The sequence below is a fragment of the Bactrocera oleae genome, chromosome 6 (genome assembly GCF_042242935.1).
Source record: "Bactrocera oleae isolate idBacOlea1 chromosome 6, idBacOlea1, whole genome shotgun sequence".
Taxonomy (NCBI): Eukaryota; Metazoa; Arthropoda; class Insecta; order Diptera; family Tephritidae; genus Bactrocera; species Bactrocera oleae.
In genome coordinates, this window is record NC_091540.1 from 6,627,451 (window position 1) to 6,699,539 (window position 72,089).

Genomic DNA, 72,089 nt, shown 5'->3' on the forward strand with positions numbered 1-72,089 from the left:
ATTCTGAAGTGTGAGTTAAAGACGTTGCTGTCGTTCAGTAGTGTTTTTGTTTTCTATAACTATAACATGTGGTTAGTAACAACAATAGTTCTACTAATTAATATATTCTGATTAGAAACCGAACTAAAATATTTAAAAATAAATTTTGTGCGCTACTGAAATCTGTATTATCTAGCGGAGTCATTTACTGTTGAAGAGTTTTCGACAATAGTGGGTTATTTTGGAAGTATAACGATCAAAAAGTGAAATTTTAAGTGTTTGAAAGCTAAAAAGTTATTGGGAATAGCACATTTGTTGAGAGCAAAAGGGGTAAAATGGGGAGATTAAACTCGAACTGTCATTCGATACAATGCTTTGACTGCCGACGAAAAAAGTTTTTCCTAAATAATCTCAGATGAATATAAGTACCAATTGTACTGGTAGCCTATAAGTGTATTAATTCTCCACAAATACTTAAAATTCAGGGTAACACTGAGCATATTTTCGACTGACTTTGCTTTATATGGGATAATTCCTTTGATTTTTTTTATTGTTGGATATTTTAGTTATTGCAATCAGTGATCGTTTTATTGATGTCAAGAAGTGCACAGGCCGTGTTGTTAAGAAATTTTGCAGTTTTAAGCTATACATGTACGAGTGTATACTGTAGAACTATTATGAAGTATGAGAGAGTCAAAATTATGTTAAAACGTTTTATTTTACAGTAGATTCGGAGGGCCTTTTTTCCTTTGTATATTCTTTTCGATGTATCTAGACCTTAAAAATCGTATGTAATGCATAGGAGTAAACCATAATCTGTTTTCGGTTCATATAGAAAGGTTACTGTCAATTTAGCTCTTCATCTAATTCGCCATAATTTCCAAAAGAAAATGTAGTAACTAGTACTAATGCCACTGTAGTGGTCACCACTCAATGTACTTGCATTTTCCGTTCTAAAACCACATTTGAGACCACCGCCATTTACAACAACAACAACGAATGGCGTTGAAATGATCAGTGAGTTGAAGTCGTCGCGTCATTTCAAGTGTTGCTCGAGTGGAGTTTGGCTACTTGAAATTATTGTTTTTTCTCTGGTCAAATTGTAGTTTATTTTATTTATAAATTATTATCTTTTTTTTATTAATTTTTTGTTTTTGTTTTTTTTTATTTATTTATTAATTTTTTTGTTTTTTTTTTTGTTATATTTATTTCAATACACCTGCTGCAGTAGCTGTTTCTTGTGCCTCATATTGCTGCCGTTTACCTTGTGTGGGTAAATAAGAAGTAATCATATATAATTTTCTCTTTTCTCCTTGTTCTTCTATTTATTTTATGCTTGTCTTTACAAATTTTCAGCAAACTAATGAAATCGACCGCTTCCTGCATTATCCACCGTAAACATCCTTCTACCGCCACTTAACTAATTTTTCTTATAAATTTTGAATTTCTTACACACCCCGCACATACACCAGAATACGAAACTTGGTTTTTAACCTAAAATGTTGAAAAACAAAAAATTTTTTATGAATCTTTTATTTGTTTTGAACTTTTCATGTTCACTGCGTTGAGTGGTTGCTCCGATTTTGTACACACGTTTTGTTGTTGTATGTTTATATAGAAATTGTTGTTGTTTTTTTTATAAATAAAATGTTGTTGTGCGCTTATTTGCTTGCTTACTTGAGTGCTTGGGTTTTTCTTTGAAGCACAAATAATGTTGAAAGCAATACATATGTATGTGTGTAGGCCTTGAAACAAAGGGCAAAACAAAATATATGAAAAAAATTATAAATAAATAAATAGCAGTAGTGGTTGTTGTTGTAATATGCGCTCGAAAATCATACGCTACATGCTACAAATACAGCGTAGCAGCAACAAAGAGCATGTTGTGGCAGTTATGCATTATTTTCTTGTTTTTGTTGTTATTGTTTAAGCTAGTGCGCGCTATCTAACTGTATAGGCTGCGAGCGCCTTTAGTAACTCACAGATACACACATTTAACTACTAGCGCTCGCAATCGATCTACGCATCTGTGCGCTTCATTCATAACTCCGCTTGTGTGTGTATGTGTGTTCGTGTGCTTGCAGCTTTATTTACTTTCGTTTGCATACAAATGTGCCCGTTAATGTGTTTGCTGTGTACTCATGTGTAGCCACAAGTACTTCACCTCCACACACACACACACACATGTAAAAATGATGCTCCTCATGTTTGACTCGACCATTTGATTTCGCCTTAGTGCTCTTGCATGCAACACACAGCTAGCTAGTACTATAGGTTGTGTTAGCTAGTGTGCGTTCAAGTGTCAAGTGGGCTTGTTCAGTTGGCATTTTTTGACATGCCGTTGACGTTTGCCGTCGCTTCTGCTGAAAAACCTTCGTAGCCTGTCGCTAGCGGCTCTGACGTTGACGCTGCGCCTGCTCAAGTGATTGCCCACTATTTATCGAACAATTGGTCCAACGCGTCTTCGCAAGTCGCATATACATATACTTGTATATGTATATAGCTTTATAGTTTGTTTGCGCCTACTATTTATTGAGTATCGAATAATTTGTTGTTCATTTTGCTGGCAATGCAAATGTTGGCGACTTGGCGGAGGCGAAGGCGTCTCCGCGCTGTGTACTCTGTTGAGGCCGCAAAATTATATTCGTGTTCTCATATTTGCATTTATGCAGATGTCTTTTTTTTTCTTATCTACCTTTATATGTACTCGTACACACTTTATGAATTTTTTAGTATATTTTTTGCTGTAGTCTACTTACTTGTCTCGTTGCGGCTCAGGTTCGACGTGTAATCTTCATTGAAATTTGAGCCCTAAATATGCGCATATATCTGTGAGATACTTTTAGTTTCACAACATACATTATTTATACGCTTACATACATATTTACATTTGTAGGTGTTTTTATGCTACGTTGGCTTACTTTTGCATGTGAAATTTGCAGCCTAAATTTGCTCCAAATTTTATCCATGAATTTTCTCAAAGTAAATTAATTTTTTTTTTTTTATTATTCTGCTAAAAAATTTTTTGTAGTCGTTATAAATTTAGAAATTAATTTAGCATATTATTCCCACATTAATATTTTTTATACGTATGCTGATCAAATATAGGCTTAGGAGTCTCAGGGTGGCATCTGTCGTTCTTGACAAGTATTTCTTAAGATCTACCTTAAGATCAATCTATCTATTAGCTATAAAGAATCACCAGTCTTCTTTGTCTGCCTTCTAAGTTGCATAAACCTATCGATCGCACGCAGTGAAAGCGAAAGTATTAACCAAATAAGCAGCTAATCATTTTAACTTATGAACCATTAAAACGCCACTTATAAAGAAAACTTCAATGATTAATAGCAAACAGCTAACACCTTGTGCCTCTACCTTTACATATTCACACATTAACCCACTTTGAACAGGTTCTGCGCGTGAACACCTATGTAGGGCAAGTAGAACAATGATGACCTTTGCCAAAAAAAAAAAAAAAATTAAAAATAAATAAAAACAAAAAACCGGGAAAAGTGTAAAATTTAATAAAGCGCATAGTTACAAAAACAGCAACAACTTTTTATGAGCGTATTCGATTTCGAAAAAATGTACTCATGTACATATGTTTATTTTTCATTTAGTATGCCAGTTTTAGTAAAGTACAATATAAATATATATAAGTACATATGTGTGTGTTTTAGCACATCTGAAAAAAGGCCGCATGATCTCTGTAGTATTCACATGTATACATTCATACATATATAGACATAGTCGTTGCTGTAATAAAACGACGACTCCGACGCGCACAATAAACACATTCATATGCTTAGTAGCATTTTATGACTTTTTTATTGCGGCGCAAAATATATAAACTCACACACAGCTATAAATACATAAATAAAAGTGTTCAGAAAATTATGAAATACGAGTATCGCATGCGTTAAATAACAAACAAAAGGTAACAAATTACTAATTTACGGTATAGCCGTAGCTGATCTGATATTAATGGGATTTTATTTTTGTCTGCCATAAAAATGTAAAAAGAAAATGCTTTTAACCATGCAAATTTGTATTTGTTTGTTTGTGTGTGTTAGTGACCGGCTGATCGCAAAGTTAGTAGTACAGCATGCATTTGTGATTGTTCTTGTTGTTGGCTTAGTCACTCACAAGCTTTTTTAGTTTGCTATAATTGTTTACAATTTCAACTTTTTTCTAGCCACTTTTGTATTTTTTTGTTGCTGCATTATGCATTCATTTTTAGTAAAAACAAATTTATTGAAATATTTGCTTAATTAACAGTATTTAAAGTAATCAAATTGTAAATTATATTTTGGTTGCTAATTTACATTCACTAATTTGCATAAGCGTTAAGTTATTCATATATTTTTATTTTAATAATTTTTTTGAGACATATGCTTGTGTATGTCTAAAAAATATGCTTGTAGCATAAAAAAATTAATAATAACCAAAGCAGCAAGAGGGCTTGAAATTAATATTATGAAAGCTTTTATTAGGCTAATGAATATTTGTAATGCATTTAATCTTAGAATTTTGCAGTATACAGTGTGAAATTTTATTAAATGACTTTGCAGCAGATGATTTTTTTATAAAGTATTATTTAAAGAAATTTACATTAGCAAAGCTGTATTTTTTTCTAAAATGGTAAATATAATTTTTGCAAATTAATTTTTTCATGTAATTTTACATTACATGATGTACTTAGTACTTCGAAATAATTTTGCGTCATCTGATATTTTTTTAATATGCTTATCTCTTTGGCATCAGCAAGGCGTTGGCATCTGAAATCGCATATAACATATTAAATTATATACATACAGATATGTATACTTTAATATACATTTTTTTCATATAACCTTTCATCACATGCTTTTCCCAAATCGATTTCTCTTGCTATTATAATATAGTTTTTTTTATGAGAAAATATTATAATGAATTTCCTGGCAGTAGTCCACATAGTAATACAACATAAAATTAAAAAAAAAATTTTTTTGGTAAATTATACTGTTTTTGAAGTCATCACATGATCTCTTTTTATCAAATTCTCCCAAGCAATACTTCATCATACTTGATAGTAATCAGGTAGTGGCGTAATTTTAGAATACATATTTTGATTGATCAAATCCACCTGTTGGCTTTTTTTGACATGTGATAAAATAATATCTTATATCACGTGATATTCGTAATGTACAATTGAAACTTACTAATAATATTGTTTGAAGCTTAAGAAATGTTTCTGTTTTAAATTAACCGTATTATGAAACAGACGAAACATTTTCACATGATGTTACATCATAAGAATAAAGTCGCGTGACTTTTCCTCTCTCTTTTCTTTTTTTTTTTTTGGTCCATTATCCCATCATTGTAGTAAAATAATATGTATAAATTTGTTTATATCACGTAATTCGATTTTTCATCACATCACACTAAACATTTATTGAAGAACAGTAATAAACTATTTATTTTTGTTTGTTGAAAAATAACATATACAGTTATTATAAAAACTTAATACAAATCAGAAACGTGCTATTTTTATCACATTACTCTCTGCACATCATATATGTAAGATTAGGTTTTTTCTAGATTTTATCTTAATATAGAATATTTTTCTTTTTCTTTTACATGACTTCACATCACGTGATATTTTAAAAGCATTAAAATATTTTATGTTTTGTTAAAAGAACCCAACCTACAGTGCATAATTGGAAAACGTGGTACAAATTCACATCACGTGATATTTTTATGATATCACATCTTTAAATCATATTATTGAGTGCATAATTTTAAAAAATTTTACCGACATACATATGTGTGAATATCAAAATATTGCATATTTTTTCGCTTTTTGCATCACTTTTGATCACATATTGTAACTTAATTACACGTGATATTGAAATGATATCACATAATATCATTAAGAGTATAATTTTCCAAGATTTTATCGACATACATGTATCTAGAAAACGTTTCGATCATTTCTTACTTATTTTCGCATTACGTACAAAATTTTTTTTCACATGACTTTTACTCACGTGATTATAAAATAAACTATAAAACTTCAGTTATAATTTTTTTCTTAATACGATCACTATATATTAAATATATTTGCTTTCAAAATTCATGTTACGCATATTTTAGCCAATATTTTTATGTACGCTCACTAAGCCAACATATATATGCATGTACTTGTACATATGGCACATGCCTCATTTTCTATCAATGCAACATTACGTTATTGCGTCATTTTATTGCACCATGATTAACGAGTGTTTTAATTTAGTTTCAAACTCCTCGTAAAAATATTTACATGCTTCTACGAAACCTACATCACATGCGTTCAACGCCTCGATTGCTGCGCTTTCAGCTACAATAAGCTTATGCAAATGTTCGGCATCACACATTTACTGGCACTTTCAGCTCTTGATTGAGATATTTTTATGAGTTTTTAATACAAAATAGCAACCCACCGCCGTGCCAGTTGTTTGTGTTGCTGTTGCCGTTGTTGCATCTTCACGCCAATTGTTGAACAAGCAGCGCTTACTGCCGATATGCTAAATAAGATAGCCGCTTAAATCGGTGATTTAAGGTCGTAAAAAAGTGTAGCTCATTACATTATAAGCAAGCTGGTCAATCTATAAGAGTAGTAAGCCAGGCAATAACACGAAGTTGTTGCTGGAAGTGATTTGCACTGTGGTGCGCGCAGCAATATAATGGCTTTGTAAAGAGAACAAGGCGCGTTATAATAAAAATGAGTTTGCTAAAAAGTATTAACTAAAGTCTCGGAATTGAAAGCGAAAAATGTGAAATCAAACTTTGAGAGCAAAAAAAGATTTTCGATAGTAAAGCAACGAAGAGGCAAAAGCCTGAACGCATAAATAACGAAATTTATTTCTCCCACGATCGCAGCAAGCTTTCTGGCCGAAGCAGGCGGCGTGTGGAGAAGCGCGCTATTCACACAAAAACTGAGTGACTTTGGTATTCACTAGGGTGGTGATTATTAACAATATTTTAAAAACGATTTTTGGTACATCCAAGGATTAGTCATATAAATTTAAGTTCTAGCTTCGAACGTTTAGGCAAGATCGCTTAGGTTTTGAATATATATTAAATGTATATACCTATATGAGTTTGGGGTGATTATGAGGCGTTTTGAACTCTATATATATATATATAGAACCAAAGAAGTCTAATATTGAAACCTCGTAAGGCGGGCTCTGTGTTCAGGAATAAACTTAGATATATTGTTTTTCATGTACACAAAATTTACTAGAGTGTTAGCTGTCAAACAAGCTGTCAAAGTAAAAAAATAACCTTCCAAAAATTGGTATCCTATATACCTATTAAAACCTTAAACTGAGTCCTCTCGAATTATGCACTTTTTTTGACCCAATCGTATCAAGAAGTAAGTCTGTCTAGTAGTTATTTAGGCCATATCATTTCGTTTGTGAAAGTATATCCAATCTATGGTCTAATCCATTAACTACGAGTTTACAATTCTAAATCAACATATGTTGGCGTTAGAAGACTGGCAACGTTGCAAAAAATTGGTCAAAATTTAACCGAAGAGTTCTATATAATAAACGATTTCTTTCTCTCTCTGATATCCTCAAATTAGGTAGCATCCACGTAGAAATTTTTTACTCACCGCTCTAACGCACCACCCTAATGCTTATTGTTATAAATCGCACAAGTGGGTACTCAATACCAATAGCCGTTGTATTCGCGCCCGCCGGCGCACCACCGGCATTTTCAGTTTGTTATTCTTCCCGAGCTTTTGTATGCGCTTTTATACTTACCTCTACACACTTATGTGGAATGTGCCGAACTACATCCGATGCTTTTAATTTAAACGCCGATTTTTTACAACTTTTACGACTCCGCACCACACACTTTTATTGCAGCTTTATGCGGTTTAGTAGTGTTTCTCTCCCACTTTTCGTTGCAGTCACACGCCCTCCTGTCCGATCTTTAGTTCGTTTTCACATTTTATATTGTTGTTGCTTTTTGCTTTTCTTAATTTTTACTTCATCATTGCGGCGCTGCTGTGCTTTTGTTGGCCACTTGATTGCCTATTTTGTGTTTACGCCAACGAGAGTGGATAAAATTTGGTAATAATGTTATAGGAAATCTCATTTTGTTATACCAAATTTGCTCGTAAAATTTTTTTAATTTTTTTCACTTCTATTTTCATTTATAAGTGTCTATTAACATATGAAAAAGATAATGATAATCATAAAATAAGTTAAAAATTCAATTCTCATTTGGCATTTCATTTCATTTTGGCCAAAACTATAAATTCAAATGAAGAAAGTTTGTGAAAAATGTTTGGTCGTAATTGAATTTCTAAAGGAAAGTGAGTAAATTGCTGAAAATTTTTATTATGCAAATAATAAGTGAATAAGACAAAGAATTAAGCAATAGCACATGCCGACTAAGCAAGTTATGACCTTAAAGCTCTATGGCTTAAAAAGCACTATGCATGCCGATTGTTTTCTTTAAAAATCCATTGCAGAAGTTGAGCAGATCTATTTCTTCTGTGTTGTTACTGATCTTGACGGCATTTAGGAAAAATTCCTACTTAGTGTAGCTCTGCTTACTTCATTGCAAACTTTCATCTCTTTATGCTACCTCTTCTTTCCTACCTACTCTTTCTTATGCTACACACTGATATTAACTCATTTCAAAGTATGGCTTTCGGGTTGGAATTGCGTATATTATTCTGATATTCTACAGTCAAGTGTATGAGACGCAGTAACGTCTGATTTTAAGCTGGCGACCTATACCGTAATTATTGAAAATAAACATTTTTTTCAAATCTAAAGTGTTTGAGACCTATCCGAGATTAAGCTTGATGTAAAAATCTAGTTTGGAACTTTGAAGTGTGCAGGGAGCGGCTGTCATCAGTCTGTGTAGTGCATTATGAACGGTGGTGTGATAAACCGGAAAGTGTGTATGGTCGCGAAAGCCGGTGTCAGATTTGTCAGACTCAGAGCAGCTGAGTACTAAGATTCTGGAATCCTCGCACACTTTGATTTCATTCAAAATTGGTTTACTCGTTCGTCGCGCCTAGTTCTGGGTGTGGTTTATCTGTTCGCAATTTTCCGGGTGAGGTATGTGAGGGAAGGTCTCATTGGCTATGAGTTTTTTACAGATGATTAAGTATCTAAGCATATTTGTGATAAGTTCAAGGCGTATTTAGCAATCTAAGTGTGATCTCCCACTAACTTGGGGCATCAGCGTACCTAACCTCACTCGTAACTATTTTAATTCTGGTCTCAAAAAGCACGCTAATTCGCAATAAAGTGAATAAAAATTAAAACTGCTTTCACGGTTAATTATAAAATTTTAATTTTTTTTATTAATTTTCAGTATTTTTTTTTTATATATTTTATATAATTTTTTCGACACGCATTGTTGTACCAATATTGGCTTAGATCACCGCTAGCGTTTGAGCAGCAAAGGCCAAGCGCCTCATTAAAGAATGGCAACTTGCTAAAACAGTAGCCGCAGACTCCGTAGTGTGCTTTGCTTACTAACTATAGTCTTTTAAAATGCTTATGAACATATATTTATGTACTCGTATGTGTGTGTGTGTGTTTTACATTTTTCGTTTATACACTTGTTTTGCAGTTTTTGCTTGTATCCACTTCTCTGCTCATCGGGTGGGTATTAACTGTGATTAATCTTTTTCTAATTCGTTAGTATATAAATATATATATATATATGTATATTATGTATATTATATATGTATATATATGTATGTGTATTTGAGCTTTGTTGCTGCCGTTTTGGCCAATGAACTGCTGTGACCCAAGTGGCTGCGGAAAGGCTGCAGGCAAAACACTGTGCATATGAAAACATACTAACACGTATATGTATGTATGTTCATACATATGTATATTAATGTTTGTATGCCAACAAAAATGCTCATTACTAAGACCAACTAAAATATCGTAAAACGAAATTCTTTCATAATTTTTACAAGAAATTCAGAACAGCACACATGTTTTTGCCACCAACTCTTGTCTTGCCGCCATTCAAATTTTTAGACACACACACACATGTATGTATTTATGCATGTATGTCAATATTTTTCAACTACAGTTAGGGAAATGCGCACATCCGCTTTTGTGGCTGCCAATCTCAAATAAATATTCGAAATTTGCCTATATGTATACAAACATATGTCTGCCACTACTCACAACACGCCAACCACTCACGACACACACATACATTCACAAAATATGCATATTTATTTGTTTATTCTGCTCATCGATTGACTACCGGCGTTTGATTGACTTCCAGGCTGACTATTTTTGACTTTTTTTGCGCTTTGCAGCTGCCACAAAGCACCTGTATCCACACACATAACAACAAATTATTATAAATACATATAATGTAGGTTTGTGATAATATTTAAATTCTTGTAAACAAACAAATAATCAGTACTTTTTGGAATGATGGGTTTTTTCGGTAGCCGTTTGGTAATTTAAGAACCTTCTTCTACGCTCACCACTCACCGCTCACCACTCAGTACTTTTTCACTTCATTTCTTTTTTTTTTTTTTCGACTTCAGTTGCGACCGCACCTACGTTTATTTGTATAATAAATAACAAATTAAAAGTCAATAAATCGTTCGACATGCATTGGTAAATATTTGTAGTAATTGCATTTTATGACTACCAGACTTGAGCGCATGCGCCGCTTGCGCTGTTAACGCTTCGGGCGCGAATACTGCTAAGTTAGAACTGTTCTGCTTTGCGGTTATAGTACGTTTCAGCTCTAATTACAATGTTAATTATTATCACTATTTTATTGCCTAATGGCTTAGCTCAGAATCTTCTTTGTTGTAAGCTAGATATATTTAAGATGACAGAAGGTCTAAAAGGGCTTCGAGGTTTTAAAAAAATTAATACTTAAAATTTTAATGAAGCGACAGGCAAACTCATTACTAAAATTGGTTTCACGCGAAATCTCGTGAAGATATTTCGTCAACTAAAATAGCTTTCCATACAAGCACTTTATTCGGTACGTTCAGTTTATATGGCAACTATATGCTATACTTGACCGGTCTTAACAATTACAAAGGAAATTGTAGGTTTGTCTACGGCAATAATCCACGCCAAATTTCGTAAAGATATCTCCTCAACTAAAAAAGTTTTCCATACAAGTACTTAATTTCGATCGTTCAGATTATATGGGAGTTGTAAGCTATAATGGTGTGATAGGAGCGGTTTTAACAAATGAACAGCTTTTTGGTGAGGCAAGTATATGTGCAAAGTTTCAGATTGATATCTCAAAAATCTACACTGCGCTTAACGCTAATCTTTTATAAACAGAAATATTTTGTAGGGTCTTCGGCGTTGCCTTCTGAGTGTTACAAACTTCATGGCAAACTCAATATTTCCTATTTAGGGTATAATAAAATAAAATCAAATTTTACTGAACTGAACAAGCCAAAGCAAAACGGTACACGAAGCACAAGTAAACAAAAAAGAAATAAACAAATAAATTTTGATTTCAGCTGACTTAATGAGCTGGGCTCTGAACTGAGCCGAACTGAGCCAAGCTGAGCTGAGTTGAGCTTTCTTCAATTCATTTATTTGTTTTTTAAATTAGCGTCTTTTATCTCACTTTATGGCCACTTTAATGACTAATTTAAATGTTAATTATTAGTTTGCAGAGCTTCATAACGAAAGCATATGCTTTTATCGAAATCGTTGATGATAAGCGCAATCGAGCTGAACGGACCCAGCATTCTCAGCAAACATAAAGCTTCAGACAAATACATATATACAAGTATATACGTTTGTTTATTTGTTGTTGTGCGCTTATAAAAATATTGCTGTGAGATTTATCTCGCGCTGTAAAAAATTTAAATAATACCATAATTAAATTATGTGGAATTCAACTTGAGATTAGAGTAGTCTCTTATTTAGCTGGAGTGTGCGCTGCCGCTCGCCGCTTGACTGTGACATCAAGTAACACTTGACTAAGCATTTCACATAGCTATAAACAAACAGATTGGAGCATGTGTGTGTGAAGATTGTGTTTTGATGTGTCTTACATTTTGGGTGGCCGGCACAAACCATTTGCCAAACAAATTCATGAAGCCGTTGCCAGTCAGCGCTGATTAAGGCAATCAAGTGTCCAATTTAGACAATGAAAAGCGAAAGTGTGTGCCAGAGGGTAATAGATGTTGCATGTAATTGCGGTAGGATTACCAAAGTAAAAATAGTTGGAACATAGCTGTCATTAAAGAGGTGCAATATAAAATAATTATATAACACATACACTTGAGATCTGCATAGTGTTAGCCATGTATTAGTTAAGAGTAATTTTATGAAAGCTTTAAGTTCAAAAGCTAATTAAAATGGTTTCAATAATAAATAAATAGCTATTAAAATTGAAACTCAATAATTGCAAGCTTTATAAATATTGCGTTTACAATAAAAAAGACATTACAAACACAGCAGCCTTACCCTCTGTGGTTGTAATAAATTTAAAAACACCTATAGAAAAGGCTACAAAGCATGACTATATTTCATAATTATTTTCCATTAAAAAAATATAATGCTTTAAATGAAAGCTCTCTAAAAGCTTGTCAAATTATTGTGGGAGTAACAATTATAACGAAAATTATTAATGAATCTTTAACTAAAGTAAAAATATTGTATTTATTTTTACTCGCTATACAAAATACAAGCCTTAAAAGGTTCTGAGAGCTTTTGTAGCAACTCCAGAATAAATCCCTACAAAAGTAGTGAAAGCTTTAAGGCAAATAAATCTTAAACAAAGCCGATGTAAACCGAAAATATTACTCTTGATTTACTTTCGTTAAAGCTTGCAGAAAAGCTGTTTTTAGCCTACTTCCACTATTTTACATGTTATGTAAAAATGAACGTAAAAGCCTCACATATGTATGTAAGTATTTTATAACTTAAAATTTATATAAAATTTATGGAAGCTTTCGTGCTTTTAATGAGGTTACCTTGACAGAATTCTTTGTGTGTGTATATATATACTTTAATCAAAGCTTCAAATTTCTCTTCTTGTACATATATTTTAATGACTTTTTTAAATTTCATAAAAAAGCTTTCACCCATAGAAATTTGACAATTTTACTGCTAAACAAACATGAACAATTCGATTATGGGGATAGCTATTCAATAAAAGAACTGGAGTTATATAAATGAAAGCTTTTGACACTCAAAAGGCAAAAATATTTAGATAAATGCTATTGCTCTAACACATATTTTAGTTTAAAAATGTTTGGAAATTACTTTTGAAAGTTTTCTTAGTGCAAATAAAAATTAAATTACAGCTTAAGTTGTAAATATATTTTATATATGCACATAAACATGTACATAGGTAAGAAAATGTTGGAAATTTTTGTGAAGCTTTCAAAAGCTTTGGATTTTGCTAAAAGTTTTAACACAAAGACGTTGAATTGCTGCTCTATGTATATTTCTGCAAAATATAGAAATTTTTTGGCAGATTTTTTAAAATTTAAATCATCTTTCGTTCAAAGCTTTTTTCAAATAAGTGAAAGCTTTCATGATTTGTATTTTGTGCGACTTTTTTACTTTTATCGTTGCTTTATTGTTTAAAATCGTAATAAAAATGTATTTGAGCTTTGAAAAATAGTGTCAAATAGTTTTTCTATGTATATTTCTGAGGAGTACATATCAAATTTTTGAGCAGAATTTTGCAACTTGAAAGCATTTTTTTTTAGAATATTTTTATAGAATAGGTGAAAGCTTTTATGATACATATTTTGTTGAAGTTTTTTTCTTGTTTATCTTTGTTTTGTTGCTCGAAATCGTATTAGAAGTTGTTTGAGCTGTTAATTCATATTTTTTGACTATATGTATATAGATATTTTTGAAGCTTCAGCTACGACCTTTCTCAAATTAAGTAACATTTACTTAAAAATAAAAGCTTTCTACATAACAGAAATTCGAACTATCAAATTTGATCCTAGGCATATGCAGAGCTTCAGATTTGGAACTTGGCATCCCTACTCAGCTGTCAAAGAAGCGCATAATGAGATAATGAGAATGCTGTCACTTCCAACTTGATATATATGTTTACATACATACATACTCATCGAGCTTTAGCATTAAAAATGCAATGCTCTCACGTCAACACAATGTCAAGTTGACAATTTAAATTGTGTCAAACAGCATACGATTAGAAGCGACTGCGCATTGGCTGCGGCGAGTGAGATTACTGATTAGGCGAAACACGCATATTCACTTTACCCACAACAACAGCAACATACCTACACACACACAAATTAAGAGTGTATATTTGAGATTTGAAAAGCAGCAAGGGAATGGGCGAGCGGATGTGCTTGTCAAAAGCAAACATATACATGAGCATGCCGCTAAGTAGCTGTTGGCAAGCTAAACTTAGAAGGGTCCACACATACAAACACGCTCACTAAAAAAGCTATTAGATGTGCACTCATGACATAAGTGACAGTGATTAGCTATAAATCACTGGCAAATGAAGTGTTTCAATAGGAGTTTTATGTTTTCCTAATTATACTTGTTGTTGTCATTTAACTTTTGACATTCTGTTATTAAAAAAAAATTGGCCTTAAATTTATTGACATATCATTTAGTCTTTATTTTATTTGACACCGTTAGCTTACAGCCATTTATAATCTTACTACTAGCCATTGTGGCACTTGTTATGAAGCTGCGACAATTTTAGGGCTTGTGACCTTCAACCCACGTCACTGCAAATGGGGCATTGATATCTGTCAACTAGATCATAATTAACGCCTCGGTATTGTCAAAAAATGAGCAGCAAACCTATGTAAGCGCATAACAACACCGCACACCGCAAAATATTTTGTTAAAACCGCATAAAGCAATGCCACAAAACTAACCACGGTCAATGTGACCTTGTGGCAGTATTAACTTTGAAGTCATACACACACACACAGAAAAAGATAAAGAGTCTCAAAACAACTAACAAAGGATGATTGCGCCGCAGGCTCAATAGAAATGTCAATGTTGCAAGGTAATAAATGTCATAGCTATCGCTGAGCCTAACTGCCACGCTGTCACTTAAGTTAATGCGCATTTAACTGAATATTTCTCACTCTAGGTGTGTGTGTGCAACACACTGCTAACATTAACAAGCCCAGCGCATAAAACAGCATTAAACCGTTGCATTAGAGCCTTACGACTTTACCTGGATCTTCGCAGCACCCTTATCAGTTCACGTGAAAGTAGCTGCACAGCAGCGACAGCGCCCGTAAAAAGCCAGCAGCGCAGACGCACTATACAATGTTGGGCAGGAAGGTCAATTTGCGTCTTGTTGTGGCAGGTTAACTAGTTTAGTTTGACTTTAGCATTACGTGCGCGCTCCTCAGTAGGATCGCCAGCAATTATCGGTTGACTTGACGTTGCCAGCCCTGACGAATTGTGTGGCGAATTTTTGGTTGGCAGCGAAAGAAATTCGCGGAAAATTGTTATGCGTTTTGTACGAGAAAATTTTTGCTCGTCCAAATTGTGTAAACCAGAAATTAAACAGATTTTATGGTTAGAATTTTAGAAATGCCTACTGGCATTCGAGTGAAATTGCAAATTTGGAAGGTTTTAGGTTTGAAAATTTTGAAATATATGGTAGTAGAAGCGGTTGAAGATTACCACTGTAGCTGATTGTGTTGAAAGCGTGACTGATATGGGTTCTAAATTTGTCACAAATGGCAACCAGATTTATAGAAAGAAAATTTTCGAACTATTCTCGCATAGCGGCGCGAAGTAGCGAACTGGCAACGAAATTTTTCTGTTCAAGAATACTTGAAGCTATTTTATGATAACTGAAAACGATAGACCGTATTAAGGCTTTATCATTAAAAAACACTTATCGAAAAGTGGGCAGAGTAACAAGAAAGGTGTGGTATTCAAATATGCTATATATATAACTATGTATCACCGCAAGTTCGTCTCGGAATACCGAAAATTCATAGGGTTTCTTCAGAGTAAAAGATAACAGCGATGTAAATTTAGAACTGAACGCCACAACTAAAAGACAATGTGGCACTAAATTTTTATTAAATTTTTTGTAAGTCTATAATTTTAATTCAGAGTGAAGACTTCAAGTATTCATCAAAATCAACTCGTTTTACAAGTTAAAGCAAACATTTCGAGATCGAAACCGCTTAATTTTTCGTCATATCTACATGGGAAATATTATACTTCGATAAGAATTTGGACAATATTAGCGAAAATTCTCGTTTTAGGGCTCAGCTTTCTTCAGTACAACCGCAGAACCTCAGTTCTTCAAAGCAAAGCTGACGAAGCGCGTGTAGACTTCATGCGGCTTCGAAAAGATGACGCTGTAGCAAACACGTCGGATCTTATAGATGGATATGTAATCAATATTTTACATAGCTACACAGCCATTATGGATGATTTTTGTAGAAATAAGCAGGTTGGGAGACCAAGAGCATTCAATGTGTTTGCTTCAGACGTCTACTTAGTTATTTTTTTCGCGGACAAAAGTTTCGTGACGCAACAAATTCAACCTAACCAAAGAAAAATTGTAACCTAACCTCAAATATAGCTTGATCAATACTTAAGCGTGAGTAAGTATACGCTTTTTTGAAGAACTCTCAATATCCCTAAAGCAATTTTTATTCAAATCGAAACTTGTGGCAACCTTTCAAGAGACTTGAGGGCGCTTGACTTGAAATATATTACATACTTCGGCTGATATGAAAATGAGCACTTAAATTAAATGCTCATCCAGTTACATAAAAACAAAAACATGTGCAGACACGTACAAGCCAACTTAGTGTGTTGCCAGCAAAGCAACGAACAGGTGAAGTCAACCGTTTTTATTTTTATTATTATTATTTTTTTTTTTTTTTTGAAAACTGCTTGGGGCAAGTGCATAATATTTGATAACCAACAGCTCGTTGGAAGTGAAAAAAAACCAAAAACCCGCAAGCGAGTCCAACTAACCGATATATGCGACAAGAGTGTGTATTGTGTGTGGCTGTGTGCAAGTGCAAACCATTTAAGCGACTTATCGCATGCTGATGCCTTGTTTTAGATAAACTGAAAATTTCGAGGAAAATATGTTTTACACTAAAAAGATGCAACAACAAACCCAATGATAGTGCGTTTGTGTGTGTGTGTCTTTTAGGGATCTTACACTTACATACTTGCATGTGTATATGGATGTATACTTATAGGGCCGGTCATGCATGTCTTTGCAAAAGTATGCACTTTCAAATATAATATTGGCGGATGACCGTAACAAATGCATTCCGTTATGGTAACTGGGAAATGGGTGAAAAGTCAGAGCAGCAGCAGGAGAAAGGCTGGCTGAAACGATTGAAAGATGCGGCAAATTGTTTGAGTTTTAATTTTTTGGCGAAAAGTCAATATGCATTTAAATATATTTTTCTATTTAACTTTAAGTGGCACATGCACAACAGTTTATGGTGAAGATATTTGAGGAGCGTCTGCGACAAAGACCGTATAATTTTTCTGCGAAATCTTGTTTCGTTCAATGATGAATTTTAATATTTTATTTATTTTTTTTTTATCTGCTACTTTTATTTTTGTTACTACCTTTTAATACTCGTTAGTCTTTTGCTTACCACTAACTAACAAACTATTAAAGTTAAGTTATAAAAAAAAGACAGCAAGTTCAACGACTTAGGCTTTGTTGATTCTAGGTATTTAGTGTTTTTACTATAATTTCAATAATTGACAGTTAGCTTATATGTATATGGTATATATATACCTATATCCAAAATCAGAAAGATTAAATCAAATTACTATTTGGACTTCATAAGCTAAATTTACAGTAGCACTTAGCTTACATGAGGGAAAACAAATACACAAAATTAGCAACAAATTAAATAATTATAGTAATAATAGAGTAAGCATAACTGCAGGAAATATTGACCGATTCCTAATTTTTTGTTTTCTAGTAGCACCTTGACTGCAAAATACCATATACAAGTATGTATGTTTTTATAAAAAAGTAATGGAAATTTCTTAATAAGTGGTAAAAATTTTAAAATAATAAATTAAAAAATTTAATTAAAATTTTTTTTTTAATATTCTTATAATCAATGAGTGCATAACTTATATATGAGTTTAAAAAAGATTAGTTTAGAATTTTTACAGTTTTTTGTATGCTAAATACATTTGGTACTCATTCATTTGTCAACGCTTAGATGGTTTTGCTTTTGATAGCCAGCTGTTTTTATTGGTTTGAAGAAAAGCTGTTTCTTAAGAAAACTGATATTATTTCAGTTAATAAAAATACCAAATCTGTAAAATATTAAGCCAATACTTTGTTTTTGTGTATCATATAAATTTTATATATTTTAGTGGCCTTCTCTGATCAAAATAGTCAACAAATAATTCTAACTTGGAAAGAGATATGATGTTGTTTCAATACAAATATTTATGAGTTGAAATCTTTCTGAATTATTTTTTATGATTTTAATTTTATGTTACTTGTAATTAAAAAAATTGAAATATTAGCTGATAAATACAAAAAATGTTTATTTGTATTATTTTTGCTACAACAATTTAAAATATTTTAAGAAACGAACTCAGATCCCTTTTTTGCATGAATTTTTTTTTTTAGTAATGTTCGAAGTTTTAGTTATTTATTCTAGCATTATCTAGAACTCGGCTTGCCTAATTAGGAGTTTCGCAGTTCGCACTAGATGAAGTATCAAAATTAGATATCAAGTTAGATATCGCTCCTAAAGTTCACAAAATGCGTTGACGTCCTGTATGACGAATACTTCACCTCAAATTAAACTGAAGCTCTATATGGCATTACTAAGGACCAGTAGCTCTATGTATGGCGTATATAAAACCTAACCTACCTATTTAATTTCCTCATAGTTTAATATTTTCCTCCAAAAACCTTTACAATGAATTATAAACCAAAAAAAATAAATATGTTTATTATATTCCTGTTAAAAAAATGTTTTGTTGCTACTAAAACGTTTGTTTACTTAAACGAAATAAAAATATTAGTTTAAATTTCTGAAAAATTTATTTTCTAAAAATTTATTTAAACAATGTTTTTTTATTTAACTAATAAATTTTTAACTAAATTTTAAAAATGTTTCGTTCCTTTTAAAAAATAATTTTTTTTAAATCAGTATTTAATTTTTTTTAAAGCAGAATTTTTTTAAGTTTAAAATTTATTTATATTAATTGTTTGTTAAAAAAATCTATTGTTTCATCTAAAAATATTTTCCTTTTTTAATTTTCTTCTAAAAAAGTTTATTTGCTTAAACAAAAAAAATTTATTTATTATTACTGATACATTTTTTTTTTAATTTAAAAAACATTTCGTTTATTCTAAAAACTATATTTTTTCCAAATTTAACTGTCTAATATTACTTTTTTAAACCAGTATAAAGTTTTTATTAATTAACTGAAAAAAGTGGTTTTGTTTCTTTTAAAAATGTTTTTCTTTTTTGAATTTAACACTTTTTTTGAGTTACATAATTTTTCTGAACAATATTGTCTTTCAGAGAGTTTTTTAATTTTATTTTAAGCTGAAAAAAAAACTTTTCTTAATAATACCTTCTTAAAAAAGTTAAAATAAAAGAGTTTTCATATTCTTTTGATATTTCGTTTTTTATTTTCAATACTATAAAATGGCTTATATTTATTATATTTACAAAAATACAATATTTTTTATTTATATTTTTAAATTATTACAGCCTAGTTTTTAGTTTACAAAGTTAAGCGCTCTTAACTGTCATTTGCTTTATTGTTATTACCAATTTATTTGTCTATACAAAAATTGCCGCTTACTAAAGTAATCAGTCAGTCAACATTCGTTTCGGAGGATGCTCGCTTGTTGTCGGAAATACAACGTATACACACATAAACTTTGTTTTACTTTAAATGCCTAAGGCTGAGTGCGCATGCAAGCCACAGGCGCTGCGCACTAAGCAATAGACAAACATAGCTTTATTGTCTTATATAATATTATTTTATTGCATCTAACTGTGCACAGCTTACATTTCTACCTCACAGTCTGTTGGTTGTTGTATTTATTGTTGTGGTTTATTATTTATTATATAATATGGCCTGCAGCGTTGGCTTTTCCCTTACAAAACACAACACATACATACATACTTATATGCATATAAAGATTTATATGCTACATATGAATGCTGTTATGCGTGTATGTATGTATTTTGCTTTAGAGGAAAAGCTTTCGCCGCTTAAGTACGCCTAAGAATTTGTGTTGTGGAAGCTGAAGTAGCAGGAAAAAGGTGTTAGCAGTGGTAGAAAATATTTGCGTTTTGCTTTTGTTCTCGCTATTTGCTTACAATTTTATTACAACTGAGACTAAATAATATTTACAATTTAACAGTACATAGTGTTGGCGCAAATGCAACGCCGTGCTTTTCAGGCGGACGGTTTTACATGTTCAATGCTCGATTACTTCGAATATTTACAGTAGTGTTAATGACTTTTGGTTACAAAATTTTTGTTTTATTTTTTTCAAATTATTTTTACCATTATTTTGTATAGTTTTGCTTATATTTTTTACATTAAAATATTTTCTACATTTTTTCGTTTTAAAATTAAATTAAATTGTAGGACGTAGTATGCTGGTTTGCTTAAAAGCTAAGCGGTTTCACACCATTTTTTTTCTTAGAACTAATAGTAGTTGCTGCTTCTTCTTTTGTTTGTCGTATTTTACAATTTAAATATGCCTATATAATATTTTTATTTCTTTACATACATATCACAAGGTTTTTGTTGCTACAAACTAAACTTATAATATAAGATATTCAAATTAATTTATCAACTAAAACTATTTTTTAAATTATTTATAACAATAAATGCAATTATTTTGCTGTTGATGAGGTGAGTGCAATGTGTGAACGGGTGATAATGCTGTTTTACATAAAAAATATGGAATGCATTGTGTTTATTCGTATTTTTTTTTGTGGTGAAATGATTAAAATTATTACAAAAATAAAAAAAAGTACTTCAGAATTTTAAATGTGACTTTCACGCAACATTAGAAAGCTTTCATACATTTCTTTTTATGAAATTTTTCTAAAAGATAGCTAGCTGGTGGCTGATTTACGATTTATTGGTAGTTAGAGCTTTCACGACAAGCTTAAACGCTTTTGACAGCTTTTCTAAGTATTCTGGCGCTTTCACTTGAATTTAAGAAGGTTTTCATTCAGTTTTGAAGAGCATTTAAACAGTTTTAGCGTAACTTTTGTGGTGAAATTACATAAATTATTACAAAAAGAATAAAAAAAAATATTTCAGACTTTTAAATCTGACTTTTATGTAAAACTGTAGAGCTTTTATTAAATTTTTAAAACGAAATTTATGCTAACAGTTAGTGTGCGCTTTTTCTAAGAGCATATATGTATGTAAGTTTTTTGGCAGCTTTTTTTTTCTGGAGCTTTCAATCAAATTTAGAAAGTGTTTATTTTTAATAATTCTAGTATACTGTAGCGTTTACGCAAATTTGGTAAAGCTTTCATTCAATTGGCTTGTTATTCTGGAGCTTTACTCAAACTTAGCAAAGCTTACTTAAACTTTTCCCATTACTTTAGAGCTTTCACTCTAATTTAGCAAAGCTTTCACACAATAATGCCTGTATTGAAGCTGAGTGCTAAAAAAATAGTAAAATCCTATAATTTTTATTCTTGCTGTCATTCAGTTTTTTAGTAAATTACTGCTATTTTCTAAAACATGTAATAATGCCCTGCAGTTGTTTCGCTTTCGTGCACTTCATGCCTCAGTCGCATTTGTGCATGACGCGTTGAGCGGACCTTAAGCCACAAAAAGCAACAAGGTATGAAATTATTATATAATCATGCAACTATATAAACGCCAGTCAGCAATGCGCTTGACGCGCAGTTTGTCATTCCGTCATAGGATCGGTCGTCGGTTAGTGAGCCAATAACCGATATATGCCAGTCACATTTGTTTTGCCCGCTACCCATCAACAACGTATCGATCAGTCGCTTTGACGCGCTCTACGTTTGACTTATTGTCGTTGCGTCGTACCCTGTAGAGTTTTGTTTAGTAACTGTTTTGGCTTGTTTTTAACTCACTAAACATACGCTCATACTGTATGTTTTTTTGTCTTTTCCCCTATTTGTTGCCAGTTCATTTGCCTTGTGGCACCTACTTTCGCCTTCTGCCCAGCCTGTGTACGTCTGCTTTACACTTTGCTTCATAAACTTATTCTTGGCCTCATCCCTACCTGATCTCCCAACAGCAAACTATAGCGTGGTATCAAGTGTTGTAGCTGAAGATGTAGCTGAAGTTGTAGCTGCTTGTCGCCGTGGATCGTCGATCGACCAAGTGCATGTCTGGCGATCCACTTGGCCGCTTCTTTTACTACCTAAGCAACTCTGCGCCGCTTTTGTGTCGTCATTCATTTGCAGCTGGCTGTCTGTTGGCCTGTCTACTGTCTAAGCGACCAACTGACGATCGGACGCGTGAGTTTGCTCGTTTGATCTTCGACGCTCTCTATCTGTCTCTCTCGAACATTTTATCGATCGCCTAACTTGTCTACCATTTCAGCATTGTTTCGTAGTTATTTTGTGTGTGTCCGTTTTGTTACCGTTTGTTGTTGTTGTTTTTCTTTTTACTTTATTATGCCATTCTCTGTAACCGGCCACAGTCGTCTGCACGGTTTTTATGTAGTCAACTTGGTTTGTGCGTCCACTTAATTTCTTGGTCTGGCTTTTGCTCGTATTTCTCTTATTACTTATAGCCGCAATTTTGCATTGAACTTTTCTGTTCGCTGTTTAGTTGTTGTTAGTGTTTTTTATTTTATTTTTTCTGTGCCTTTTTATGATTGTTGCATGCAACATCAATTTTCTGTAGCGCTTTGGCGCACAGGAAACTCATAATGGCCAGTGAGTAGGAAAAACAACTTGATATAAAACAACAACAACAACTAAAGCACACTGCTTTGCAATGTAAAACGTGCATAATGAACAACAACAACAATGCCACTAACAACTACTATGCATAACATTCACAATCATCGCATTACGTATCGACGTTGAGTGCTGCAACTTGTTTGTGGAAACATTGCCATGGCCAACATAATATTAATGCGGTTAGCTTGTTTTACCGATTTGTTGTTGTAGCGGTCTTGCAAAATATATGCGCAATTTTGTTAGCGCTTCGGTTCTTCGTTTCGGTTTTTGGACCTTTTTTTTGTTTTTGTAAGCGTTTTTGAACTTTTTGCCTCGTTACTTCAATGCAACTTACAATTGTTGCGTTTTTTTGGTTGAAGTAAAGCGTCCGAAATGCGAGCAAACAAGCTGCTATAAAATTTTTGTTGCGCTCAAGTGAAAAAGCTTGTGGAGGTAGTCGATTTGAATGGGTTTTTAATTGGGCAGCGAGGTTCAAGGCGCCAGTTAACGAAATTAACGCAAATGAAACAAGCAAAAAATTACAAAAACTTAGAAAAATATTGTTCGAAATTGAAAAATTTTAAATTTAATTTTAGTTAAAATATTGTATATTCATAATCTTGTAAAAAAAAACTTGCAACAAAAACAAAATAACTTTATACACAATTTAGTGCAATGAATACCAAAAATTCCAAACAAACATTCAAAAATACCGTTATTTTAGTCTAAAAAACTGTCGTTTGATTTAATCGCCTAGTCGCTAGCTGCGGTTCGCCGATCACGCAGTCAGCAGCGCAACAGGCGACAACTTTAACGTGACTAACTGCTTTCGTTGCAACATAATGCTCAAAAAAATCGACTAACAACAACAATAAAAAATGGCATGCAACGCTGCACACATACATACAAACAATAGCACAAAGCATAGCAAAAAACTATGTGCCAAAAGGCACGAAGTAAATGTTCAATGCCAAATCGAATTTCGACTATTGACGAGTGCTGCTTGGCTGTTTTTGCTTTTTTTCTTGCTTTTTCGTGTTAAATATAATAGCGATACGTTTGCGTTTGTAAAAAAAATAGATTTTCAATATGTATTTGTATGCATTTTTGTATTTTGTGCAAGTGTTGCATGCAGCGCTGCATTGTTTTCCTATTCACTGCCAAAAATACAGCCTTTCAACGCATACACACATAGCTGGTAACTTTTGTTTCGGCGATTTGTTTGACCTGAATTCAGAAAATGCCTACAAATCGCTGCTGAATGGAAATTTCAAAATGTGAAAGGCGAAAATGTAGACAGCAATGAAGTTGTATTCAGATGAGAGTAGAGGCATATTAGTGAATGTTATGAGCAAGTAATCGCGGTGGTAATATGTAAATATGACGATCGGCAAGATCCAGAGTTTAGCTGATAACCAGAAAAACTAAGCACAAATGATTTTGAACCGGCAACTAAGCTCGATATATATGAATAACTGATATTCGAAGAAGTGTTTGAACAAATTTATATGCAACGCTGTGGAAAAGTTGATGATCGCAACAAAACTTTAATTACGAAAACTTGCAGATCGCTAGCCAGCGCAAATTAATAAATTTCACACACCATTAGCAACACAGAGCTTCGTCCAGCCTAATGGAAGCACTCAGCGCAAACATTTTTGCGTCACTTTTAGCACACACCACCACCACACCCACTAAACCAACAGTGGTTTTACAAACACACACACACGCGCATTCACTTATACCTTGGACACCACTGCTACAGCTGCCAGCGCCTGAAGCGCACAACTCTTAGATATGCACGCCCATTGTACGACCGGAACTCTGCGAGCTACCACCCGCCGCCGATGACTGCGTCGTTATGCTGCGCGGACTGGGGCATGGCGGTGGCGGCAATTGCTGCTGTTGTATACTGCTAGGTGGCGCGCTTGCGCTTGCTGTTGTCGGCAGCAGCTGTTGTGACTGTTGTGACGGCAACGGCAATTGTGCGCATTGCATTGGCGCACCCATTAGCATGGCTGCTTGCTGGTGTTGTTGTTGCTGCGCAGCAGCCGTTGCGGCTGCCGAGTTGTTTCGATTGTGATTCTGTCGACTACCATTGATGTTGTGATGCATTTGTGAGCGGAAACTGGCATGTTGAAGCTGATGATGTTGCAACGCGGCTTGCGGATGCATGTGGTGCATGTGATGAGCGCCGGTTGACATATTGCCGCCAGCACCGCCACTACCGGCGCCTGCTGACAGCATGTGATGTTGATGGTGATGATGTGTGGGCGGCAACTGAGCGATGGGCATGTGCACGCCTACACCGGTGCAACCACCAACGCCAGCGTTGCGCATGCGGCGCTGATTGTTCGGCACGTCGGGTAAGGCGAAGCGCAGCTTTTCCCAGAACAGCTTGTCACCCCACTGCAGGTATGTGTTGGTTTTCAAATAGAGACGCAACTCCGGATCGATATCCTTTTGTGGCACCTCGCCGAGCACGATCAGTATGAGCCGACGTCGTCGATCACGCAACACAGATTGATGCGCCGATTTGAATTCGAAGCGACACCACTCGGATTTTATGAAATTCTCGGAAAGCACCATAATAGTGCGTCTTGAGGTATCGATAGCTTGCACAATGGCATCAGCCATATAACCGCCAACTGGAAAGTCGCGATGATGTAAACAGAGCTTATAGCGCGTGTCACCCTGTTCCAGCATAGGCGCCAGATCTTCGCAAACGAAAGCTTCATCTTTCGAGCTGTAGGAGATGAAGGCATCGAAGAGTTTTTCACGTTCATTCTTGTCAACATCGCGATTCGCATTGCAGAAGAGGCGTATGCCAAAACGTGAGTGACACCAGACGCGCATCTCCTGACGGAAGATGAACACGAGCAGCGTGCAGATAATCACGAAAACGAAGCTGGTCAGTATGGCTACCAGTATTGGTACATACTCATGCATCGGTGGCTGCGAGAGTATCATTTTCGTTGAGGTCATGTTGCCGTTAATGATCACATTATCGTTTGGATCCGCACCATTATAGTGGCCAGCGCCTAAGGGTGACTGATGCTGTGGCGCCTGTAGACCACCATTGCAGGCGACAAAGCGTGTTTGCGCATCCAGCAACGGATCGCCGCTCAAATAGATGGCATACTGCTCATTAGCCGGTTGTTGGTCGCTCTCTACACTATTGTTGTCAGTGGTTGTCGCATTGCTGCCGGCGAATAGTGCACAACGCAGCTTCACCTTATCCTGCACAGACTCACGCCGATTGACATAGTCGCGGAACTTATCGATAAACTCACAATTGCAAGACCACGGATTGCCAGCCAAATGCAACTCATTCAGATAGGAGGGCAAGAAGTTCCAAACAGCAAACTCGGTGATCGCATTGTGATCAAGTCGCAGTATTTTCAGGTGGTACAGGTGCGTGAAGGTCAATGTATCAATGCTAGCGATGGCATTATGTTGCAAATACAATTCCTGCAAATTGTCGAGACCCTGAAACTCATTACCGTTCAGTTGACGCAAACTATTGTGGTTTAACTGCAGCACTTCGAGCTCGAGGAGGCCATAAAATGTACGATTGTGCACAATTTCTATGCGCGAATGATTCAAATGCAGCACTTTTAGACGCTTGCGTCCAATAAATGCGTGGCTGGAGAGTTCACGGAAGTTATTGCCATCCAAATACAGTTGCGTGGCATCCATGGGTATATGCGAAGGCAGCGTGCGATCGTAGGCGGAACGCGAGCAGTCCACGACATTCGATGTCCACGATTGATCGTGATAACAGGCACAGCGATCGGGACACTCCATTTTGCAATCGCATGCGTAGAAGTCACAGCAGTGGCACAACGCAAAACAGTGCGCCTCGTATTTGCAGAGGAATTCATTCGATTTAGCCTCGATTAGTGGCACGTGCGTCTTACCGCGCGCATACGACAACTTACAGTAGATCTGATCGAGATCCATGAGTTTCGGTTGCGTGCGTGACTCGCTATTGACCTTCTGCAGCCAATCTAGATTGCAATCGCACTCGAATGGATTGTGACCAATGTAAAATTCGGGTATGTCCTTGTCGTCGGGTATGGGCGATAGGCGCAAAGCGTTCGGCTCCAGCGTGGTAAGCCGGTTGCGTATCAGATCGACGCGCGTCAGATTGGGTTTCTTAAAGAATGTATATGGTTGTATTTTGCTGATCAAATTATCGTTCAAGTATAAAACCTCAACGCTATTCGGTATCGAACTTGCTGTAATCTCACTCAACATATTTGAGCTGGCATCGAATGTGCTAAGGCTAAGCTCATTTTCGATTTCGAAATAGTTGCCCAGCTGCGTGATGCGATTAGCACGCACATCTAGCCACTGCAAACCGGTCGGTATGTGCGAGTAGTCGAACTTCTCCAAGCGATTATCCGAAATGTTAAGCCATACCAAATTTGGTAATTCGGTGAATAAGCCGTCGATGCTCTTCAAGTGATTGCCATCCAAACGTATGGCCTGCAGCTGTGTGTTGCGGTGTAGCGCGCCAGCCTCGATGCCTTTGATTTTATTGCCGGACAAATTTAGTATCTGCAGCGATGACATGCGATCGAAGACACCGCGCCGTATAAACTCAATGCTATTCTCTGTCAGACGCAAGCCATACAAATTGGCCATTGCCGAAACGCTGGTATTTTCGATATTCTTAATTTGATTTTCGCCAATGTCGAGTGTCTTAAGCAGCGGCACAGCGCTCAACGCATCCGGTATGGTCTTCAGCTTATTGCCATTCAAATGCAGATCTTGTATGCTTGAGCAATTGCGCAAAGCTTGCGTGTCTATTTTTGTAATGGCATTGTAGTCCAGACTCAGCACGAGTATGCCGTAGAGGCCGCGCAATGTGTGCGGTCCCAGCATCGATATGCGGTTATTGGACAAGATGAGCGTATGCAAGTTGGCGAGATCGGCGAATGCGCCATCTGGTATGTGATCGATGTAGTTCTCCTCGAGTTTTAAAATTTGCAACGAGCTGAGCGAACGAAATATGCTCGCCTCAAGCTTACTAATTTTATTCGCAGACAGATCGAGCAACACCAAACGCTTCAAGCCAACAAAAGTGGCGGCATTAACCCACTGTGAGTTTAGCTCATTCGCTGATAAGTCCAACACCAGCAAATCAGCCAGATCGCTGAAGAGCCCAGGCGCCAGCACATTAATACTGTTATTTTTCAAGTATATCTCCTTAACATATTTCGCCTCAGCGAAAAGTTCTGGCGGCAGTGAGGTCAAACGATTACCGGACAGATTGACAATTGAGAGTGAGACTAAACCCTCGAAAGCGCGATCAGCTATAAAATTCATGCCATTACGCGCTAAATTCAAATTACCCAGGCGTCCCAAACCGGAGAAGATCGCCGATGGCAGATTGGCAATCTTATTAGCGCTCAAATCGATGTGCGTCAGCGACGTGCCGCATATGCGTGACTTGCGTGAGCTCAACGCGGCGCTAAAGTGGAAATTGCCAATGTCTTGTATTTCATTATGCGAGATGTTGAGATGTGTCAACACCTTTAACGGGCACACCATGCCATCCGGTATGAGCCAGATATTATTCAAACTCAAATCCAAACGATCGAGTTGGCGAAATTCGCTAAAACTGCTGCTCGCTATATCCAGCGACATGGTTGACCAGTCACCGTTATGCGTGCGTATGGTGAGATTACGCAAATCCTGCAAACCACGAAATGAACCTTCCGTAATATTGCCGAGTTTGCAGTACTCGATAGTCAGCGCGCGCAGCTCGACCAACGAACGAAAGGAGTCCGGACTGAGACTGCTCTGGAAGAAGAGCGCATCATTGCACTCCAGCCGTAGACGTATCGTATTCTGTGGCTGTATAACGCTGAAGTTGGTGTTCTCCAGCTCGGAGTTGATGGTGCGCAGATGACAAACGAGCGTGATGTCCGCTTCGCTGGTGCCGGACCAGCGGCACTCGTCGGGCGCTTGGTAGAGCACTGTTTTGCTAAGCGCTGCGCCGAGCACCGGTATGATGACGGTGATGAGTACGGAGAGTATGGTTTTGGAGATAAGTGTCATTTTTGTGGACATTGTGTTTTTGGAATTTTGCGTTGATTTTGGTTATTAAAGTGAATTTTGATATATATCAATTTTTTTTCTTAATAATTTTCGATTTTTCGAATTGTTGCGTGCTTCTTCGGTGATCTCTTGCTTTAACGCACAAACACGCACACACTAACCAAATATTAGAACACACACGCACACTTTACTAGGGTGTCGCTTATGTTTGTGGCGTAAAAAACGTTATTTCCTTAATTTGCGCATTTTAGGCGAAATTTAGGTGTTTATTTTGTTAAAAAAAAATTTTTTTTTTTTCAAATTCTGCACTAATTTCGTGCCACTACACACTTTTGCACTCTGCTCTGCATTATTGTTGTTTTTTGTTTTCATAAATTTTTTGTAAATTTTTTTATTTGAGAATTGTTTATTTTCTGTGCCGCGCAACCGGAAACCCGTAATCCAAGTGTTGTCTGTGCCGTACGAAACGAACTTGTAAGCGTTTAAATAAATTCGTTGAGTTGGTCGAATTTCATTTTTTGCCTTCGCCAACCTTGTTTATATAAATACTTAGAGTAGAGCCTATAGCCAGCACTTTGCACTTGAATTTAATTTTAAAAAATTTGTATACTTCGCTTATATGCTTGCTTGTGTAAGCACTTAACTATATGTAAATATATACACCGTTGTATATACATATATATAATTTTTATATTTTTTTCTATTTAGATATTTTGTAATCCAGCCGACGTGCACAGCAAAGATGTGCGATCGTCACGAACTCTACTCATAAACTGATTACTCAAAGTGCATGCAGTCGATTAACTACTAAAAGTAAATGCCAAATAGCTGGCCGGAGTAGCTAGAGCGCGGCGGAGACAACATACATATAAAATGCATTATTAACAAAGTGGAGTGCTGAGTGTGGCAGTGAGCGAGCGTCCGCCGTGCCGTCAGAAAGGTAAGCGAGTTTGTTTGAGTAAGAAACTAGGCGCTGCAATCATAGTGTATAAAGTAGTTCTACCACTTGCAAGACTAAAGAAGTAGAGCGCGCAAGCATGTGCGTTGCTCACTTTGGTGGTTGATCAGTGATTTTAGTTTTCCCATTCGCTAGGTATGCTCATATTAATGGCGTAGCATCTTTGGCTTTGACTTTGAGCTCCTTTTTGTGCGCTCAGAACCAGTTTGAGTTTGTTGTTTGCTCATTATTATTTGAGAGGCAATCAAAAGTTAATCGAGTTGTTGTTGGTTTATGCGACGCCTGTGCGCGTTGGGCGGGTTGTGCCAGCAGTAGAAACGATTTCAAGTGCTCTCCTGAGCACAAATTTATAGTTGGATGTTGTCTGGTGCAGCCAGGAGACGCGTATTTCATAGAAATGCACAAGATAACTCTCAGTTTTGCAGATAAACGCTAGCTTACCGGATAAGATAAATGTTAGTTGTCACTGAAGCAGCTCCGCTATGCACTTTTTATGTTTTTCGTACTAAATTTACTTACATTTTATATGTTTAAAAAAAAATACGATTTTCGGGTTCACTGCGAGCAAAAGCGACCACTCCCAAAGGCTCTGTAATAAAATTAATCTTCTCTTAATTAATCTAAACTTATATACTTTACAGGTCTACATATTATATATATTTTTTTAAATTTTCTCACAGAATCTCAAGTTATTGGCTCTTTGAACTAAAACTTTTATTCTATAACCGTATAGGTTTTTATAGACCTCCAGTTATTGCCAGCATATTTTTCATGCTTTTTTTGATAAATATGTGAAACACAGAAGATTTGTAGAACTAAGAATGAGATTTAGGAAGTTGAGCCGGTACCTAAAATCATGGTGATGCCACTCATGATTATTCAGCTACGTGAGATAAATATTAGTAATCAGAATTAGTCAACCTCTTCAAAATTTTCAAAGCAATACATCTCACGCCCAACCACATCAGCATTAATTGCGATTGGATCAAAATGAATACACTTAATTGAATAAAATATAGAGCGCGTACTCAATGCGCAGGCAGACCAAACTCAGCTCCAACAACAATATGCAACAACAAGGTGAGCGCGTTGAGCGCAGCTTCTAAGCGCAACGGAAATGAGCGATCTTCATGTAGCTATGCATTAGAATTACATACACATTAACAAAGTAACACAAAATAAAAGCAAAATCTGTAGAAAACACCATAAAACATGCCTTAACCAGCAGCGTCAACTGCAACAACAATAACTTAAACAACAACAATAGTACGAGTATGCAGTGCAGCGAAATGCAATCAATGGTAGAAGGCATTGACACAAGTCCTACCGGTTGGACGAGTTTTTTTATAGGTTCAGATGACAGCTTTTTTCGCTCAGTTGCATAGCCAAGCAAATGAGTGTGTGGAGAGGCTCTCAATGCTGGAGCAGAGTGATGTGTAGATCTTAAAATTATAGTAGTGTTGAATGGATGTAGTTGTACGGAGAGTAAGATGAATGACTGATGTGGGAAGCCCTCGATACTGGAGTTAAGTTGAAGCGGTGTGAGAGTAAAGAGGTTGAACAGTGTGAGCGTTAGATAATGTGGTGTTAAATGATTTTAGTTCATATCTAAAATTTATCTGGATAATTGAATTTCTTGGATGAGCGAAAATTTTTCTTAAATGAGTTGAGTTGCAGTATCTCCAAGTTAGCAGTATTGACATTGAGTGCTTACTAGTTTGAGCTAATTATCTTTGAGATAATGAGGTACAAATGATTTATAAGTATTCACTCTTTTTTAAGATATTATGCAGCAGATAAAATGAGTGAGCAACAAATTCTTTTATGCTCAAAATGTACTCAGTTATCTCACTCAATTTAAATGTTAGATCGGCTGAGCACCAATTGCCGCTCTGATCAATGCGAAATTTTGTAACATCACTGACAGCATTTTTCTCCTGCAGACTGTGATTTATCAAATTTATACCTACATAATAAACTTCAGTGAGCTACTATTGTATCTACCATAGTATTTTTTGGCACAGCTGTTCTTTCCAATGAAATTCGGTACTACACTTTTATTATCTCTCGGAAATTATTTGTTTATGATACATTTTTTACGACTTTGATTAATATTTCGGCTGTTTGTTGTTGAAGTGTTTGTTGTTCCAAATTTCAGTTATAAACAAATCAATTGTTTTTTGAGTGGCACTTACACTCAGAAATAAATAACAAAAGATTTTTTTGTTGTTGTTTGAAAAATTTGGTATTTTGACTCATAAAAGTTTCCTAATAAAAAATGTTTATGTTTTTGCTTTGTTGTTTGTTTATCCAGCAGTAGATTTGATTGATTGTTAATTTGATGTTATCTCGCCGTAAAGAAGACATAGCCGTCATATATTTTCATGTTTTTTTTTTGAAAATTCTTAAATATTCTGAAATATTGTTTTAAATGAAATGTTCGTTTTATTGGCTGCATAAATTTAATTTGATTTGTGGTAGGCAACGGAAACCTCAACGCTTAAAACAGAAAATAAATTTATGAGCAGTTTTTTAAAATAAAAAATATTTGTTCGAAACCTTTGAAAAAAATATTTATGAAATAAAATTTCGAAAAAAAATTTGAATTTACATATTTTGTATGCATAAATTATTAAAAATCTGTGTTTGATTTCTAACTAATTTTATAAAAAATATATATTAAAATTATTTCAGAAAAAGTTCGCATACATAGGTATATATAACTTAATCAATTGTTTTATTAAGAAATTCAGGCATTTTTATTACAAAAAAGTGTTGCTTAAAAAAATCTTTCAAATATTTGAATAGAAATAGTAGAACCGAACTTAAGATTAACTTTTTCATCAGCCGTTGACAATACCCCAAGTGACATTACAAAAATTTGACACTGAATCATAGCTTAAGTTAAACTACAATCCAAAATCAGATGCTCATAAATATTATTGAAATTTTAAAATGAAAAATAGCTGCATTAAACAAATTTTCACTATCCGTTTAGACTTCAAAAAAATTACGTCAAAATTTTCGTACAATTCTCAGTCATAATAGCATAGCCTTATTATCGTCATCTTATCATTTGCTCTGTTGAACCAGTACTGCTGCCTGTATTGAGTTTTTCTGGTCGAGAAGCTAAGGAGGGCATACAATTTTTTGTAGATAAAAATTGAGCAAAATATAATACACTCATATTTTTGAAAACAACACTCTATTTCTAATTTATCTCTCTCCCTTTTTCGACACACTCAACTGCAATTAACTAATTGAGCCAAAACCTAAGACACTCGTTGTTCGCCAAGCGTTCAGATAAATTCGTTGATTTCTTAGACTATTTTAAATAGCAAATCTTTATTTGAGTGAACTGTCTGCGTATATTATACGCGATTTTAATGGCTGTAGCTGTATTTTAATAGAAACGCTATTTACTCTGCTTATAATTTGAAGTTTTTACCGAAAGTTTGCTCATGACCGGAATGACTTGATATATGTATATATTTGATTTTCTTTCTTCGCGATTTCCACTTTTCTTTTAGGTTCGATCAGTCAGCGTAAATATTCAGTCCATCAAGAATTCGCAGTTATAGTGACAAATTCTTGAAGAAGTCATATATAGTATTTTTATAGTGGATTATGAAAGGTTATGCCTTACACTTAAGAGATTTTATATTTTATACTCAATTTTCTATCCCATACTGAAAATGTCACATACTCATCCATATGTGATGTTCTAAATATAGTATTCACTCACTCTTGGTACCGAGTTCGTTGTCGCCGCAATTATATTGTATGATATGTTATTGACTGAAACAAATTGGGATCTGATCTTCTAAAATATTTCAATGAGTTTTTAGCTGCGCCAATGACCTAAACTTCAATCCTCATCTTTCAAATTATATTCCCATTAGCGACCAAAACCGAGAAATAGAGTTTCCATACAAGCATTTGATTTCGATCGGTTAGTCTGTATGACAGCTATATGCTATAGTGATACGATTTGAACAATTTCTTTGGAGGTTGCACAACTGTCTGAGGCATCAATCTATGCCAAATTTCTTGAAGATATTTCTACCAATAAAAGAGCTTTCCAAACAAGCACTTTATTCCGAATGTTCAGTTTGTATGGCAGCAATATGCTATAGTGGTTCGATATATAATATATCTTGTTCAGGGTATAAAAAGAAGTATTTATGGAATTTTCGTAGCATACATTATTACTAGGGCAGAGACTAGCTGTCGAAAATTGAACAGCGCTGTTATGTACTCAAATCAAAGTTAATATTTTCCAGTTTGACAGCGTTAAAAGCCCAAAATTAGAGCTGGTGTATTCCTTCCTGCAAAGTTTGCGCTTGGTTAGGTAATAAGTTAATATCCAAATAGTCAAAGGTCAGATCTAATACTTCTCACCTGGAAGTTGTGCTGATGCAATCATTTTTAGGTGGAAGAACTTCGACAACAGTCTCAAATTTGGTCTCTCTAAAGATCTTGAGATTGTCTTTTCTTACAGGATGCGTTTGTGAAATACTGCACAACCTATTTCACACAACAGCCAACAACTCCATGCAAAGACAGCAAAAAAACCTGGCAGAAATTGCAAATTTCATTCAACATAAAAATGGATTACTAATTACGGCAGTCTAGCAAAATCTCACATTACTAAGTATACAATTTCGATGAACTCATTTGTTGCCCAATAAGCCCCGGAATGATAAGCTGCACGCATACAAAGTGCATATGGCCACATGCAACACTATGCAAGTGTGTGTGTGTGTCAAGTCGGTTGCGCACGAAATGCAGGTACCTCGAACTATAAGACGCACACTCGATGACAGGTGCTGTTTACGAAGAAAATTTTGCCAACAATTGCCGCACATACATAGATTCATATGGCAATAACAACAAATATGGGTTACTGCAACATGTGTTGCAGCATTTAAAGGCAATTGTAACCAGAGCAAAGGCGCATACAAATTTGATAAGAATGCGAATGCAGAAAAGTATTTTAGCAGTAGGAAGAAAGGTGTATGCAAAGACAAATAAACACACGCACATACTCACATACATCGTATATATATATACATATATATGTAGCTGTGCAACATAGAGTTGTGTATGCCAGTAGAGAGCGCAGTGGCTGTAAATATTGAGCAAATGTGGAGATTTTAAACAAATTTTTTTTAAAGATTTTTGCAAAGCATATGCAGTTTGTGGCACAGGTAGCTAACTGTTATGATGGAAAATATTTGTATGTGTGTGTGTACTCTGCATTCTTACGAAATTGGCCTTTGTTGTGCGTTGGCAACAATTACTTGCTTAAATAGCATTTACTTTGCCTCACTTTTTCAACTGTCTCTTGTGCGTTATTGTTGTTGCCACTCAATTTTGGGTTGCGCGTGTGATTGCCTGCATTTTTATGCCTTTCTGCTTTGCTTTCTTCAACAATTCTTCAATTTCTAATCTTATCCCACGAGTAATCCATCAAAAAAAAAAAACCGAAGTACGAAACAGCAGTGGCAGCTAGAGCTACATTCAAGCCATAGCCATCTTTTCTATTTCAATTACTACACAGAATTTTTGTTTGGCGTTGTTGCAACATACACTCCGCATGCATCTTTGGTAACATTCTTTGTTTGTTTGTGTTTCTTTTTATTACGAAACAAAATCTTTTTGATTTCCTTCCAATTTTTTTCGGCTTCAGCACAACAACTTTTACTAAGCAACAGGAAGTAGCTTTGTTGCAGTGTTCACTCGTTGTTCGCCGCTTTAAGTAGCGCAGCCCACATGTCAAATCTGCTCGTGTTGCATAATGTAGCACAATGCAAATGGGAATGCAATCGCAATTAGAAAAATTAAAAAAAAAAATTGAGCAAGAAATAAATAAAGAATTGTAAAAAAAAAACTATAAAAAATAACAACAGCAACAAATCTATAGGCTATACTAAAATCAAGCAGGCTTCTGCTGCAACTTTAGCTGGGAAATTCGATTAGAATAGCTAAATTTTGCCGCACAAATTGCTACTTCTATTATTTTCCGCATATATGTACATGTCACAGCATTTCGTTGTTGTTGTCGTTGTTTTGCAGTTTTTGCGCTCTTGATTGGATAAGATACAATTTCATTCAACTTAGCTTAGGCCTAGCAGACACTGAGTCGGTGGAGAGGGAACCTTTGCATGCGCTATCAGCGCCAATCTCAAATCCAAGTGGGCATGGCTCGAGCATGTGCGCTACGCCCCTACTTCCGTGTTGCAATGAGCGGTATGCGGCGGCACCGAGAGCGTAGGGCGTATGTGAAAGAGTAAATAAATTGTTGCTTTTTCTACATTGCTCAACATCTTTTATGCCAATTTCTTTAGCAAAGCAGTGACATGCAGTTCCCTCGAAATCTCTGCTGATTTAGCGCAAGTTATAATTAATTTTTAATTCACAACGGATTCTTTTAGTTTACCCGTTACATACTTTCTCAACGTTTGTGAGGATTAATTGTTTGCAAATGAAAGAAAAATTCCAAAAAAAATCGTATATACCCAATAGAAATTATAAAGAAAGCATAGTACCTGAATAAAAAATGACAAAGCCGTGAATTCCGAAAAAAATAAATGAAAATTTCAAAGCAGCGTATTCCGAAAAGAAATTTCAATGCGAAAGAAAATTCTGCAAATAAAGCGTTTAAGCGCTCAAACTACATAATTCGCCCTTGATGACGACTTTTGAGTATGTTTGTGTATGCGTATTAGCAAAACTTGAATGCCATAAATAAAGCAGAACACTCACATAAACATGTGTCGAGTTATATATGCTCACATACATGCAATATAATTATGAGTATGCCCTGTAGAAATTATAGTGTGATTTGTATGAACTTAGCTGATACACAAACCATTTGAAACTGAGGATAATTCAAACAATTCTAACCCAATTCCAATTCTTTAGCTATTATATTTTATATATTATATTAAGGCACTCACTAAGCTCTCTGCACAAAGATACTAGTTGAGAACTTTTAATATTTTTGGTTTGCGACTTTGCTTACCTGAATGGCCTGAACACTTGTGAAATAAGTCAGTAATAATGAAAAAAGTTCGGTATGACTTCTTACATACGAAAGAAGTTTTCAAACGGTAAACGTAAAAACGCTTGAATGGGAAATCGCCTAACGCAAGCTATATATGCTCTCTTAAGTTTAAGATAACTCAAAATTCAGCAAAAACTTGAACGAAAAGACTTTTTTGGTTTAAGAAATATGCATTCCGCTCGAAAAATATTCAAAGAACCATGGACTACCAAAAAAAAAAAAAGAGATGTGTTTCATTCCGTGATAAATTTTGAATACAAAAACGCTTGAATTTTTATCTGGCTAAATACTAGCAGTTTGGCAACATTTGACAAAAATATTTTGGAAATATTTGTGTAGATGGAAGCACATACAGCGTTGACAACGTTATTATGGGAGTATTTACTCTCTAATATAGAAACTATTTTTTCGTTTAACACTTCCTAAAATTGAGTTTTTTTAAGATTTTTAAGATCGCCCACATCTTTTTATTATCACTCTTTATACATATTTCTTATTCTGAAAAAGTAAATATCATGTCTTTGAAACTATATTTCTAGGTCATGCGGTATTAAAAGCAGTTTTAAAAGTTACTAAGGTCTCATTATGTGATAAGAGTTTCATAAGCTTTCACATGTTCCCATACCCATCCCTAGTGGGTAGCTACGTTTAATTGTTACTCATATGCGCTTCTCCATATATGCAATTATTTTGTATTTTTCATTGCAAATTTTTCTATTACATTTAGTACCGCATTATTTTTGTTTGTTTCTGCAATTTTTCTTCTCTTTTACATTTACATAAGTTCTCATACATAATCATCATATAAAAGTTCATAAGCACAATTATGCGAGTAATATGCAATTTGCGTTTTGCTGTGGCTTGTTTTATTGTCCTCTAAGGTGATTCATGTTGCATGCCAAATATCTACAACAATGCAACTCTACAATTACAAACCGTTCAACTAAGCAATCCAGCAAGTTTGTCAGCGAAATTAGTCATTTGGTGAGTTACACAGTTGGGCGAGTGACTGACTGACTGTCTTTCATCAAAACAGCTGGCTCATCAAGCTTACGTCAATGGTAATGGCATAGCAGATATTCTGATGCACATATAACATACATGTACGTATTAATACATGTATATATATATATATATGTATGCATGAATATATATGGGCTCACATGTATTGGCACACAATATAAGTACAGATGACAATGACCGCCCGTCGTCATCGTCAAGTTGTTGCAATTTAATGGAAATTAACAAGTGTTTTTCTTTACACTATTCTTCGTTTTCTTGTCATGACATTTTGCAAGGTTTAACGCTTTTGTTGTTATTTTGTACGTAGTAATTGCACTTTTGATAATACACTGTGCACAACTTTTCGCAAAACAAATTAATAAAGCGAATTTGGACTCTAGGAGCCAAGTGCCCATATTAGAGAGTATAATATAAAGTATGGGAAAGTTTCCCGAAACATCCACATTAGTAAAGAGTTCTTAAGGGTTTTTAACTTTTAGAGTATAATTGATCCGACTTCGGTGAATGCATTACGTTTCAAGAGAGCAGAGCGGATTTAGTTTTGATAGCTTACCGATGTATTTCGAAGTATCTGATATTAAAACAAGAAAACAACGTTCATTTCGGCTGTCTCGAAGGTACAACACCTCTCACAGATGTATTTCTTATGGTATAAAAATATGCTCTATCCGATCTGGAAAATTTCTTCGAAGATTATAGCCTTGCTTTTGGAAATAATCTGTGCCAAATTCTGTGCAGATATCTCGTCAAATAAAAAAGTTTTCCATACAATTTCAAACGGTCAGTTTCTATGACAGCTATATGCTATAGTGGTACGATCTAAACAATTTGTTTAAATATTATAGCGCTGGCTTGGACAATAATTTATGCAAAATTTCATGGAGATATCTTGTCAAATACAAAAGTTTGCCATACAAGCAATTTATTTTGATTGTACTTTTTGTATGGCAGCTATATGCTATAGAAGTCCGCTATTGGCGGTTCGGACGAGTTTCAGAATTTCAGAATGATATGCCATAAACTGAGGGACTACTTCGCATATATACAGACAGACTAAATCGACTCGACTTGACTTGTGCGATGTATCTGCAGAGAGAATAACTATTTCATTACGCTATAGCTATTCTAACAAACTGCCGATTTATAGCATGTTCAAGTTGTGAGATAAACACGAGTTTAAGCTTTTGTGATGAGAAATAAATAGTGTTTTCTACTGATAAACACCAAAAACAGTGCTGTTTCTTGCGAATTAAAGAAGTCTTCGTAGTTACTTAAGTTTTTTGAGCGGTGTGTAATGTGTAACACCAAAGTAAGAAATAAACTCGAGTTTATGTTGCAGCGTGGAGAGTTTGTAATGCAGATGATGAGGTTGTGTACAATATATACTGTTGCTCATTTGTCAAGTAAACTTTTTCAGGGTTGGATTTCAATAAACACCAAAATTAATGATGATTAAGACGGGTTAAATGTATTTTTATAGTTAATTGTTTATTTTTTGACTATTGTAGAGTACCTTACACCTACATACTTGTACATAGTAAGCAATAAACTCGAGTTTATGACGCGGCGTGAACTGTTTATATTCTAGATCGGGGTCTTATAAAGGAGTTTAAGAGTTAACTGCATTTGCCGAATATTTTTGAATAATTTGAATAATATATTTCGAATAAACAATAAACTCGAGTTTAGAGACATCCTGAACATATTTTATTAAACATGAACATTTTTCTTATAAAAATTCATCGGATTTAGGCTCGAACACACTTTCGTTATGGTTAAGTGTTAAACGCAAGAGTTGAGTGAGAAATTAGTCAAACATTTGCCAATTTGTGCTTCATTTCGCTCAGTGCAACCGCAACTTTTCATTCCCCACAATTAAGCGTTTGCAATAAGAACGATGAGTTTGTTTGCCTTTGTTTACCGTAATGCAATGGGTTCTATGAAAGAAAAAAAATAAAAGATTTAAAGAAAAGTAAACTAATGATTGTCGCTTTGTGATTACAAGGAAAAAGTTGTCGCAAAAATTGCAGAAAACTGTAAAATAAGACAAATGATAAACTTCGGCTTGAACATAAGTATATTTGTATGTGTGCAGGTATGTTTGTGCTACGACATCGCATGTCACTGATTTGACAAGCAATCAATTAAAGCTAATTCGCGCTGAGCGCAATGACAAATTATTGCAAAATTAAAAAATTGCAAAGGTAAATTGTAAAATTGAGCGCACTAAATGAAATAATTTAACTGTAAATGATAAAGTGGGAATGCCAAAGAGTGCAATGTCACTTCAAATGAAAAAAAATTGTTAATGAAAATTAGAATGAAAGTGCAGCAAAATATGTTTGTATGTGCCGAAATTAAATATTTTTCTTCGAAAATTACACTTTTGTAGCTTGAACTTGCTTTTCTGTAACAGCGTAGTGCAATGACTCACAGCATGTGTATAGACAGGGTGCATACTGCTGCAACAAATATGTGGGGGATCCATTCAATTACCCATTGTGTTTGAAAATTTTGTTATACTTTTGGATATTCAAACGAAAATTGCTCCGATATAATTTTAAAACCGTCTTGACACGAAATCGTTCTAATTCGCTCGCTTATCGCACTATTTAATTAGATGATTTAAGTGCAGTTTGTCGTTACCCCACATACATACTTCTAATGTGTGTGGGGAAATAATATCTCTATGTGTGTGTGTGTGTGTACTAATTTAGACTATCTCAATATTGCCACAATTTATTGTGCGTAATAAAAGAAAAAGTTTCAATTTTCACTTATCGCCACAACACGGCGTTGCATACAGCGTGGATACACTAGTACGCAGACACCCCCCACATGCATGCGCTTCGCACAAATTACTATAAACGCTAGAAAGTTGTGTTCGTGTAACTGTTGCAAGCCTTAAATATTTAGAGTAATTGAAAACAACAACAAAATGTACATGTAAATATATTTTTTTGTTATTTAAAGCGCTTTTGTTGTTGTTTCCAATTTATTTAAGCTTAAAATCGATAACTAATACTGTATCACTTGTTTTTGTTATAGGTATTTCATTATATTTCACAGCTATTGCTTCCATTAGCTTGCTGATAAATCCAATTAATTCCTCGTTCAAATAAATTGTATTTGTAGTTGCCGCAACTGTTTGCTGTTCTAAGCATAAGTGTGTAAACAAATATGTAATTTGAGAGGGTAGAAAATAATATTATAGAAATATAAGGTACTATAAAGTCTGAAGAAATCGCTACATCTAACGACACATCTACGACAGCTGTGAAACTCTACATAGAATACTTAAGTAAATTGTTGCCGTGTTCTATTCGCCAGTTCCGTGTTCTATATGTTTACTTTTTACTCTCTTTACTCTCATGAAATTTTCATGCAGAAATAACAAAAAAAGTTACCTAGTTTATTTCCTTATACGAAATTATCTTATACTGCATAACTGTTTGCTTTCTATTGCTTTTTGATTATGTCAGTCCACTGTATTCGTAGCTTTTGCTTGTTCGATTCGCCACTCTTCAAGACTTGACAAATCGAAGACGGTTGATATCCACTTATTGACAAAAGCTGTTGATATAACATCTCCCAAAATACTTCCAATGCTTACCAGAGCGACGTTGCCCTCGAGGACAGATCTTTTGTTAAAAGGTATCGATCATATTAGTCCAGATAGCTGACTTGAAACTGTCTGGTAGTTAAACGTATTTATTTTCTGTAATCAGATCAAATCATAAGCTCAGATATCTGTTTACCTTTAACCTTTTTAATTTTATCCATAACAGCAACTACGGATCATTTTTAATTATAAGATAATACATTTAAAAGTACTTACTTTGCCTGAGTCTCTATTTTTGGCTATTTACTGTAAAACCTTGAAGATATTTCGAAGGCATGGCTAATTTTGGCATATCTGCTTTTAACACCGATACTCACACCACGTTTACTACGCCTTCTATATTTTTTATAATTTTTGAATATTTTATCTAATCCGCAAGGTTTACCATTACTTTTTAATTAGTTCTCCTAAGTTCTCCTAGGTTATAATTGTATCAGTTTTCTTCTTTCCTCACAGTGCCAATGTATTAGTTTTGTCTAGAGATTACACTTACAGTCCAACTACAGAGGCTAATAATAAAAGCGATCTGACAAAACCGCTGCCATGTTTACCCATTTGACTTGTTTCTAAAGTCTCACAGAGCGTATCGATAAGTCATATTACCACCAGTTTGATCTCATCAGATACAAGTATGAAACCCTAACTGCGGTTACATCCAAGATATCATAATCTTCACAAAAAAGTTTCCATACAAGGAGTGGATTTTGGTGGATCCGTTTGTATAGTACAGCCCGTATTTATTTTGTATGTACAGGAGTTGTTCTTTCTTAAATGTCGAGTACTGCCACTTAAATTTTGTATGTCAGAGCTTTGCTGGATTTATGCAGGATCCATTCCGGTTACATAATGCGAACGGACTACCACTTGGTTATTGGTGTGGTGGTATAAATGTTTATACTTCCTCTGTATGTTCCTAAGGTAGTGTCTAATTTAGAACCTTCAGTGATTTTTTTTCCTCTATCTCAAGAGCATTTCGCATAAATAATCCTATTATAATAATCGTTGAGCTCTTTCGTCGAAGAGAATGCAGTTAATTTAACCATTCGGGCACCAGAAGAAAATAATTTTAATAATCAGCATCCACAAAACAAGTTTTAGAGTCTCTTATCTGAAATATGGTATGTTAGGCTACTTCTTTACAAATTTTAATGCTAATTTTTGCAGTTCGGTTTCGGATTCAGAAATATACATAGATATGTTTTCAATTAGGATATAGTGATAGTTATATATAAGACTTGAAAAAGTATATAGGAGATTATTCTTTACTGGTAAAGAACTTTAGCTTGCTTTAGATATGTTTAGATTGTGGATTGCAGAAAATTGAGACAATTGTCGAATTTCCAACTCAGATTAAGTAGAAAATATCGCTTCAAGGCTTCAAGGTTTGGCCTCTTTCACAACGACAAATTATATAGAATTATTTTGCATCTATTTTTAAGTAGATCAAATGTCGAGAGCTTCTGGGTTTAATCTCAATCTTAGCTCAGAGTACATTTATCGCCTTTAAAACGCTTAGTCGCTAATAAGCGAACACTAACCTCACTTCCTGACACTGCTGACGGTGAGTCTGCTCATATTGTGTCCTTTTTACCTCAGAAGTTCAAGTTTTTATTGTGTGCCTGAAAACACATGCACCAAATCGCTGCATTCTACATTTATTTCAGTTTTACAATGCAGTATTATGCATATGCCAAGCTGCATAACGGTAATATTTCAACTTTGCTTCATTACGAGCAATGAAAAATGAGAAATGAGCAATTCAGTGAAGGCCAGGAATTCGGCGATGTCATTGTGTCTGAGGAGGCACGCATAAGGTCTGCTTGAAATCAAAGCAAACACACACACACACAGACAAACATACATATATTTGGTGCAAGCGAGCTAGAGCAGAACGGAATCTTCTTCCTGCTGCAGCCACAAGACAATCACACAGCGCAGAGAAGTTGAGCCGGCAGCTGTGCTTGTATGAGGAAATAGCCGAAATGCAGTGATGCATTGCAGAAGTGAGAGACAACGACAGCGGCAAAGGAAAATCACATGCCACACATACATATATATGTGAAAACCTTAATGATGCGCTGAACTGAACTGCACTGCAGGAGAATGGGTGGAGGCGAGCCGCAGCGCTGGTATGCCGACAAAACGGCTGAGCGCTTCAAGTGTTGCGCAGATCCTTTGTCATTTAATGGTTGGGCGCGCGGCGCGGAAATATTACACGGATTCATCATTAAATTTTGATTCACACACCCACATACACATACATGCACACACGCGTTGCAAGCAAATCAAATTTTCTTTCTTTTGCCTTTTAATGACTTTGTATGCCCCAAAAATTATTGTTTGTTGTATTTGAACGCCAGTCGTGCATGGCGACACCAACAACAACAATAAAAAGAACAACTAACACTTGATAAGTAGCATGTTGCAAGTACCCAATATGATGTGCTTACATATGTTTCTAAATACTTTGATACACAAGTGACGTAGCAACATTGAAATGCTGTTTGTGCAACAATCTAACAACATTAGTGCAGCACAATTGATCGAAGTGTACAAAAAAGGCAAAAAAAAAAAACCACCAACAACTTCGAGAAAAAATGATTAATGGCAATTTTGTATGAGGCATATGTTTTTCTTAAATGTAGCATCAACTACTCCACTAACTAACTGCGCAACGTAGTTGTTGTAATTACAGTTGTTCTTGTTGTTGTAATTGTTGCACCGTTTTGCTGTTTTGATTAATTGAGTTTCGCGTCGATTGAAAAACGATTTTTTCGACAGCAACTTTTTCTACTAAACGTCAACTCTTCGGCTAACACACACATATAGCCGCACGTGTGTGTCTGTGTTCGTTTGCGCTTGCGATTTCAGTGTCTTAAGCTGGTTGCTGATAAATCTCAACGCATTACTCGCGTAATGGGGTGCCAATTTCAACTCGTTTGACGGCAAATTTCTGGTAATTTATTATAAACTCAAGCAGCCATATAAAATGTGTGTTAGTTTTTCGATTTTTTTTCGATTTTTATTCAGTTTTTTTTCCGCATCCTTCTCAATACGTTCATTCTCCAATGCAATTGAAGCGAATTGGTAAGCAATCATAGGCAAGTATCGGTCTATTAAGCATGTTTTCCTGTGTCGAAGTTGTGCCGCAGTAATGAATTGAAGTTGTAATTGCGTTAATTAAATCGATTTTGACTGATTAACCGTATGAAAGTAAGTTAGTTTTAATGAATCTGGTTAGTTTTTGAAAAATGTGAAAAATTCTTGCAACTAGTTGTGATGGCTCTTCGGCTTCGAAGCGATATATTTTTACAAAAAGGAAATTAATCAAGGTAGAGCAATGTTCAGTGGAATTCCATGGGCGAATAAATTGAATTATTAGTGAAAAATAATTACGATCTGATTTGCGTGGGATACAAAAACACTTAAAAATCATTAGTACCCACATACTCGAATTTATGGTATTAAACATCAGTCAATAATATATAAATTCACTTAGATTTCCTTAAACTCCAATTTATAGGAGCTTATGGATGCGTATTCTGTGGTGTTAATCATAAACGTCAAATCTTAAAGTCATGTTTTTTGGTGCTACGTAAAACTTAAAGTCAATACCTCTGCTCAGAGCCTTTCTGGCCTACTCAATCATGCTGACATGCTCAAAAAAAACTCAGTATGCCTGCCGCCATAGCGCTCCAGAATTTTGGTTACCAAACGTCCATCCAATTTTAGCTTCCTAGCCATGTGTTGAGCCATGAATCTAGAATAGAATCCTCTGCGAGTGTTGGCGATTCGCTTGTCCTACCATTCTCAGATAAGACTGATCTCCATGCTCCCGGGTCGGAGGCTGCATCGGCCCTTCTAAAAATGTTCGACGGTAACTGTTTCGTCACTCTGCGTAGATCCCTTTCTGACCTGCCTTCACCTTCTCCTTCTTATGGTTCTACTTCTTAGTGTTCTATACAAAATTCATTCTAAATAGGTCTCCACTCAGAAAGGTAGTCGCATTTAATGGTCCCAAAGTTATCTCTCACGAAGTTAAGGCGAGGGTTAACGCACGTCCTTATGAGGCTCAACGTTAAGAGATCCGCGTAAAGAGGGGTTCAAATCGAATCCGAAACGTTTTCCAAAAAATGTATATAAAACTAAAGTTTAGTTAAAGTTAGAATTGGTAAAGCCGTGAAAGCTACAGGTCATTTAGCGTTACTCAGGATCCAAAACTTGGAAGTGACTCGCACTACAACTCCAAAATATGGAATATGTAACATTATAAATAATCTTTGGAAAACCACTTACGACGAGCTGTCAACTGCAAATGACTAAGAGCAGCTCTCTCGGATCTCTGGTAACTAAAAGCCATTTAGAGTCAAGATCGATAACTATTGCTTGTCACATTTGTTGACTGAGTTCAGCCAAAACACAACGATCAAAACAGTTCGACAGTCGTCTGAAAGACTGCTTTTACCATAGATCTCTTTCCTAATCTAATTATAAACAGTGAGGTTAGTTTCCCAGGCTACAATGTAAAATTGAACACGCCATTCACGTGCGATCCACTAATTTAATGATTCTATTGAAGGACCTAGCGAGGATAATCTACACCAAATCGAAATGAATATAGCAACTACAAAAAAAAATATTGGCTTATCAACACAATCACACCTCTAAATTACAATTACAAAATACCAAAGTCGAAAGTCATTTCAACTCACTTTCCAAAGATCACAAATATGATAACGTCCTTTTGGTAACGTAATGCCCATAAGCCGTTTATAGCGAACCAATCCGAAAACAAGCGTGTAAAGATAGCTGACCTTTGCTGTAGGCAATCAACACTTGACCACAAGGGTCTGAAAATTCTACGTAATTAAAGTGAAAAATATTTAACATTTTCGTACATTTACTTTTACTTGAACAGTTAACATGCTTTAGAGAGCCATAATTCATGGCGCAAAAAAAAAAAATATATAAAGAATAAAAAAGTATATCAAATAAATAAATCAGTGCTGCACTTGTTCGATTCGGTATTTTGTTGCAATGTTGTTTTTCTTGCGACCCTTTGTTGTTGTTCTTTCTGCTTTTGGCTTTTTTTAAAGACTTTTTTGTTGTTGTTGTTACTTCTTTGGGCATTTTATTGTTGTTGTTATTTCTTTCGTCATTTTATTGTTGCTATTTCCAAACAAATTCCAATTGATCGCATTCTTTGCAGTTATCCACTACACCAAGCGATTTAATTTACGACTATGTTGCAACACTTACCCCTCACTACCTCACCCTTACTTTCTCTACACTGCTTCACCCTGTTAGATCGCAGAGTGGACGATTGAATTATGCCTTCTGCTCCAACTATTGAACACTTGTTGTTTTGTCTATCGCGCTCTCTACCGCTGCACCACTTCGCAGCATCATCGGCCAGTATCTACCTGTGCGCATGCGTACCAGATATTTGGATTTTAAATTGGATTTTAAAGATACACATAAACGTCGTAGATCGATGTAATAAAACTGGAAGATTTCCCTTTATTAAAACCACTTCAAATCGAACGGGCATATAAATAAAATCAAGTAAACAAAAAAAAAACAACAATAGAGAAAGGTAAAAGTGCCAGGAAAGAGCGGCCGCGCGGAGTTAGAATAACAAAGATAGTGCAAAGAACAAAAAAAGTGTACAGAATTGATACACTCACCAGCTTCAAACAAGCGATAATCTACATAAAGCAAACGATGATAAAAAATAACAATGACTCAAATAAATTAGAGGCGACTTGAGGCGCAACAAAGCAGAAGAAAGAGTTTGAGAAGAAAAAAAAAATATTTTGTTTTGAGAAATACATTTAAATCAACACACAAAGGTTGCAGTCGAAGCCAATAGAAGGGCAAAGAAATTACCAACTTGCACTTTGGTGCGCTTGTTACTATGTTGCAACACATTTCATCACGTACACGACAAACGTTTTGGACCGACTCATGTATTTCACGTGAATTTTGTAAAGTAAACAAAACTAAGCGCAAGATAACAATATTTTAGAATGAGTTGTAGAACTTGTGATGCTGTTGGAAAGAATTTAGAGCACAGTGGTGTGCAGGTGGAGACAAATTGATGTGCTATAGTTCAGAAGCCCAATTTTTCTTTGGGATTCCTATCAAGCAGAAATCCATAATTCTCTTCACTCTTGTACTACTTCATGAGATCCATTTTTTTTGAAAAACGCTTTGAATATCTCTGCTCTTATAAAGTCTTATTATGTTAGATTATTCTGAAATATTTCCGAATTGAGACCCAAGGCTTTTGTTATCACTTTTTTTAAGGTTTATTTTCAATTAATTTGAATTTTGCCTTTCGGTCTCAAAATAAATAATCTGTTTACATAATTTTTTACAACTTTTCATACGAACCTTTATTTTATCTACTTTTTGGCCTAACACAACCCACAGTGCCTACTGTTCAAGTATAAATATTTTGGGCGGTATTTGTAATATATCGCTGATGCGCGCGAACGATCGATAGTTTAATCAGTTGTAGAATAAAACTTCAACTTAATGATGCTCACCTTGGCGCATATACGTTCAAAAGCAACAACAATATAAGCAACACCAAAAGCATGATAAAGGCAATACAACAAACAGCCAACAACAAGTAAAGGCAGTAAGTAGAAATAAATAGTAATAAAGCAACAATAAGCGCGATATCAACAGACTAATGCGTAGATGATAAACAAAATCTCAGAAAAGTATTCTTGTGGGTGATTCTGTGGCGCTGATCTGATACTATTTGCTGTTGTTGCTGCGAGAAAATCTTATTTATATGCGCTGTCAATGAAAATGAACGTTGTCTGATATTTAACTGGAAAATTGTGGCTCGACCTTCCACTAACTGCTGTTAATTACCAGGCTTATTCGATCGTCTTTTTGTTTCTTGTTTTTGTTATTCTTAAGTTTTTGTTGTTTGTTTCTATGCACTGAAATTTAAGATGCTATATAGATTTGACTGTTCTTATCGCTTTTTGTACAATTTTTGGTTTGTTTGTGGTTATGTCGAGTTTTTGTTTACTCTTGGAGAGAAATTAAATTTAATTTGATTTTAAACAGCAAATTTAGTTTGAATTCGCCTATTTATATGGAAATTTTCAACTTCACGATATCGAATTGCATTTTTGGTGCCTTCAATTAAAACGAATCATTATAAAAACGTAATTTTTATAGTTAGTTGTATGAATTTAGGTGAAATCTTGCATGCATCAATGCGATTTCTTTGTGTGTGGGAAAGTTTTTGAACGGTTTTATGGGTTTTTTTGCTTTGTAGAAATCGAGGCATTTGATTTGTGCTGCTAGATTTTAGTCAGAATATTTACACTGCCAAAAATATATGTAAGAATTAGAACCATACAAGTATTTTACTTTATCGCGAACTCGAGTTTAACGAATAGTATTTATGAGCAAACTGTTTGTTTAACTGAAAATTATAGAAAATAGTTTAGTTAAAAAATGAATGATTTCAATTTGTTTACAAAGTTATTTTATTTATTTCAAATTACATAATTTTTTATCACAAGTCTAATGTATCGTGTTTATGCAAACAGTTTGAGGTTTTGAATTTATCGTAGGTGCAAAAACGAATAACGGTCACTACATGCTCAAAAATTATTCATTTCATTTTAAAAACAAATTTTTTTTATTGTAAACTCGAGTTTACTGTACAATATTTATGAACAAACTCTGAATTTAGTTGAACATTATGTATAATATTTCAGTTGAAAGATAGATGATGAACTTATTTGATTTGTTAATAATATTATTTGTTAAAAATAAATAAATAAAAATTAATTTATTTATTTTCGATTATTAATTTATTTATTTCCTAATGACATATTTTCTATCGCAAACTCGAGTTTATGAAAAATCTTGAGTTCTTGAGTTTAGGTTCAAAGATTGTTAACCTGCTTGTTGCAGAATTTTGCTTTATTTCGGAAATAAATTTGGTGTTTCATCATAATTATTTAGTTCAGAGTTTATTGTTTCGTGTTTATAAACCAACTCTGAGTTTAATTGCACATTCTATTGAAAAACTAGGTGCTTACAAATGGTTAACTATTTCTTCTTGTTGAAAAAATATTTATTATTTTACGAAATACAATTTTTTATCACAAACTCGAGTTTAAAGTATGTTCTTTATGAATAAACTCTCAGTTTAATTGAACATTATGTATAATAATGATGTTAAAAGATGGCTGTTGATCCCTATTTAATAGAAAAAGTTTTGCTTTTATTTTGAAATACTTTTTTTTACCTCAAACTCGAGTCTAATGTATCGTGTTTTTGTGAAAAAAATTAGAATTTTTTAGTTTAGGTTCAAAGACGGTAAAAATATAATCTTAAAGAATTGAAGTTTAAGAAAAAATATTCTTTTTGCATCGAAAAAAATTTTTTTTTTATTAAAGACTCGAGCTTAAAGTAGGGCTAAATGGTTTTGTATTGTATATGAATAAACTCGAAATTAGTGTTTAAAATCGGGTTATATTTTAATAAATTTGAAGGTGGGGTTTAAGGTTAGTTAAAACAAACAACGTTTATGAAAAATTTCACGATTTTAAGTAGGGTTAAGTGTTAAACATTAAACTTACTGACAAACCTGAGTTTTTGAAGCGCATAAATGGAGTTAATAGAAACGAATAAATATAAAGTAGGAAGATACAATGTAGTGTGCGCAAATCTAAATAAATATAATATAATAAATGAATATAATATAATAAATAAATATATATAATATAAATAAATATAACTTGTCTAAAGTCTAGATTCTTGAGAAAGTCTTTATACTCCATCTTAACTGGAGAGAGTTATTTTTTAGAACATTTACAACCTTTTAACCCTTGAAGACTTAATAATAAGTTTGTATTAAGATTCTTATCTGATTTTCAATGGCTGATTAATAAATTTATCCGCCTGTTCTATTCTTTCCAGCTGTTTAAGCTAAGCAATACCTTAAACTTATTATTTTCCCATGCGTTTAAATATAAATAATAAATATAAATACCTTCACACAAAATTTCCCACACTAACCAAAACGTTGTAAACTACCGTGGCTATAAAGATTTAAAGCGCTGTAAACCTGCTGTTAATCCTTTATAGTTATAATTTGCATTAAATTCCCATTGCAGCTTATGTCCTCGCCACACACATTTACTACTTGCATTTTATTACCAAAACACATCCTTACTACGCTGTTGCATGTAAGGTGAGCGCGTGAGAAACCGAAAATGTGACAGCTTGTGTTTTAGTTCGTTTTACATAATCCTTTGCTTAAGTCATTACATATGCGCCACAAGTGCGGGGTTAAATTAATATTTGCAAAATATGATTTTGTCATATGTGGCACGTTTGCTTGCCATAACATATGCACTAAAGCACTGTATATATGTATGCATATTAAACTCGTGTTTGTGTGTTGGAGTTTAACAGTTTTTCTCACATTTTGACTTATTGCTGAGATTATGTTGGAGTTTTGACTTAAGATGCTTGTTGATTTTGCATACAAGTTGGTTGACTCTTATCGTTTTCAGTAAATAAAATGTTGGAATTTTGAGATTGAGAAATTTCCAATTTTTTTTTAACGTGCGATGGTTTATGTGTTGATAGCTGGGATTAACTATGGCTAGTCTGAGGTAATAATAATATGAAATAAATTTAGAGAGAATAGTTGAGTTAGATCCGTAGTTAGAGTTTTCTGTTGTACCACATAAACAGAAATTTCAAAGATATATATATTCAGTGAAAAAATGCGAACAGCCCATATAGATAAGGTATATTTTCAGTAACATCGGTTTGATAATATAATTTAAGAGAAAAGCTGAAATTATATAATTGAAAATGAACAATATTCGACGGTGTCGAGGCGTATATACGTATAAGAGTTCATCCATTTTTCACAGAACCAGCTTTTCACCATTTAGATGTCCGGGTTTTATTTTTTAGACTGAATTTAGACATGTATGTATCTTCGCTCTAACTATTCGAAATTTTGAACCTATATATTCATCCAGTTGAAGCATCTCAGTCCGATACCGTTCGTTTTGAAACGCGTAGTTCTCCTGCAGTATCTTTCTTGTACTCCCTCGTGTAAAAATCATCAAGAGTAATATGAATTTTCTGATAGGAAAAAGCCCGCATATGCAATCCGACCTGTAGAGATCATGGCGTCGCGACCATAAATTAGGTGTTAAGTAAGAAAATATCTTTCTTGCTAAATTCTACTACAAAATTATACTCTCTACATGATCCCCTTGTAGTAGTCGCTTACAGTAATAATTCGAAGTTTTTATAACTTGAAAGGTTAAATCCGCTTGTAAGTCAGAAAAAACGACTTCAAAAATATTTTTTTGTGCAAAAATTTACATTTTGGCGTGGTTTAAGGAAACAAAATTATTATCAAAAATCTTATTCCTTCGATCATTACCAGAAAAAATACATCTGAGAAGGTCCTGTGAAAACTTCAGTTCGAGCTGTTTTGGAGATATTTTTCCCAACGAGTCCGAAAAGCAACGTCTCGAGAAAAATGCGTTCAAAAATATTGGAGCCGATTACACTTAATTAAAGAATTCTCACAAATACGCTCGTATTTCCGCAACTATTGTATTTGCCGGACCAACTTAAATTTCTATTGGAATATTCTCAAATATATATACATTCCATATATAAGCAAAAAAAATTTTTTTCTTGAAACTCACGAGGTGATATAATCCTTTAAAGCATCTTTATCCATTTCACCAAAGGAAATGTGCTATATATGAGGTCAGTGTTGTTCGATAGCACTATATCAAGCACACAACGGTCATGTGAAATCAAATCGGGAAATATTCTACAGATTACATTTAGCGTTGCCAGTTGACAAAAGGGAAAAAAGCTCATCGATTATTGGTATAAATCTTTAAAATGTCTGGTTTAAAATCTACTAACCGAAGATATCAATTAACATTACTCTCAAATAAAAGTTAAATAAAGGCCGAATCGAGCAGTAACAACTTACAACAAATTAAATAAAGCGGTAAGCCCATTCTTAGGCTAATACAAGCCCATTCAATGGTTGCGCTTAATAGCGGATTGTACGAAATTATAGCTACACTTTAAATTCCATTAAATTGCAAATGTCTTAAAAGCACTGGAAATTTAGTCAACATAAATTACAACTAAAATAGTGCAAAAAACAAAAAACAACAACAAACAATGAATATAGGGTGCCTATACTAACGAATGATTTTTAATAGAGTACTATGCAGCAAAAACACCTTTGCTTTTGTACATATGCCTCAAATTGATTTTTGCATAATGTGCCCGCCCGCCCCCAGCCATTGCCGCCTAATAACAGGCAATATTTGGCGAACAATTTTCACAGCACACACAAATGCGAGTTCACACGGGGCGCGGTTCAATTATATTTTGTGCATAAATCAGTGGAAAAGTGCAAATACACACACCTTTACACACATACACATACATAGTATGTATTTACTAGCAACCAGCGCAGTGCAAATAAAAGTGCCGTGCAACGCAGAAGCAATTGCGAATTGGCGAAAAGTGGATAGTACATAAAGTGCTAAGCAATAATAATAATAACAGCAACAACAACAACCACAGTGCAGGCATTCTTTCACTGCGCGCCAATTTGGCGTTGAAAAAATTATGACGAAAATAAATTCGAAATGCGAAAGCTTACAAGCGCATGCGCGTAGTGCAGAAATAACGAGAGTGTTGATAAGGCACGACCACCATCTCTGTGTATGTGTGTTTGTGTTGTGTTGTGTTGTCGACAAACGTTGCAAAAGCCGCAAACAAGCATCGGCAGTTGGCAGCACTTACCGCTCGAAATTCGATTACAAATTCGATTATTATTCCTCTTGCAGTGTTGCAATGTTGTGTATTTGTGTGAGTGTGTGTGTTTATTTACTCGTTGCATATGCGCTATTTTAGTGTTTGCAATTTTCCGCGCATGCGCAATGGAATTTCTTTCATTTAACACGTTTGCGCATGCGCAAATCGTTTGCATTAGCATGGATGATGGCACAGTGTGCTGTGGCGTAAAGTTTTTGCGATTTTATTGCGTTGTAATCTGTTAAATGAACAAAATATACGGATCGGCTTAAAATTTTCTCAGGACCTTTTTAGATTTAAATGTTAATTTTTTTTACAAAAAAACGAGTTTTTTAGGAAACCTCCATTTAGTCAAAAAACAAAATTTAGTCCTTCCTTCTATTATTAACTGTACTCAAATATTGTTGTAAGAAAAAAATTGAAAACCGTTAAGCGGAAGACCTTCCCGCAACAATTAAGAGCTCATATTTGGGGAGCTTTTTTTAGAGGTGACTATCAGCCAATTTTTCAGAATACAGAAAGAAACAAAAAGAAAAATTGTTTTTGGACCCACCTTAATATACACGAAATATTTATATAAACGAAGAGAACAATTTTGGCTAAAATGTGCTTAATTGCGCAATTAACAGTTTAGTTTTTAAATATGCTATTAGTACTAATTAAGTTGAATTTATTTTAATTAAATTTCAACTAATTTTATACAATTTAATTTTAAGACACTCAACTAAGTTTAGCTGTAATTTTATAAATCAATATGTGTTGTCATTTATACACGCTATATTGCTGAAGTGTGCTTAATTTCATAATTAGTAGTGTGTTTCGACTAACAGAGTTCAATTATTTTAAATTAAATTTCAACTAATTTTATTCAATTTATTTTCAAGACACCTAACTAAGTTTAGTTGTAATAAAAAACAATATTTTTAGCCATTAACAGGCGGTAAATTGCTGAAGTGTGCTTAATAGAACAATAAGGAGGTTTTTGGAAGTGTTTCAAAACTAATTGAGTTCAATTTATTTAAACTCAATTTAAACCAATTTTATGTAATTTATTTTTGGGACACTTAATTAAATTTGGTTGAAATTCTATAAATTAATATATTTTGCCATTGAGCAACTCGTAAAATGAAATGTAATTCCCTAATTTCTGTTGCTATAAAGTCCAAGTTCTCAGCACTGTCCGCATCACTCCAGGTGTACACACTTACTATACTACATATGTGAGCCTCTACTCACTAGCCATGCGTTCATGTGCAGTTGACCGCTTTTGTAGAAAATTTATTGCATTGCTTGCCAACAATTTAAACTGTCCAACGGATATTTCGCCAATATTTTCTATAAATTTTGATTTTTCACTAGCACGAGTAGTCACAAGTGGTCAAGTGGTGCGGCGCAATTGTCAAAGCATTCAATTGTATGAGAGCGTGTAAATATTTCGAAACATTTGCTGGCACAAAAGGCATTTTGATTTCATTACAGCTTTCCTGCTACACATTTCATTTAAATGTCAATTTGCTTACGTATTTCAAACCGTTTTTAAGTTGTTTGCCTTACTTAGTTGTTTTAGGTGAAATGCTCGTATTTGTTTGGCGGTTATGTGGTTTGCCATTTATTTGTCAGGAATATTTATGAATGGTCTTGCTGCCATATGTTTTGAGAGTGTGTGGAGTAACTAGTTTATAAATCTATATTGGAAATTTAATTGAATAACCCAGTGAACAGGAAGTGAGTCAAGCGCATAATGATATTAGAAATATTTTCGAATACACAATTTTAGTGTGTTTTCATATTTTTGTGTAGTCCCAAAGAAACTGAAGGATTTATTTTAGGAAAAAAGGGATTTTATTTTATAAAATAAGATTTATTTTTATTTTATGAAAGTAAGGAATTTTATTAAAAAAACCAACACCGAATTTCATTACAGAATATTCTAAAGAGTGTTCGAATCCGCCTTTATGAATTTCATAGCCCTGTTGCTCCCAAATCCTATGCAACTTATTCAACGCATCTTCTGCTATACTGAGAGAAAAGTAATACTATGGAAATAATATAGCAGCCATGCTCTTCGATATTTTTAAATTAAGTAGCACTTAGATAGCCCACAGAAAATTTCATTCAACTGTACAGTTAATAAAATTTGAAATTTTTTGAAGTATACCTTTAGGCGTGCACATAAAACTTAAGTCAATAACTGCATGGTTTGAAGTTATTTCAGGAATTTATTATAGAATTTAGTTGCCACGGCGGAGCAACCTGAGAAGCTTATGAAGTCGTTTGTTTTGTCCAAGAACACCGTGACTTTAATCGATTGGGAATTAATTTGAACGGCTACCTTAAACCCTAAATATATGCCATGTTTTTTTTCAATTGAAATGGAAAACACAGGCTACTCAAAAATCATTCATAATCCCTAAATTAATTCAAGTGCGTTTGAATTTTTATTTTAATGCAATCTGAATTTATCTCTAGGCTCTGCTCTAACTAAATTATATCGCCAAAACTTGTTAAAAATGTCGCTCCAACCCAATAATTTTTGCTTGCTGCCTATACAACTCACCCAAACTGTCTATAAGTATTGTACGTCCTTTCACTTTTCCAAAAAAGTAAATTCATAGAAAAACCTGTGAACGCAACAATTTCGAGTTTAATAATGACCAACATGGCTTATGCGTGGCACGCTTGGCTCTTTGCCACACACATGCGCTGTAAATAGATATGTGCGCGAGTCTATAAAAGTATTTTATTCACATGCGGCAGGCTGCGTTACGCTATGCGGCACCGCACCGCGTCGAATGCGATAAATCAAACATTAATCAAATTTTAAATTGATAATTATGCTGGGCGATTTATGGCAAAGCATTGGCCGTCGCTGCGATAGACAGCTGAATGGACGGTGTATAAGTGTGCAAGCGCATATGGGTTTTGGCAAAATTTAATAAAATCGTAACTTTAATATACCTGAGTGTATCTACATCTCTTGAATCTCTATGTGTGGCTATGTATATGTATAAATAAATATATATTTTGTATATTATAAAGCTTTTTTTATTATTTTTAGTTGCTCGTTATTGTTGGTTTTCGCTTTTCACTTATATATTGCCAAGTAATGGCTCATGATTAAGCGCTGATTGAGCGTTGGCCGCCGTGTGGGTATGCGCAGGCGGTGCGTAACTAATAGCAGAAAAATGTTTGTTTTTTCTATACAGATACACCACAGCTGTATTTTAATTAAAGCAAAATTCAGTGACTAAGTTTTTTTGTTTATTTGTTTCAGAGGTCAGAATATTTCTAAACTTTAAAATTTGTGATTTTCAAGGCTTCTATTTAGAATGTATGTTTTTAAAAAAAAAACTTCTTTTCATCTATGGAAACCTAGATTGGAGAGTTTCTCATTTGGTTGCTTAAAAAACTATACAGAGTTTCAGTTGGAACAGCTTAATACAAACATCAAAATGTTCAAACCTTTCAGCATGTTTTCTGAGGAGCTTAGACGTTAATTGAGAGTTAAATGACGAAGTAATTGAAAATATAATGTAATTTGAAGGTCTACAATTTGAATTGAGATAACTTCCTTAAAAAAACGAGCGTGTGACTATACTCATTTTATGGTTCCTATAAAGGTTATTTTTATATCCTGAACAGGGTATATTATGTTTCCCATGATGTTTGTAACACTCAAAAAGAAACGTCGGAAGCCCTATCAATAATATACAACTATAAAGGATCAGCACGATGAGCTAAGTCGTTTTAGCCATATCCCTCTGTCCACCTATATGTATAATTATTACCTCAGCTTTTGAGATATTAATCTGAAATTTTGCACACGTTCTTTTCTCTCCAAGACGCTACTCAATTGTAGGAACCACCGATATCGCCACCATACAAACTGAACAATCCGAATTAAGTGCTTGTATGGAAAACTTTTTCATATGACGAGACATCATCCCGAAATTTGACATACTTTATTAACTAAAGCAATAATTTAATATTGGAAGAAGTTATTCTGATCGTATCACTACATATAGTTACCATACAAACTGAACAATCGGAATCGGCAAGTTCTCTCTTTTATATTTGTGAAGGGTATTATAGCTTCTGTGCAACCGAAATTAAAGTTTCTGCTTGTTTAAATAAATTATGGATTATAGGGCAATTATAGGAAATTGAAAAGCACATAGAAGAACACAGCAGCTATAACCCACGCAATATATTGGGCCTTCTACTTACTAGGAAATTTTCTAGACCAAGGTCTAACAAAAACTTTTATACGAACTTAATGTGATGGTCTGATATTTGAGTTGTGAGTACTTTATAACAACAACTTCACAGATTGGTTCCTATAAAAAATATTTTTAAGTAAATAATGGATTACGAGACCAAAGGTTCTAAAGCCAACTCTACATATTGTTAGTAATAATTTATTCGGGCTAGAAGCCATAAACTCAAATTGTTTCCTATAATAGATATTTTTTAAATAAATTATGGATTATTGGACAATTAAAAAATACTAAAATGGAGGTGTTATTATTAACAATAGATATTGTGAATAAAAACTTTAGAAAAAATGTAGTATTAATTACTCTCTTCGTATATCAGGCAAGTTAGACACCATAAGCTCACACTATTCTTTCTATAATATTGAGTTATATGACAATTGGAACTAACATTAAGTGTAAATCTTACAATAGAAGATATATTTCACTCAGCCAAGCTCGGATCAAGTGTGCTTGATTGCTAAAAAGGGTAGCGTTTGCTTCGCTGAAGTAAGGTCGTTGGCAGTCCTCACTTAAGCAACAAGGTGAGCTTATTTATAAAAAAAAATATTTATTACAAAGTTGCAGATATTTTTTATAATAAATTTTTTATATTTTCCGCATAACATACATACAACCAGAATCGCTTATATAATAAAACAAAATTGTTATATTTATAATTCTAACCTAAAAATTACTCAAACCCGTATTTGGAAATTCGTAAAACAACATTTTTGTCTGAAAATATAATGGCATTTATTCGAAATTGTTTTTTTAATGTCTGTTTGCAATTTTAAAGATTTCCCACTGGGAAAATCGTAGCTCCGCAAATAACTATACATGTACACGCAAGCGCACACTCATATTTGTACGCCTACCCGACGTGGTGCGCCATGCCATGGCTATGCCTTAAGCCGCGCATGTGTCTGGAATGCCAATAAACTTTTTTAATTAGACAGTTTTTGAAGTTGTCAAATGACAATTACATATGCGACGAAAGCGCAGAAAAAATTTTAATGCACCGGAGCTTGTATGCGCCACACACAAACGTACCAATGCGTCAGCAAAAAGCGACGGAAAGCAAAAAAAAAAAACAATTGTCAAGCAGACACAACATGCGCACAGAACGCACATTTGAGGGGGTAGAAATGGCAACAGCAACGGCACTTAGACGCCAGTGAGCGCCAGGCGCAACCGCAAGCAGACACATTTGAAATAAACAAAAGACTTAAGCAACAAACTCAATGCTGGCTTTGTTAGTGCCGAGCTTGTGTGCCTTGCTAGTAAGTGCGTTCAGTGCGTTGGCTGCAAATGCATGGAAAATAAAGCAACAACAATGCATTGTAGGCAGATGAACAAGCTTTTGTTGTCGCCTGCTTGATTTCTGGCTGTTGTTGTTGCATTTGTATGTTGCAAACCGCGATTGACTGATATTTTTCGCTTTTATTGTCAGCGCGTTCGCCACAAAAATAACAGCATATATGCACAGCTAAGCATACTGACAACGCGTATGTTGACGCTGCTCTTGGTGACAGCAGTGTCTTTTTGTTGGCGTTGCCTTTTTGCTGGTCCAGGCAGTGCATAAAAAGCACCCTTTCTTTTGTTTTTTTTCTCTCTCGTTGCATGTTTGTCATTTAACTTTCAACTTGACCGCAGCATTATGTTGCATGCAACAAATCTGTGTCATGCTACCATAGTGAACAACGGCAACAACAACAGAGCGACGACACAACATCGATTGTATATTGACTTCTGCGTTGAAAAAGGCGTTCGAGCGCGGATGCGCCATGCACCGTCAGGCAGTCAGTCACAGTCGATCACCCAAGTCACCGTCAGTTTTTTTTTTTTTTTTGCTTTGCGCCGCGCTGCGGTGCACTTGTGGTTGCTGCGCACACATTCATACAAAAGGTATTCCGAAATTTTTTCCAGCGCAACATTGTTGCTGAAACATTGCTGCTCTCGAATGTCGCGCAATCACTGATCACAATGTCAATAAAACAGATATTCCATAGGGAGCCGCATTATAAGCACATTTAAGCCACAACAGCTAACTTATCGGGCGTAAGCAACAAACGGACGGCCAGCCAGACGTACATACAACCAGCAAGCAACAGGACAATGCAACAGCGACAACACAAAGGTAATCAACAATTACGGCAACAACAACAAAAGCTAATTTCTGCTACAACAAATGATGTACGCACTATGCAGCTTGGTGATCGCTCAACAACGCGTTTGTGTGCGCGCTTGTCGTTGATCGATGGTGCGCGCAGTTTTTTGATCGAACGTCAAAATGTTTATGATGCCGTTGATGCGCAGCGCCGTTACTCAGCCTGCCGTTTGCGTTGTAAGTTGTGTGCAGGTTGCTGTACTGCCTAAGATAGAGAAAAACTTGCCGATCGCTGTGTTGATCTTCGCACCGATAATCATTGCGATCAGCGCATATATGCCGGCACTGATTTGCTGAATGCGCGCTCAGCAGCGGCTCATCAGTCTTAACTTCATAATTTCTTACTAAGCTCGCCTACTTTTTGTCATGTTTTTTTGCGTTTTTGTATTCTTTTTATTATTTTGTACGTTGTCAATTACTGCGTCAGCTTAAACCAGAGCGTCAGCTGCCGTTCGCTATCACTGCCACTTTGTATGCGACGCATGCGCAAGCGCGTTTGTGCGTTAGCTAGCGCTGCGTGTTGCAGTGTTTGGTTTTTGTCCAAACCAATTTATTTTATTCATCTAACTGTGTCAGCTTTTGTCCCCAGTTTGCCTATTTGCCGCCTTCTTTATGTGATGGAGGATAAAGGTGATTGCTTCATAGATGTTTGGGAATTTATAATTTAGAGAAATTTCTTGTGAGTGATTATACTAAATCATAACTCGGTAGCCGTGGTTATACCTACGTTTTAAATCACGTTATATCAGCACTAAGTGAATTTCCTTTTCGAAGTTTTGAAATTTTACACAAACACACGATTTATGTATTCATATAGCCTACTTTAGACGAAAAATTTAAAGTTTGAATAAAAGTATTGTAAAGGGTGGTGCAAAACTTAATTGTACCAAACTCAACTTAACTATACTTAACATAACCTTACATAGCTTAACCTAACTTTACTTAACTGAACCTTACTTAACTTAACATAACTTAATTTAACCATACTTAACTTAACATAACTTAACTTAACTTAACCCTACTTAACTTAACATAACTTAATTTTATTTAAGTCGTAACGTAATTTTGCCACACCTGCGTAATTCTCATGAACGCAATATTAATTCACTTTAACTTCATAACACTCCCACAGATCTTAAGTTGCTTAAATACATACATACATATATTGTATAATAGCATTTGCGTTGTTAACACTGCTTACAGGTTTTTTTTACTTTAGTAAACTAAACACGACTTAAGGTAACTTAATTCAAGTTAACAGAACTTAGCTTAATTTAAAAATAAGTAAGCTAACTTAACAAAACTTAACGTAATTTAACAGAACTTAACGTAACTTAACAGAACTTAATGTAACTTAACGGAACTTAACGTAACTTACCTTAACTTAAATAATAATTAAGGTAACTAAACAAAACTTTGCCCAACTTAACAGAACTTAACTCATTTTAATATAATTTAACGTAATTTAACATAAGGTGTACCTCCATATGAATATAGCTTTCTTTTTTCAATATAGCTACTCGTAAGACAGCAAGAACCAGCAAATGCTGCTTTATACTGAAGCACAACTAAATGTTAAGTCTCATCACCTACTTTTAATATCATGATGTTTCATCACAAAAAAATGTGTGACTTTATTATTTTATTTCAACTGATTATGGAGATATGCAATATAGATCAAACCTTCTCTTACATGCCACAGATCAGTATTTCTCCACAATCAATCATGAACTGGAGACTCTAAACAAATTTAATAAACAAGATAAAAGCATATATACCCTTCAAAGGTGCATTTCTTATAGCATGAGAGGGTATACAAAGATCTCTATCTCCATTTTGATCCGTCAGCTTATACAACGTTCCTATCTAAATAAATTTTTCGGAGCTTGTGGCGTTGCCTTGGACAATAATCTTAGAGAAATTTCGTGAAAATATTTTGTGAAGAAAAAAAGTTTTTCAAACAAAGATTTAATTTTGATTGGTCAGTTTGTATGAGAGCTATTTGCTATAGTGGTACGATCTGAACAATATATACAGAAATTGTAGCATTGTCTTGGAAAGTAATCTATCCTAAATTTTGTGAAGATGCCTTGTAAAATTAAAACATTTTCCCTACAAGGACTTGATGCCAATCGTTCAGTTAGTGTGGCAGCTTTATGCCATAGTGATCCGATATCAAAGGTTCCTACAAATGAGCAGCTTCTTGCTGAGAAAGGGACTTGTGCAAAATTTCAGTTTGATAGGTAAATCAGGTCAGCTCGCATAGCTTATAGGGTATCCAATGTTTTCTTCTGAATGTTATAAACATCGTGGCAAACTTTATGAAAACCGAATACCACAACAAAATATAGTTTAAAGAAAAGTTTGGTACTTCAAGTTTGTTGCTTAAGTCTTTTGTAACAAATGAAGCAACACGCCCTCTGACAACACTTTTATCTAATCTCTCTAATCTATCGCCCTTGTCAACACCCACAAGTGCGTTAATTTCAAAGATATGCAACATTTATGCCGCTCAAAAACAACAAGTAAGCTAACAGTTAATTTGTCGGCCGACAAATAGAAAGCGACTAAACAAAAATTGAGCAACAAATAACAAATCGAAGGCACAATTTGTAGCTTAGACAAAAAAATTAAATCTAAAATAAATGAATAAATATGAATGCATTAATTAAGCGCCGTTTATAAAACCAAATCAACTCCCACAGACTGCTGGCCCATAAAGCTGCATATATATGGCTGCGAAAAAATATTAAATAATATATTTATGTGTGTATATATGTTTGGAAAAATAGCTTCAACGTGAAATGCCTTCAATTAGCCGCCGCTACAAGTGCCAAGATGGGCTCTGAATAAAGCTCAACTGCGCGCAGCGGCCAGCAGCAGGCAGGGAGCGTGAGATCGGGTCAGCTAAATCAACAGAAATCTTTCGTGATTGCAAGCATAGTTATATTTGTATAACTTTATTTTTTGTTGTAATACTATTATTTGTATTTTTATATAAAAAATGCGCAACGATTAGTAAATTTGTACGCATAATGTGGCGTTAATCAAAGCGCTGTGGCAAGCAAAGCCATGCTAGCGCTAGCAGTCGGTAACAGAAGGCGCGAGATATGCGCGCGGCCGGTCGACAGTTGTGAGACACACTTGAAAGCCTGCAGTGACAGCAGGGGGTGCCGCATGCTTAGAAAATGCAGCAGTACTAGTTATTCGTATGGGCGGAGTATTTAGTAGAGAAATATGAATATGAAGCAGCGCAATTGGCCACTGTAATGAAGCGGCAACCAACAACAGCAGTGGCGGCTATTTGTGTAAATTATGAAAATCATTCGTTGCACTCGCTGCAGTTTGATTGTGGCAATGATAGGCGCGTTTATAGCGCAATCGTTGATGCGCATGCGCAGTGGGGGACACTTTGCATATAGGCGCGCACGGTGTGTGCGGTGCGTGGCAACGTTGATTCGTTAGTGCGTATTTACTTAATTTCCTTAATCGTTCTTTGCTTCATCGCGTATGCATAATTTCGTGTGATGCAATAGAAAAACTTAATTTGTTGCATTTCTACGCATGAAAAACAACAACAACAATAAAAGTTGTTGTAAAAAGGTCAAGGCATAAGCAACTCATCACAACCAGTGCCGCGGCGCGTAGTGGAGTTTGAAAATTAACCCTTTACTGTTTGCGGCGTGAAGAGTTGAAAAAGATCTGGCGATAAAAACAATTCATTAAAATACTTCATTAACGCCTTTTTTGTAACAAGTTTTTTTAGTTCGTTTTTCGTTTTATTTTTTATTTTTTTCTATATTTCTCGCACATTCATACCGGCTCACCTGCAACAAGCGGCCGCCATTGCTGCGGCGCGTCTTCAAAGCTTTTTATCGGCCGCCATTTGCCGCGCATCATATCATACACACATACACATACATGCACAAATATTTATGCCACACTAACTTGCCACATACATAAATATATACACAAATATTTACACCTCTCAAGCTGGCCGCTTTGTGGCCATAAATGTAATTGTTCTTATTCTTATAGTTTTCATGTCTTTCGCCAATCATATCGCTTTTCGTCGCTGTTTCATCAACATTTCTGCGACACCACATAATTTTTCGTAATTGCGTTGCCATATTTTTTATTATTAATTTGGGTATAGCATTTTATTGTCCACGCAAAAATGTGTAATGCGCGCGCATTTAAGGCTATCAGCTGCCACAATGCAACATCAGCGACATACCACACGCTACTAGCAATGCTATAACCTGTGTTAGTGTTATTGTTGTTGCCATTTGCCGCGCGCAATTATGTCACATCTTCGCTGATTCCATCGAATGGCTGTAGTGTTGCACATTTATATCTGCAACAAATTGTTCTTTCCCTTACCATATTCATTGGGTTGCTATTGTGGTTGTTGCTCATTTTGCTCGCCCTTTAAGCGGCTATTGCGCTTTTAATTGAATGGAATTGACGCGCAGAAATATTTCATAAACGTTAAATAATTGCAAATGCAACGCTCTTGCTGAGTACTCTGTATGTATGTGTGTGTTTGCAACATTTATATGCTGGCGAAAATGCGCTGGCAGGAATTTGCTGCGCATTCTCTCTTGTTATGAAATGATGTGTGTTGTTGGAAAGATGACATTGGTATGCGCACAGTCGAGCACTGAGAAAAAATATTGGTTGAGATGAGAATGGGATCGTGCAACAAGCTGCACAGCCAGTTAAGTTGGCAGCGAAAACAAATATTTTGAGGATGTAGCAGGTAATAACGATATCTAAAACTCTCCCTTGCATGCTACGCGGTAACAATTTTAGTAGAATGGAAGTTTCAAACCACAAAAATTCAAAATTATTATTTAAAATGTTATTCGATCTTTGATCACTAAACGAAATAATCTTCGAAGGTCGTGTGAAAATTTCAAGTCGATTGGTCCAACTGTTACGAAGAAATTTTCCTCACTCTGGAGGCAGCGCTTCATACAAAACGCGTTCAAAGTTTTTAGAACCGATTACACTACGACAAAAAAAATCTTAAATATATATCTCCATAACTAACAGCCAGATCAAATTTTCGAAGAATATTCTTAAATATATGTACATTTGATAGATATGCCAAAAAAATCGATTTGTCAAAAGTCAATAACGGCTATAACCCTTAAGGTCTTTTATATAACAGAACTTATCTTTAAGATAAAGGTGATTATCTAAAGTACCCGTTAATGCCATAATTATCTCAAGATCAGTGCGATCATCTCAAATTCGCACGGATTGCAAAAAAAAAAAAAAAAAACAAACGGCGAATAGGAAAACCAGTGTCATAGCTCCAATTTTACTACGAACATTTCTACAAATAACGCTTTATTTTTTTTTAAATATTTGTGTTTGTGTTGAACTAGTTGTAACAACTTTATACCTCAAAGAAGTTTTTCATAATAAGTAACGATCGCTTGATCGCATTTTTATCGTAATTTGGTGATAGAACTTCGTTCGTCGCGCTATAATTTTCCGCATCGTATTCCTTAGAAATAACTGTATTACAACTCGAAATTTTTTTGCAGTGCTTAATTGCATTTCATAAAATTAAATATCACACCATAAAATTTCACACAAGTGTACATTTACACTAACTTTATTTGTTTGCCACTTCAAAAGGGTCAAGAGAATTTGGTGGCGGGATTCTAAGAAAATTATTATTTCACTTATTTTTTTTTTTACACAAAACGGATGATTTAAACACTTTTTGATACCTTAAAATTCTTTTAAAAATAATTACGCGAGTTTATGTGTAAGGAACTTGCGATTTAAGAACAGAAGAACAACTTTGGTAGTGCCCGAGTGTCCCTATCGGTTTGAAATGCAGCGCTCAAAAGTAGTGGTATAAAAGGTGGCTTTATTATTCTCTTTTCTATTATATTTGTTTTCATAATGATTACTTTTCTGCAGTTGTGCGCGTAAAATAGACACCGATGTGATATCTCTGTTCACAAACAAACAGACACTCCACTTCATAGAACCCCACCTATATCCAACTACTTACTTACATATATACATATAAAGGTATGTACGCATGCCGGTTTAATGGACCAGCAATTTCCAATTAATTCATCAAAACAGCATTGCCAATAATTCTTAGATTTGTCGCCTCAACGCCGGTTGCTTACAATTGTAGCGCACCTACTCGCGCCATCAACTATATTGCCACTTGACATCAAAATGGAAGCTTTCACAGTCAATCGTCGTGGCGCACGTAGTTAGACAATCATTGTTGGTTGCGCGTTCGCATCGATCGACGATCGTCAAACGACATCAGTGATCACAAATGTCTCCAGTTTGCATGACACACAACGCTTTCACATCGCGTCAATCTGTTCATACTGTTGACGATGACAAAATACTTAAGTGCGATTCGTGTACGAATGCATAGAAATATCATTGCCGATGACGACCGACGTCGACGTCAACGGGTGCGATCAGTCAGCGACTGCGCGATCAGTTGAACGTGTAGCAGGCGAGCGAGCAATGTTGGAACGTTGTGCTGTCGGTACGTTTGACTGTCTATAAAAGTGCATATTGCTGCGTTGCTTAGAAGTGAGATTGTTGCGCTAGCTGCTGCCGTTTGTATTCCTAGTGCTTGTTGAAGCTTGGTTGATGATTGCAGTTCGCGCTGCAATGACATTTTGGTCGACTTGTTGCCTCGCAAAACATCAGGAATTTCAAGCATTGCTGTTTTTGTGTTGCTTCCAATAATATTTTCGTTTAATAGATTTCCTTAAGTAGATTGCAATGGCGCAATTGTGGTAAGGTAGCAGCAGGGCCGGCAAGCTATTAAAAGCGAGCAAGAGCTATACAAAGAGACATGCAAGCCCATAGTTATAGTATATATGTATGTATATACTAAATATGTAGGAAACGTCTGAATCGTCAATATGTTGCCGGCTTGATTGCTTGCCTCATTATTGCTCCCTGGCTCAATGCTGTTTGCTTCAAGAGTCGCACGAACGCTTATGATGATTATTCATAAAGATTGTTACTTAGGGACGTGCTTCGCACAATTATCTATTTGTATCTTATACTAAACTCACTTATAACATCTTAGATTGGTTTCTCTGCAATCATACAGCGCAGCACTGCTAATTATTTTTTCGCAATGTAGTTTGGAATAGCTTTTTAATTGCTAATAAGGACCTTATATGATCCATCAACTTCTGGATTAACTCGGTGAGAATTATAAGCAAATACTGCAATGGAAGGAAGACTGGATAAAGTGGTCTGCCATTGACTCTCACATGAGCGGAGCCAAAACAGAACTCTGACTCTGAAATCTATTGTATTTACCACCCATATGAATGCCTAGCTATGGAGTTCTGGGTCTACTCCACGCCTTAAAAGCTGACAATTAAAGAGCATTTATTCTTTCTTTGTGTATCTAAGGCTAAAATCGAAAATATCTTTCGACTTTTCTTTATAATGGACTGAAGAACATCACATGATCTACAGGTTCAATTTTTAGAAACTTTTCTCGTGAAAAACTGAATTCGCCGCTTGCAGATACCTTGAACTAGGCCAATGGACAATTTCACAAACAGGAACTACATGGTTTGACTACTATTCTTAAATACAAGAACTCAATTCAGAGAGCAAACTAAAGTACTCATGTAGCTTTACGGAGGAAATTAAGAGTAAAGAGAGAACAAGATATGTGCGGTATGCATGAGAGAGATTATAGCGGATAGATAGAGATAGAGGATCTGTAGCAGTTGTCTCTAAAAGCGAAATACGCGCGCTATCAATGAGAGATCGCTTTTGAAAGAGAGACATGCGCGCTATGAATGAAAGAGATGTAAATATGATTTAGGGGTTTCTCTACCTACCAATAACCAACCAGGCTTCTAGTTAGGCATACAATAAAAATAAAGTTTGAAAGCTAGTAAAATTTATGGCGGCTTCAGAGACTGGCAAAGAATCAGCTTATCAGTATTTGATACAATATATTGAGAAAGTTAGTTAAACTGATGACGTCGAGATCATTTTTGAGGAAAAATTAAAAATCAAAAAAGGAACTCTGCTTTAACTAAATTTCGCTTAAAGTCAACCTTTAACCGATAAAATATTCAAATTTCTTTTCAGCGTTGTAAGACATTTTAAAATCGATTAGAAACACTATGAGGGTCACTGCCAAGTGCAGAAGGGTGTTCCCAAACATTTGAATAGTCAATAACCAGCAATAATGTATATAAAAAATTATACAAGGGATATTTCATATGTAATAATGCTCGCATATTGCACGCATGCGCAGTAAGGAAAGGTATGCGGATGAGTTGACGGTTATTTTGACTGATTGCTTGTCAGTCGCAGGCGTTATAAGAGAACTGAGAACATCAAGTGTACCCAAACATGCTTAATTCTGTGCATGACGTAACCAATGCGGCAGATATTACAATACAAAAGCCTAAAATGTGTGTTTGAAAAAATAATAAATAAATTCAAATGATAAAGGTTATGCTCGGAGCAAATGTGTACAATAGAACGCTTCAGTGAATCGGAAAAACGAAATGTTTCCACGCTCGCGCGCCCCGACGGAGCAAATACTCCGACTGGACAATGGAAGAATTGCTGAAAGAAAGCATAATTTTTCGGACGCTTCGATGATGAGTTCTTTTTTTTTTTCTTTTTTTTTTTTTGATGATGAGTTGTATTGTTGTTCTGTGTCGTGAGATTAGGTAAGGGCGCGCATAGAACGCACAGGTAGTACGTCAAACGAGCAGCAAACATAAATTTTCTGTGTAAATTATTGCCGTTACAAGTATGAGTTGTTGAATAAAAGGCTCTAAACAAAAGGTAATTTTCAAAAGAAAGGCTTTCTGGAAACAAAAAATATAAATAAATTGTAAGCAATTGTTTTAATATCAAAGCAGAACGCCAAAAAGGGTAATGCACACTTGTAATTGCGCTTTTGATAGAAAAAATTCTGATTTGAGGCAAGAATTTTTGGTGGCATGCAACAATGAATGAAACATTAGGGGGTGCATAGCTTGTAGACAAGGCATAATTAAATGTTATACAAAGTGATCATTTGGACATAAAATGCTGAATAAATTGATCGATTGACTTTTTTCGGCTGAGTATAGTCATGCACAGTTTATTGAATAATTTTTGTAATCCAATTAAATGTTCTTTTTTTTTTAATTTTTAGGGGATAACAAAAGCAAGAGCATGTAATGAGTAAAATTATTTTGAATGAAAAAATTGGAAAGGAGATTTGAAAAAAATATAAAAAAAACACAATTGAAAATTTTGAAAGAAAGAAGCAATTGGAATTTTCTTTTTTAAGTTTTCTTTTTAAATTTTGAAGAAACATATAAAAATTTTTAAATTTATTTTTTATTAACAAATTTTTTTTTCAAATTACAAAAAATTTAAAAAAAAATACTGGAAAATTTTGAAAGGAAACAAAATAAAATAAAAGAGTTCAGAATTAATTTTTTTTTTCAAAATTTCAAATATAAAATATTTATTATAAAATTTTTTTTTTTTATTTTGTTTTAAAATTTTTTTTTCTTTTACCTTCTTTTTTTTATTTATTTTTTCTTTTTTGTTATTTCCAAAAAACTTTCCGAAAGTTTGTTTTCAGCAATAAAATCTTTTCTTTACTTTTGTTTTCAAAATTAACAAAAAAAAATTTTAAAATTTCAAAAGAATTTTATTTTTTAATTTTTTCCGATTTTTTTCACAAACAAATTTTTTTGATTACTTGCGCTCGCTTTTGTTATTCTCTCGCATTTCAGGTAGGTCTCACTAGTTGTTGCACACGCTTCCATAATTACATGTGTCACTGTTGGGGGTTGCACCAACCTGTCAGCTGCTCAATAACTTTCTAATAAATTTCCAATTTATATTTTTTAAACACATTTTTCGAAAAAAATATTTGAAGGTAAAAGGGTTACACGAAGCGGAAGTTGTTAAATTGATTAATAATAACGCGTTGTAAAGGTCATCATCAGCCCGACCGGCGGCATGCAAGGGTTGAACCCGCAGTGCGTTTTGTGTGTGAGAAAAATAAATATATATATAGGTATATTTATTTGTTGTTATTTGCTGTACAACAAAGCAGCACAATAATTGCCTAAAAGCGCAGTTTATGACACCAACTGGCAATTTGTACATATTTTTCCACTACGAATTGACGGACACGCTGTGCGGCTGCGTAGGCGGGCGTTGCGTGTTTACGCTTTTTTACAATTTACTTGTTTTTGTGTGCTTGTTGTTGTAAGTTTTTGGTATATTGCGCACGCTAACCCTTTTGTCAGCGCTGGCTTGTTCGCAGCTTTGTTGTCAACAAGACATGTGCACATGTTTTACGCTTGAAACCACAACAACAACAAAGAGCTAAAATGAAGTTAATTAATTTTTTGTCACTGCTTTCTGCATACACACACTTTGTCGTTTGTTGTTTTGCGTGTTGTTGAAAAAGAAGTATGAAGCTAGAGCAGCGCGCAGGCGCATTTACATGGTTGAGTAGGCATGCGCACACACTTTTGGTACGGAAATGCAAATGTATTTGAGAGTTTATGACTGTTTTGTTCGCAACTATTTTTTTTACACTTACATATGTATGCAATTTATTAAAAGTAATTTTTTTTTTTTCAAAAATGTCCGCACTTATTCCTTACACCCATGCCAGTGCCAGCTGCGTCACTTTTTTCTGCCAGTTTTTGACGCACATAAATTATTTTTGTTGTTTGTACTCATCTTCCTACTCATTAAAATTATTTTCACATTTTTTAACTTTTTTTTAATTTAAAAAAAAAATTTTTTTTTGGTAACAATTTTTAAAATTTTTTCCTTTAAGTTCTTTTCAAAAAATGTTATGAATGGTCGAGTATAGATATGTGCATACAAACAAGCATACCTACAAAACTACAATCATTTCAATATACTCATATTATATTATATATCCACTCAAGTACGCGCGCTCATTTACTTATTTTGTCCGCTTCGCCTTGTCAACGCCTCGCGCATGCTCACTTAACAAATGAAGACAAATTATTGCTATACATTTTACTTAATGTTTTACTATTTCTTTCTGCTGTTTTTCTTTTGTGTTACACGCCTGCGATCTGTTGAAATTCAATACTAGCGCAAATTCTTTGCTTTTTGTTAGTTTTTCTCACCCATTTGTTGACATTGTCAACTTTTGTGTACGTTTTTTTCACGCTGAATTTTGTGTAATTCAATACTTAGCGATTTTGTAGGCGGATTTCTATTATAGAAGGCGTTGAAAATTAATTGACTTCAACAGATTTCAATTTTTGAACTAAGTGAATCAGTTTGTTCGACTTTGGCACTCATGAATACTAATAGAAATATTTTAACTATTGAAGTTAAAAATATATTTATCAGCAGTAGAAGCTTTTATCATTAATGTTTCATTTCTAATATGGAAAAAATTAGAGCAGTTCTTGTTCATTTCGTAAGCCAACATTAGTTATCATTTGCCTAAGAAATTTTTCTGAGCCCAGATTATGATAACATTTCAGAAGTCGATTAGCTCTTAAATTAACTTAAAGTAAGCTGCATTTTGTTTTTTACAAAATTTTTTCTCTACAAACTCAGCTCTACAGTACACTATACAAGTATGTTACTCGTGCAGTACATTCCATTCGAAAATCTGAAAATGAGCTTAAAGGCTCGGATTAATCATCTTAGCTCTTGGTCATCCCATTACAGTTACATGGGCAAACAGGTGCGACAAAATGGCTTCCACACCTCATTCCATAGTGGATGATAGCTTAGTAGTTTCATATACATACAGTAACTTACAAGTCTCGAGTACCAAAGTTTTTCGAACTCATTTATTACAATTTATAATACATTGTAGTATATACTGTGTAAACCATGTCTTAAAAGCCGAAGGGATTACAGAACTGATATCTTCTTCCCACTAAGCTTTTCCAAACTATGCTTTTACAGTAACCATTCTATATGTTACTCCCTTTTAGAGCGAAAATTCTGTTTTATATATCTACTAAATATATAAGAAGCTTTGTGCTTTCTTTTCGCCACTTATTCAACAAAGTTATATATATTTACGAATAGAACAAACAACTCGTATAAAAGTAAGACACTGGTATAATTTGGCTGAGGTGACAAAACAACT

General features: G+C 34.7%; 1 protein-coding gene across 1 annotated transcript; it reads right to left on the bottom strand.

Annotated features, from left to right (window-relative positions):
• Positions 1-19,595: 19,595 nt before the first annotated feature.
• Positions 19,596-29,751, bottom strand: Tollo (Toll-like receptor Tollo). The gene has a single exon (XM_014244862.3). It carries the CDS (start codon positions 28,982-28,984, stop codon positions 24,695-24,697), a length of 4,290 nt encoding a protein of 1,429 aa, XP_014100337.3. The 5' UTR covers positions 28,985-29,751; the 3' UTR covers positions 19,596-24,694.
• Positions 29,752-72,089: the final 42,338 nt, after the last annotated feature.

Coding starts and splice junctions, on each gene's coding strand:
- Tollo (XM_014244862.3), bottom strand. CDS start 28,984: ATGTCCACAAAAATGACACTTATCTCCAAAACCATACTCTCCGTACTC.